The 51512-nt window shown below is 47.0% G+C and overlaps 2 protein-coding genes across 4 annotated transcripts; one reads left to right on the top strand and one right to left on the bottom strand.

Annotated features, from left to right (window-relative positions):
• Positions 1–238: 238 nt before the first annotated feature.
• GPA33 (glycoprotein A33) lies at positions 239–19493 on the bottom strand. Its single transcript, XM_005283691.4, has 7 exons — positions 19286–19493; positions 10160–10311; positions 9383–9590; positions 8496–8654; positions 3389–3502; positions 2704–2827; positions 239–1965 (listed from the first exon to the last, which is right to left on the bottom strand). The coding sequence occupies exons 1-7, from the start codon at positions 19326–19328 to the stop codon at positions 1809–1811; spliced, it is 957 nt and encodes a 318-aa protein (XP_005283748.2). The 5' UTR covers positions 19329–19493; the 3' UTR covers positions 239–1808.
• Positions 17703–38836, top strand: STYXL2 (serine/threonine/tyrosine interacting like 2). Of its 3 annotated transcripts, XM_005283690.5 has the most exons (7): positions 17703–17878; positions 22013–22163; positions 23380–23505; positions 30005–30099; positions 30900–31131; positions 33005–33222; positions 34494–38836. In XM_005283690.5, the coding sequence occupies exons 3-7, from the start codon at positions 23396–23398 to the stop codon at positions 37301–37303; spliced, it is 3465 nt and encodes a 1154-aa protein (XP_005283747.2). In that variant the 5' UTR covers positions 17703–17878; positions 22013–22163; positions 23380–23395; the 3' UTR covers positions 37304–38836. The 3 variants fall into 3 exon arrangements, with proteins under 3 accessions (XP_005283747.2, XP_042709983.2, XP_042709987.2); XM_042854049.2 differs by lacking the exon at positions 17703–17878 and having other exon boundaries at positions 22018–22163; positions 23388–23505; XM_042854053.2 differs by lacking the exons at positions 17703–17878; positions 30005–30099; positions 30900–31131 and having other exon boundaries at positions 22018–22163.
• The last annotated feature ends 12676 nt before the right edge of the window (positions 38837–51512 follow it).

Genomic DNA, 51512 nt, shown 5'->3' with positions numbered 1-51512 from the left:
AAGAAAGGTGCTGTCTTGGTAGTCTGATTACATAATTTAGGACCCAGGAAATGCTGTACAATATTCAAATGTTAGAAAAAAATGGGAGACTTTCAGTGTTATTATGATGTGTCTTCTTTTACTTTTTAGATTTTGTTGTTGTTTTAACAGTGGCTAAGTTTCCCTGAGCAGCTGTTGTGAGTTCTGCAAAGTCACTGAAGGCAGAGGAACAATACAATATTAAAGGGATAACACTGAATCAATAAAAAACATTTATTATCATATTTTTTAAAAACAGAATTTAACTAGCTCAATACAAAATTAATATGGTAAAAGCCTCTTGGAAAATATGAGACTGTCCCTTCTGTCATAAGCAGGAGATAGGAGAATGGTAATGGGGAAATGAAGAGCTATCTTTTTGGGACTTGCAAATGCCAGTCCCTAAACTGCTGGTGGAAGAGGGAATGTGTGACAGTTTTGAATATAGTGTGGAACACGGATACTCTGTGCTGAGTGCATTGATCTGTACTTTACTTCCTTCAGGCAGCACTAGAAGAAAAATTAGGATATTTTTCTTCTAGCCTTCTCTGTGAAAAGATCCAACTGCCATGTTAATAACGAGAAGTCTGGTGGCACCTTAAAGACTAACAGATTTATTTGGGCATATGCTTTCGTGGGTAAAAAACCCAGGTGCATCTGAAGAAGTGGGCTTTTTACCTATGAAAGCTTATGCCCAAATAAATCTGTTAGTCTTTAAGGTGCCACAGGACTCCTCATTGTTTTTGTGGACACAGACTAAGATGGCTACCACTCTGATACTCACTGCCATGTTTTCTCCCTTCTCCTGACCACTACATGTGTGAAGGGCAGATGGTCCACTGTCTGCCCCTTCTGTTTCTGAGTTAAGGAGTAAGCAGAGGATAGAGGACTCTGGGATGGGACATGAAAATGCACATTTAGAATCCCTTTGGGAGGGAACAGGTCTGTTCTGTGCAGAGGCAAATGGAGTGAGGTGGTGAAGGATTGGCTGTTAGACCTTCCAGCTGCCAATTATGGATTAGAGTCCAGCTGCTGCAGACAATGTCTATACAGTACAAAAAAGCTTTGCAAGTACAAAAAATAAGATCAAATGGTCAGTTCTGCTGTTTTTAGACATCCCATTAGTACCAATGCAATAGCTGTTCCCAGCGGAGTCTCCTGGCAATCAACTGCAATCATGTTCTATATTTTTGTTATATATTTTTGATTATATACAAAAGCCCCATTTAGTGAAAGCTTAAGAAGAAACCTGACATTTTCTAAACTAGCCTGCTTCCCAAAATCAAATTAAAGTTAAAACGATCCGATACTGGGTAATGCCACTGTGCTTGTGCCCGGTGGGCTTATACAGTGCATGCTATTGGCTGAAACTTGTGGCATTTACCAAAGTACCCAAGTTAACCAGTCTGCCCTTTCCCAGTGACCCTCAATTAATGAATCTGAAATCTTCCATGGATCTAATGATACAGACTAATTGGCATTGAGGGATTTGCCCCTTGCTCCCCAAATAAACCTGACACGGACCCTTCTGCGGAAAGGTGGGTGACTGTGGGTGAAGCAAGGGTTCTAGTGCTGGGAAACAAGTTTTGGTTCCACATTGTGTCTTATTTACTTATTTATTTATAGTGGTACCTACTGTGCATTAGGCACCTCCTAGGAGGATTTAAAGAAATGGACCCCCGTCCCTGGAAGCTTGCAGTCTAAGCCACAGCTGAGATCAGACCACTCGGGAGTAAACAGTATTACTTAAATCAGTCAGCTCTTCCTTGCCTTTTCTACTCTGGTGGTGACTATGCCTCAGCATATGAAATCTCTAGTCGTGGTTTGTTGGTGGGTGGCATCTGTGGCCTGCCACTCGTCCGATATTCCCCCTCCTCTTCATCCTCTATCTCTTCTTCAGCTGGTCCCCGAATCCTGACGGGCTCCTTCTCACCATCTACTGGCTCACTAAAACATTATCCAGGGATAGATAGAGATGTTAGCTGGCTTTAATTAACTTTCATTCTGAATATTTTTCACCGCTGTGACAGAGGTGGCTCCACAGGCCACCTGGGAATGTTCTCTGGACTTCAGTTTGAGAACCACTGGCCCACACTGCTTCTTGTTGGGGCTGGAGTAGCTGTGAACTGCCTTCTCCCATTTCCTACAGCACTTGTGTGGAGAGGCAAAGACTGGAGTATCTGTGAGCTCTCCACAGCACTCCCTACAGGGGCAGTGACCCTTTCCTCATTTTTGGATTGAAGAGTATGAGCGGCTAGGGTCACTCAGACCCCCAAGAACAGAAATTGCAGAGGCTGGGGAGAAATGAGGTGAATTTCAGATACCCACAGGTGGTTCCTGATTGGTTCCTTGGGCTTGTTAGCTCAGTCCTGCACCCTGCATGGTGCTTAAGAGACATCATGCACCAGCAATCACAAAGGGGCCCATAAGAGCAGAACCAGTCTGGTAAAGGAGAACTGAGAGGCAAACTGCAGTGGCAAAGATGGGACTGCACAATGCCTTCTCCTCTCCTGCGTTAAGTTGTTCACCTTTGCAATAGATAAAACCTATGCATCATCAGCTAATTTTCCACATCATTGTCCCTCTCCACCAGCATCTATGCTGCAGAGAGAAGATGAGAGCTCATTCTCCCTCTCACAGAATCCCTCATATATTCCACCTACTCTTCTGGGGAAAGACACTCACGTCATCTCGTAGTCCTTGTCCTTGCTGCCCCGGCAGCAGCAGCAGTAGGCCAAAATCCCGATGACAATGATTGCAGCAACTACACCACCAATGACTCCAGCGTAGAGGGCAATGTTCATGGATGCTATGGAGGGAAAGACCAAACACAGTCACAGCAGAGTTGACAAAACAAACCAGCATGCATTGAGAATGACTTCAAATCAGGTCAGATTCACACCTATCAGAGACCAAACCTGACCACCCTTCTGGGGGTGCCAGACACGTAATGATGGATCTGGACATTCTTTTAGTTGTAGCAACTGTTCTTGATTCTGCACTGAACCAATGGGTAGCAGGGACAGGTCCGCAGGAGTGATTGATTCAACAGAGATGGAGACAGACCCATGGGATCTGAACACCCCCATACTCTGATCAAGTTCAGATCTTAACTTTCTGGCTCAGGGCCATATCTAATTAGATACAACCTTAGTATTATTACTATTACAGACAGGTCTAAATGTGAGCACTTCAAGCAGGGCAGTGGAATTCGTTTTGGAGATATGAAATGGGGCTGTTCTTGGAGGGGTGGTGGTACGCTCATCTGCACTCCAGTGGCTCTCCCATTTAGTCCCTTGCCTATATTTAGTCTGTGAATACATTTCCCCCCTCTATTGCCCCACCCACCAAGCAGCCAGTAGCATCTTACGAGGTACAATGGAGACTGTCATGTTGCAGAACTCCTGTCCAACGCTGTTGGTGGCAGTGCAAATGTAAAAGCCGGAGGTGTCTGCAGAGACATTCTTCAGAGTTATCTGTTGTCCTGGTGCAAAATACAAACCCAAAATATAAAAGAATTGTAGAGAATTAGGTCAAAGAAGGGATTGGGGAAAGGAGCCCTTCACATCTAAATTGCCCCTTCAAAGCCATCCCAAGTTGGGAATGACCAAAAGTTGTTACAGTTTTTGGCTAGTTTTGTGACTTTAGGGAGAAAGAAAATATTGGGACACATGGGGCGGGGGGGTCGCCGGTGGAGCAAAAAAACCGAGTGCTGCGAAATATCGGGACAAATTGTGTCCCGACCAAACATCAGTCGGGACGCGGGGCAAACGCCTAAATTATCGGGATGTCTGGTCACCCTATGTGATTTGTGTGAGATTAGTTTGGCCTCCATCTGGTTCTTAGTGGGAGACATAAGGAAGGCTAAATAGAAACGTGCCTTTGGCTACTGGCAATACATTTAATTTTCAGCTGTTTGCCATTGTGGGTGGGGCTGTGGGCGAGTGAATGTTCAGAAAAGGTTTGTCTTGCTCTTTTATACATGGCCAGGAGCCTTGTGTGCTTTGTCACAGATTATATCACTGTCAGGAGAGCAGCTGGCTCAGAGAAACGGCCGTTTGAAGAGCTAACACACTAGTCTTGTAACAGTTTTTCAACCCACCAGCTTTCAGGATGTCACAATGCCATAATTATTTGCCAGTAGAGGGAGCTAGTGGGAAACTATGGTCTGGTAGAGTAAGGCAAAGGCAGATCAGGCTGTATAAACAATCCAGGGGGAGAAATCGTATTTGGCAGGGAGTGCTATGAGGCTGCACATTCCCTACCCTGAGCGAGTGGAGCTCAGTACTATAAATTAGAGCTTATCATTTCCTCTGTATAAACTTAGTTTTATTCAGGTTGTTTCCATTTTTACCCCTAAGTGGCAATTCTGTTTTTTTCCTCTGATGGCCCCTGTCAACCATCTGTTGGAAAAGGGCCAGCTCCCTGTTTTTAAAGTGGGCTTAGTAACTATATTTAAGCACATCATCTGGCACCACAGCTCTCTCACATACATGTTCTTTTCACAGAGCCATAGATTTTAGGGCCAAAAGGGACCATTTACTCTGACCTCCTACGTAACACAGGCCAGAGAACTTCCCCAACATAATTCCTAGAGCAGATCTTACAGAAAAACATCCAGTCTTAATTTAAAAATTGTCAGTGATGAAGAATCCATCACATTACGACCCTTGGTAAATTATTCCAATGGTTAATTATTCTAAGCATTAAGTTCACACTGGAAATAAGATATATTTTTGTCTAGGTTCAACTTCCAGCCATTGGATCGTGTTATACCTTTCTCTGCTAGATTGAAGAGCCCATCATTAAATATTTTTTCCCCATGTAGGTACTTACAGACTGTAATCAAGTCACCTCTTAACCTTCTCTTTTTTAAGCTAAATAGATAGACTCAAAGAGCTCAAGCACTATAAGGCATGTTTTCAAATCCTTTAATCATTCTCGTGGTTCTTCTCTGAACCCTCTCCAACTTATCAACATCCTTCTTGAACTGTGAGCGCCAGAACTGGACACAGTATTCCAGCAGCAGTCGCACCAGTGGGAAATAGAGGCAAAATAACCTCTCCACTCCTACTTGAGATTTGCTGTTTATGCATTCAAGGATCGCATTAGCCCTTTTGGCCCTAGCCGCATACTGGGAGCTCATGTTTAGCTGATTATCCACTGCGAACTTTTGAGTCCCTGCTTCCCAGGATAGAGTCCTTCATCCTGCAAGTATGGCTTACATTCTTTGTTCCTAAATGTATACGTTTACAGTTAGCTATATTAAAATTCATATTGTTTGCTTGCACCCAGTTTACCAAGTGATCCAGATCACTCTGAATTAGTGACCTGTCCTCTTCATTATTTACCTCTCCTGTCCAACTTTTGTGTCATCTGCAATTTTTGTCAGTGATGACTTTGTTCTCTCCCGGACGTTTTTCTGAGGCTATGTCTACACTACAGCGGGGGGTCGACCTAAGATACGCAGCTTCAGCTACGTGAATAACGTAGCTGAAGTTGCATATTTTAGGTCGACTTACCTGGCTGTGAGGACGGCAGCAAGTCGACCACTGCCACGCCGCCGTCGACTCCGCTGCCACCTCTTGCCGCGGTGGATTTCCGGAGTCGACGGCAGAGTGATCAGGGATCAATTTTATCGCGTCTTCACTAGACGCGATAAGTCGATCCCCAATAGACCGATTGCTACCCGCCAATCCGGCGGGTAGTGAAGACGTGCCCTCAGTGTCCCTGTCTAGGCTGTCATTTTTTTGGCATCACAATGTTTACAGCTTTCAACACTATAGTGCAGTGCTGGGTTGTAACCCCCAAAATGAACAGAGTAGAGAATAAATGTCCTATGAGTAAGGCTCTTCGTTTCCAGTTTTTATCAATTTTTTGTAACATAAAAATTTGTGGGTTTTACAAAAGCCATTATTTGGTTTTTACCCATTTTTTTTCACCCAATTTTGGAAGTGCCAGAACTCCCTGAACTCAGCTTTCTGCTCTAAAAAGCAAGATCATTTCTTGGTTACCTGCCATTTCTCCTTCCAGAGAAGAACCAAGATCCAAGCGCTGGTGTCAGAGCAGATGAAAATCTATGGTTTTTTAACTTTTTTAAAAATGTATTTTTTAATTTAAATTGGATTTTGTTTTTGTTTAAAAAGTTTTTTTTAAATAAACCTGTTTAAAAAGAAATCTGAATTTAATACAAAATATGTTAGTCCCTAAACTTATCATACTCTCTTAAAAAATTTAAATAACAAATAAATATATTGAATATATGAGCCTCTATCTAAAACTTTGAGTTAAAGGCTACTTTTCTATTTAAAGAAAAAATTGTAGGCAAACATCTTAGCTTTTGAGGTCAAGCTTTATAAATGTGGCACAGTAGATCATGCACTTTATTAAGGACGTATTTTGTTTAATAAAAATACATTTTATATGCAGTTGTGCATTTAAATAAATTCCAGTTACTATCCTAATGCAGCTTGACACAAATCATGAACAAAAAGTTAATTATCTAATAAATTACAGTAGAATATATCAGTCACCATTTTCTAACATACTAAAATGTACAATTAATAAGAATCTAACATATTAAACTATATATTTGCTTAAGTAAATGTATAGTAGTTATAGTGTTGTACCCTCCAAAGTAGCAAAAAAATCTACCTAATCCTGTGTAATGGCTCAACATGATTTAATGGTTAGATCAGCCAATGAGAATGCACCTTTCTTTGGACCATAACTGAAGTATAAGTGGAAAAGTTGAATAAAATAAATTATTTAAATTGAGGCTCTCCATGTGGTGGCTTAAATCATGATTTAAATTACTTTGATTTTAAATCAGTCCAACCTGGCTGGTCTGCGTACTATTGTCAATCCCATTCCCAGCACATATACGTCACCAACTTTACAGATAACACAAATAGCTATCAGCATTCAAAGCAAATAAGTTAGTGAACTACTTTACATGTTAACATGGGTCAAAAACAAACAAAAACTATCTGGGTTTTAGAATGTAATGGTTTCTTGAAAGTTTCAGACATACAAACCAGGAACAGAGAGTCAGGTTTACCCCAATATTTACCCAGAAAACTGAACTTAATTTTACTGCACTGATTTTACCTGTTTTTAATTTTTTGTAATAAACACTGATAAATTCCTAGGAAAATTTAAACATCTGTAAATAAATAGCCTACCAAGTTGGAAAGATGTAGGGCAAATGAGAAAAACAGGAATTGTCCCACCATTGTCAGAATGGATGGATTCCAAGGAAATTCCACATACCCTGCAGCATTACCCCAACACACACATTCCAGCAGCTCACGGATAGGGCTACCCTGACAGTCCTACTCCTTTTATAGCCTCCCACCGTCAGCCCTAAATCCCAGAGGGAGAAATTCCATCTGCACCCTTAATGGACAGCATTTCCCTGAAAATCAGTATCAAATACAAGGAGACTAGAACAAACTCCTGCCCCGGGGGGAGGAGAATAATGAAGGCAGAAAAGTTCAGAGTGGTCTGTTCTCTTTAGGAAAATACATTGTAGTAGCTAAGACGAAAGCTACCATGTCTGAGGCAGGGGCACCACCCAGTGGCCAGTCAAGTGAATAAGAGATTCCATGTGGATTTTTTCCTTGGCATTAACTCAAGCAATTTTCAGAGAGTAAAATGTGAGTGCCCCACCTAGCTAGGATCATATTCAGCTCATCTGTGCACCCACACCACGGCACTGGATCTGAAACCACAACTGGCAGGTTGAAACACAGAACCACTCTCCATTGTGGAGCTGGTCAAGAAACACACGGCAGTTTCTGGCAATAATGCCTAAGAGCCTGTTATATGCTACTATCGTTTGCTGACTGACTGCATGTGAGAAACTGCGGCACCCCCTTCTCCTTTAGAGACATCCCTCCCTGCTCCCACTTCTCAGGAGCTTAACCACTCCTTTTGTTCTGACACTATTTTAAAATAAAGTGACTATCGTGCTAGTGACAGATACTGTCCTGACAGCCTCCATCCCACCCGCTCTCAGCCCTGAGCTGGGTGGTTACATCTCGGAGTGGAAAAGTTCGGCCTCCATGGCCGGTTTGTTCCTTGGCCTCGCTCCTGTAAGTGTCAATAAGTGTCAATTGTGGCAGGGTATAGACAGGTCCACTAAGAGGAATTGCCTTGGGCGGGGGGGGGGGGGGAAACTGTGTGAAATACTTTGCTGGTTACAAATGGTCATTAGGAAGTAATTACTTTGGTTGGCTCTTGGCTGGCTTGAATCAGTGACCTAGAGGTGAAAGCATCACTGCCCATTGCTGCTCCAGACAGCCACCCAGGTACTCACAGGTGTTTCTCACTCTAGGAGGATAACCTTTTAAAGTCCTGTTTTGTTAAAGGACCTTCTCAGAAGGCCTACATGCACTATTAGTCCTCAATCCAAAATGTTTCAACTCCCAATCTGCAGCGAATACCATTGCCTGACCTCCTTGCATCTCACGTACCTGATGCTGACACCAGTGGTCGGGGCTGGTTCAGTACGCTGAAGCTTTGCCAGGTATACTCAGGTTTTGGAGACCCCTGTTGAGAGTTGCAGGTCAGGTTGATGGTCTGTCCATATTCTGGTGTCCCTATGACTTTACACTCTGGCTTGGATGGAGCCACTAGAGGCAAAGAAGGGAGAATGGCCTAAGCAGATGCAGTGTGGCACAGTTATACAGAGAGGTCTGCTGAGATTTCTTTCTATACATCCCTGCACTCCATCTTCTGCAGCTGTGTGTTTTCCTTCCAGCCAGGAACTTGTCTCTCTCATACCATTTTCCTGCAAGAATTAGAATGAATTCTGGCCTCTTCCACTGCTTTGTTACCCTTTGCCCTTCCCTCCCACATCCACCCAAGTTCAGGAGTTAATCATAAGATATTTGGACATATACGTTACTTCCCCTCCACCATCATCAAAGGATAACCTACCCAGGGCTGGCTCCAGCGTTTTTGCGACCCCAAGCGGCGGAAAAAAAAAAAAAAGCTCTACCACCGCCGCTTAATTCTTCGGCGGCAGGTCCTTCGCTCCAAGAGGGACTGAGGGACCCACTGCTGAATTGCTGCCGAAGAGCCAGACATGCCGCCCCTTTCCGTTGGCCGCCCCAAGCACCTGCTTCCTGGGCTGGTGCCTGAATCTGCCCTTGGGGTACAGCATAGTATAGTTATGTGCATGATGGGGATGGCTTATGCTTTCTTCTGAAATATCTGGCATTGGCTCTCTCTCTTATTGCTGTGCTAACTGAGAGGGTAGAGTACTCCCACCAACATCACTTCCTGCTTGTTGCATAGTGCTGTCTGTCACTGAGCTGGGCATTGAATCTGTACTAACTCAGGGGGTAGAGTGGCTTACCAAGGACCAAAAGATCTATCTTTGCAGAGGCAGTTGGGAAATCTTCACGCAGTTGGACAGTGCATCTGTAAGTTCCGTTGTCTGCCATGGTCACCCCACGGAGGGTGATGCTGACATCTGTGCCTGGAGTGCTAGGGAATTGCAGACGATCTTTATAACCCTGCCCATAGCGCTCAAGGCCATCAAAATACCTTGTGACAATATCTTCCTGTAATAGAGAAGAGGACACCAAACAGCAAGCTTATTTTCTGCTATGTGTGTCCTCAAGCTAACACCATAGACTGGCACATTTTAAGAGGAGCAGGAACTGGAAAAAAGCAGAGGGCCTACCCTTCCCTCGTCTCCTAGAGATACCCTCATAAACTGTTCCCTAGAGGCCAAGGAGAATGCCTGGAGACTTTCATCTCCATATCCTGCAGGGGTCTCTTCATCCTCCCTCCCCCCCACCCCCATCCCCCACATACTAGGGCAAAGAAGAGTCCCATAGTCCCTGAAGGCCACTTAAATCCCCCCGAGGCTACAAAGATCCCTTCATGCTCCTTCCCCACAATCCTTCAGTGGTCCAGGAGAACCATGGAGGCCCATTTGCTTGCCTGTGGTTACACAATGAGTGTCTGTGGCAGAGTCAGGATGACAACCAAGACCTCAACCCCTGGTCTCTTGAGTCCAAAGAGAGCCCAGAAGGCTTCTTCACCCTCCACCACAGAGCGGCCTGAGGACCCTTGATATCCACATCTCCATCATCCCCAATACGCTCTCATGCATCTCGTGATTTACCTCCGGAGATGTTTTGCTCCAGGTAACGAAGTCTGCACTGCTGGTGGCAGCAGTGGTCTGGAATTCACATGGGAGGGTGGCGTTAGTCCCTTGTGCTACCTTTACTTCCTTGACGCGTGTATTCACAGTGAGGGCCTGGGCAGTCACCAGAACTAGAGAGAGAGAGACAAAAAACAAACAAATACGGTCAATCTCCCCATCAGAGAAGTGCTTCTCTTGGTACTAAGGAGGGACCTGCACTCAACCAGGGTAGATTGGGCCCTACCCCTGGGTATCATATGAGTCTGCACTGTACCATCTCTGTCTGCTTGAGACTGGGTGGAGAGTGTGTCTTCCTCTCTGTCTGCACAGCACTGAGCACACGGGCAACTCCCAATCAATATAATGAATCATGCTCCAGAGGCTGGGTCTTATTTCTACACCTTCTCTTCTGAAGAGTCCTTCTGTGGACTAGGTCTTCTCCCAAGCAGCAGTCCTCAATGACCTGACCCAAGCCCAAGTCTCCAAAGCTAGTATTACTGCAAAAACACATCCCAAACCCACACGTGGCTGTGCCATGGGGAAACTATCAGACAAGGGGGAAGTGGCTGGCTGGTATTCTGGAGGGGCTGGTCCAGAGTTGCTGTTGTTTGGCTGCCTTACCTGTGCATTTCTGGACCTTGTCGTATTTGCATTCCTTGTAAACTGAACCTAAGCAGTGAATTTGGGGGGTCTGTATGTTAGCGTTGGGGACAAAGACCATGTTCTTGTGATATTTCCCCCTCTGAAGTTACTGATCACAACCTTAACTCCCCTTAAACCCAGCTTTGTGTCTGGATTAATTCCCAGAGTGGGTTCCTCATCATCAGGTTATCAGACCTCAGGCTCTCATTCCCCAGTGGTTGGTTTAGATAATCCCACAGGATTTCCTTGGAAATCCCAGGGGGTAGATCCCAAGCGTACTATTTCCCCAGGGGTTAGTTAAGTTAGCTGCAGTATGGATATCCCATGGTATAAGCAACTGGATGCACATTCTTGGGAGTTATCCAGTATGTAGAATCTGTGATAGATGGTAGGTAAGGTGAGCAGTTTGAGGCTAGAGAATCTGCTCCAGGATATCAGAGCAGGAGGTTGATTTGCAATCAGAGCTGTTTCCCCATGTCCATCCCTCCCCTCAGTCACCCACCAGACTCGATTTTCCCTGTTAGTGCAATGCTTAAACAAGCAGCAGTAATGTTCAGTTGTGCTTATTATAGGGAGAGGAGAGCAGATTTGGGTAAATGAGAACCAGTCCAAGCCCTGACGTGCACGGCCAGCTCTAACTTTTTTGCCACCCCAGGCAAAAAAGAAGAGCCCTGCCCCACCGTACCCCCCCCCACGAGCACCGCGCCACTGAACCCCCCCAGCACCGCGCAGCCAAAATCCCCGCCCCCCCAGCACCATGCGCCCGAAACCCCACCCCCGAGCGCCGCGCAAGCCCCCGCCTCCCCAGCGCTGCTCCGCCCCCCTCCGAGCGCCGCGCCAAGCCCCCGCCCCCCCTCTGAGCGCTGTGGCGCACCGTGCCAGCCCCCGCCCCCCCTCCGAGCACCACGCCAAGCCCCCGCCCCCTCCGAGCGCCGCGCCAAGCCCCCACACCCTCCGAGCGCTGCGCCGCACCAAACCCCGCCCCCATCTGAGCGCCGTGCCAAGCCCCCACCCCCGTGCCCCCATCCAAGCGCCGCGTCAAGCCCCCACCCCCCTCTGAGCGCCGTGCCAAGCCCCCGCCCCCCCATCCAAGCGCCGCGCCAAGCCCCCGCCCCTCCATCCGAGCGCCACACCTCCGGCCCCCTCTGAGCACCGCGCCAAGCCCCCACCCTCCCAACCGAGCGCTGCACCAGCTCCCGCCCCCCTCTGAGCGCCGCGCCACCAGAAGCCCCCCCCCCAGCACGCCGCAGGAAAAAAAAAACCCTCCAGCGCTGCCCCTACGAACCAAAATAAATAATAAATAAAAACCCGAGTGCCGCCCCGCCCCAAGGTGCCGCCCCAAGCATGTGTTCGGTGGGCTGGTGCCTGGAGCCGGTCCTGCTGACATGGAAACCCCTTTTCCAGGTGCAAAAAAAAAAAAAAAAAAGTCCTTAACCACATCCACATCCACCCACCACCACCTCCCCAGTCAGTACAATCATGAACCTTCGCTCCCTTCCTGAAGCACCAGCAGATCCTACATGGGATGTGGTGGTGGGGCTCAGCATCATCTTGGCTGGATCACACAGCTACTCCCTTTTACCCTGGGGCTGCTCTGGAGTGACTCCATGCCATGCTTACAGGGGAAGCCTCAGTGCACATCACATCATTCCTTCCTCTCCTGCAAGAACCACAGGGAGAGATCTCATGTCCCCTGGGGTTCTCAGACTTGTAACATGCACTATGATGCCCTGCACAGGGGAAACCCTGGAATAGTAGTGAGGCTCAGACATGAGAGGGGGAGTGCAGACCCAACAGCAGGCCAACTGCCTGAGGAGATGGGTAGGGAAACACTGGCCATCCTCCTGTACTGAACTACTTGTTTCAGACTTTAAGGAGGGCGGTGAGGGGGTGGAGGAGAAGGGTAGCTGAAGGTTGCAGAAGGGAGGGGCCTTTCCTGTGGTTTGGTGAAGCAGCTACATTATGGATTTTTTGTAATGCTGTGTCTGCTGAGCACAAAACCATGCCACTCTGGTCAAAACTGAACTCTCTCCAGAGCACAATGCAGGGGTCTTGGATATGGAGGCCTCGTTCTGTTTTACACTCAGTTCTCCATGACCTTTGTGTCCCCAGGAAGCTGTGTTTTAAAACACCTGCTTTATTCTGCATAGTTCCGGGTTGTTATTTTTTTATGACACTGCTGAGTCATCAGAGGAGAGAAGGAACGAGATCGAAACCAGAATCTGACTACCTCACCTTAGCATGCGGGAGGGGCAGAGGCACTCCCAGTGTAGAGGCAGGCTCCCTTCAGGAATAGGGTGAAAAGGGACAGTGACATAGGCTAGTGAAGGGCTATACTGTCGCAGAGCATATGGGGGGATAGTGAAGAGCTGTGCCTTCCCAGAGTGCCAGGATGGTCACTTGGTGGTTGAGATGCAGTGCAGGAGAGCCAGCTCTGGGTCCTGTCTCAGACCATGCCTACGCTATGGGCTCTGCAATGGCACAGCTGCAATGCTACAGCTGTGCCACTGTAGCACCATAGTGTAGATGCTTCCTACAGTGACAGAAGGGGTTTTTGCATCAATGTAGGTAATCTACCTTGCTGAGTGGCAATAAAATAGGACTTTCATCAATTTAGCTGCATCCTCACTGGGGATTAGGTCAGATTAACTACAGCACTCGGGGGTGCGAATTTTTCACACCCCTCAGTGACATAGATAGGTCGATCTGTATTTTAAGTGCAGATTAGGGTTGAGTCACATCCCTGCTACTTATGTCAGACCTTCAGATTATTCCCACGAGTGAATTTAATGCGTGGGATAGAGAGATGGCAAAGCAAATTTCTCCTTGTGATGAGCTGTATAGGCTCCATCCCGGGGTTGGTGAGTGGAGGGTTAACATGTGCTCCCGAAGGTGAAGAAAGACCACACTGCCTGCCCTAAGTGCAGGGATGTCACGAGGAAAGTGAGGCCGGGATCCGTTATGATGAGTTAGGTAAAGGCCTGCAGTATACTAGGGACATGCTGTGGGTAGACAGGAATAGCTAGTTCTGGGAGACATTTCCTCTCTGAGAGGCAGCAGCAATGGCAAAGTCTGGGAAAGCCCTGTCTAATGGACTCTGCCTTTGACTGTACGTAGCTCTCCTCTTTGGTTCAGCTCACACCCTCCTCTCTGTCACTCACTCCTGATAGACCTTCTTCAGAAGAACCCACCCCTCTCGACTCGCACCTTCCCTATGAAATGACCTTTGTGATTGGAGTTCCAGTGTGTCCTCTCTCCCTTAGGGTCACTGCAATGGAGAGTTTGACACTGGGTCACTCCTGCTTTGCAAGCACCTTCTCCTGCTGCCTGGCAGGCACCCCCCTACCCAGCACCTTCCAAACCAGCCTGACATATATTCACAAGAAGTGTAAGAAGTTGCCAGTTACTTGGCTTTTCCCTCCTCTCTCCTACTGCTGCTCCTGCTCTTCTCACCCCTTCCATCACCTCCCTAAGAAAAGCAGAATAAATAGTAAGGAAAAGAAGGCTGATGGCTAGAGTAGAGAACAATTGGGGCTCCCGGGCTCCGTTCCCAGCTCTGTCACTGACTTCTTGTGTGAATTTGGGTAAGTCACTTAGCATTTCTATGCCTGTGTCGCCATCTGTAAAATGGGGCTGATGCTCCCTTCCCACACAGGGGGATTCATTCATTCATAGCTGTGAAGTGCTCTGAGAGCCTCAGAAGGAAGGTGATCAAGTAGGGCAAAGTATTTTTATTATTACTTTATTGCAGCTGCTATGGGGGACCTCGTACAACAGCACTGTGTACATGACACCAGAGCTGGCTCTGCCCATCCTTTCAACCTTTCACCCCTCGCACATACACACACACAAAGCCATTGGCTTGCTTTGTGTGGGTAGGCAGAGTCCCTCCCTCCTCTCCAGAAGCATGAGCAGTATCTTGACTCTCCCAGGAAGCACCTGCAGTGCCCCCAATGGTAGAACAGGTAGAACAGGTTATTTTTACTCCATTGTCACTCCTCAGAAACTGGTTCCACCCGGCTAGGGTTCACCAACAGGTCATTCACCCAACCCCCAGAGAGAGAAAGAGAGATGGCCCAACCCCAGGCACTCACAGCTATTCCTCACCCCCCAGCCCATGCCAAAGTTCTCATTTACTGCAGGTTTTTATTCTTTTCAAAAACACTATCAGTTCAGAGTTGCAAAGGTGCCAAACCAAACCCCACCCGTAGCGGAAGCAGCCAGTAATAGGAGAGCTGTACGTCACTGTGAAGGATTGTTCTAATTTGCCTGGCACCGCCATGCAAAGGGTTGATCTCTTTGGTGCCCTCTCACTTATTTCCTACAGCTTTAGTCTGATTGTTTGACTGGCTCGTAATCCAGTTTTTCAGTGGAGATTAAAGACTGCCCACTACATATCCTTCTGGTTCTCTGAATCTCTGTTTAATTACATCCGGTCCCGGTGATACCACTAAAGGTGTTTCCTTCCCCCTTGAGTCACCAGCACTTTCAATGGGGTAGTCCGTTCAGCAATGGGGTGCAGGGCTGGGAGATGCTTTCTGTCACCAAACAGCTTAGCTAGTTAAAAACAGGTGGCATGTCCAAAACCAGGTTTTTTGGATGGGAAACTGAACCCGTTTTAAATCCAACTGAAGGGAGAGGGGCCTTAAAATCTAATCAAACTCAGAGGGGAAATAGCCTATAATACTGATAAAGAGACATTGTCAACAGGCTTTAAACCCTAGATTTAGATTTTGTTCTGACATGGAAATGCTGTTTATCAATTTTTTAAATAAATCACTGAAAAGACCTCTCCTCCCCCTCACCTCCCTTCAAGATAACTCCCCCCCTCCTTGCAGTACTGGAAATGCAGCAGAGAAACCAGAAAGTCTCAGTGACTTGTTTACTTCCACTGGCAATATTGAATGAATGGTAAATGGCATAGAAACAGAACAAAGGGCAAAAAGCTAATTCGATTGTAAAAGTTCTTTCTGTTTTAATCATCTCAGGTGTCATTAGTGATAGGGTTAAGAACATTTTTGCAAAGAAAATCTGAGTAGGAAGGTGACAATGTTCCTTTGGGCTGGTCCACACTAACCCCCCACTTCGAACTAAGATACGCAACTTCAGCTACGTGAATAACGTAGCTGAAGTCGAAGTATCTTAGTTCGAACTTACCATGGTCGACACATGGCAGGCAGGCTCCCCCGTCAACTCCGCGTACTCCTCTCGCAGAGCAGGAGTACTGGCGTCGACGGCGAGCACTTCCGGAATCGATCCCAGAATATCGATTGCTTACCGCCGGACCCGGAGGTAAGTATAGACGTATTCTTTGTTTCCTTACTGAGCACTTGTCTAGCACTCCAGCCACTGTACTTTTTTTTTTTCAAACAACCCTTGGAAACATTCACGTAGAACCATCTACAAAAGAAACTACCAGCCCAGCAGAAACAAAATTCCATCCCTCCCCGCAACCATCCATGCCCTGTGTAATGATCTCTTTAAAACATCTCGCATCAAATGGAACTGACAAATAGGACAAAATGTGGAGCGACTCTAGCTGCATAAATCCAACCAAAGCTTACATAATTGCAAAGAAAACACTGCTCATATCACCTTGAAATAGAATGAGCTGGCAGACTCTTCTAAGAAACACTCCTGTATCTCAGAACTCCATTCCGTGTAACCACTATTTTCATACATGACAATTTTCTTTCCTACCCCTCACCCTTATCTGTCTGCAGTATCCACCCATTATCTTTACTTAGATTGTCTATTATCTTTATTCAGATTGTAAGCTCCATGGGGCAGGAATTGTCTCTTTGTTATATGTTTGTAAAGTGGAGAGAGATGGAGGCATAGTGGAGTCTTGGCCTCTAAGTGCAACTGCAGTACAAATAAATAATAATAATGCTAGAGATGAGCCCATCTTGCAAAATTTGAATCTGAATTCTCCCAAAGTTTGGACCTAGCGTTTTCTTTAGAGACTGTCTATACTACTGTGTATGGGCCTGAGTTCTCTCTTGGTTATGCTGCACCATTCTTGGCTTCAACAACCTCTTCCAAAATCTCTCCCACTCCACTGTTTTAATAATGGCGTTAAAAGGCCTGGCCTATACTCAGCCCAAATGGCCTTGTTTATTATTAGAGAGACAAGGTGGGTGAAGCAATATCTTTATTGGACCAACTTCTCTTGGTGAAAGAAACAAGTTTTTGAGCTTACACAGAGCTCTTCTTTGGGTCTGGCCTGAAGAAGACCCGAAGAAGAGTTCTGTGTAATTTCAAAAACCTGTCTCTTTCACCAACAGAAGTTGGCCCAGTAAAAGATATTACCTCATCCACGTTGTCTCTCTAATTTCCCGGGACCAACAGGTCTACACCTACACTGCGAACAACCTGTTCACCATTCCAGCCCCTGGCAAAGGGTGCAAGGTATGTCACTAAAAAGAGAGACAAAGTTCCTGCTGTGACATTGCAGTCTATATGATTTTATAAAAATATGCTAATGAGTGAATATAATGTAACTGGAATATGCTTCATGCAAAAGGTCTCTTGTAAGGTATAATTATAAAGCTTATAATCTACTGAGTGTGGTCATCCTATTTCAATAAATGTATCACTCTTGTATCTAAAACTAGAAATATGAAATATAATTCTGAGGGCCTATTGTAATTATGCGAAGTGTGGGCTATTAATGGTGGTTTGGAATCTTGATGGCTCCCATCAACCAGGACAATTGATTGTGGATGGCTCTGTTTTCAGGCAAGCCTTTCTGTGAGTCAGGCTGGGAGGAATGAAGGCTTGGGATCTTACAGTGACATGTGATCATGTCACCTGAACTGGAATCCATCTTTAATCTGGTGCTTTTCCAGTGAGAAGGAGTGGGAACCCGAGGGACAAAGAATTCCTGCCTTATGCAAAAGATATATAAATGGAACAGAGAAAAGAAGAAGCCATCATGAGGAATCCCCTAGCTACCACCTGAGCTGGCACAAGGGCTGTACCAGGGGAAAGGATTGTGCCCAGACTAGGAAGGCATCTAGTCTGTGAAAGAAACGTATTGAAACATCTTTCAGGGTGAGATATTATCTGTACTCAATTGTATTACTGTATTAGACTTAGATTTGCATGTTTTGTTTTATTTTGCTTGGTAACTTACTTTGTTCTGTCTGTTATTTCTTGGAACCACTTAAATCCTACTTTCTGTATTTAATATAATTACTTTTTACTTATTAATTAACCCAGAGTATGTATTAATACCTGGGGAGGTGTGTGTGGGGGGGCAAACAGCTGTGCATATCTCTCTATCAGTGTTATAAAGGGAAAACAATTCATGAGTTTACCCTATATAAGCTTTATACAGGGTAAAACGGATTTATTTGGGTTTTAGACCCCATTGGGAGTTGGGCATCTCAGTGTTAAAGACAAGAACACTTCTGTAAGCTGCTTTCAGCTAAGTCTGCAGCTTTGGGGCGAGTAATTCAGACCCTGGGTCTGTGTTGGAGCAGACGGGCGTGTCTGGCTCAGCAAGGCAGGGTGCTGGGGTCCCGAGCTGGCAGGGAAAGCAGGGGCAGAAGTAGTCTTAACACATCAGGTGGCAGCTCCCAAGGGGGATTCTGAGATCCAACCCGTCACATCTGCTCCAAACAGCTTTAGGTCTAGAATCACCCATGGCATAAGAGGTGAGGGTGAGAACAAATAGAAGGGGAATGGTCTGGGATGGGGTAAAACAGGTTATATCAATAAGATCAGCTAGTTAGTCTGTGCCCACTTCTTGAGGAATACAATTTTTGTAATTCCATTGTATTAAATATAAATTCCCGTCTCTCAGGCTTCACAGAAGAAGTGAGATTTTTCAGAGGGGTTTGAGTAAGGCAGGGATGGCGTCTAGGTGAGTGGCAGAGAGTGTTCTATGCCTAGGCTGGCATGGAAAAAAGGCACATAAATATTTGTGTGAGGAAACAAAGGCAGATCAAGGCTGGTGTCACTGGCAGAGTGGGCTGTACAGGGGGAAATGAGAGGGCAGAGGATCAGAGAAGTGGGCAGAGGCTCTTGGCTATAAAAGCAAACACAAGCAATTTGATTTATAGATGTTGGCAGGTCTGTAACTTGGGTTCGAAATGGCTACATACAGTGTAGAGAGTAGAAGCTAAGGACTTTCCCCCTTTGGATTCTAGGGACAAAGGATATACAATATCTATGGAAACCGTTTTAAATTGGTTTTAAAAATGTTTGCCACCATGATACAAAACTCCATTCCCTTTCTGTCCCTGGAATTGCAGAGACTTCTGGAATTGCCTGAGAGTCCCGACACTGTAGTATGCAGGCATTATCACTGTACCTGCCAGATCATAAACAGGCTAAAATTTGTACTAAACAAAGGACATTGACACATCGGAACGGCTGGGATATTTGCCTGTGTAACATTCACCTCCCTCCAGTCTCCACCCATCCCCTGTAGGACACAACCAAAACAGTACTCACCCACACTCAACATTAACAGCTGAGATCCCTTTGTAGCTCTCATGGTCTCTCCTTATCCTCCGTACAGAGTATTTCCCTGTAGGATTGCTCGGTAGCTGAGTTATTTTAGTTAATGGGCTAACAGTGCAGCCTCACGGTTGTAGCTTGGATTCACTTCCCCAGTCCTTTTTCACTTGCTCTTTCGACTCTGCCCATCTTCCCCACCCCCTTCAGCTAGATTGACAAACTGGTTCACTACTAGAGATAGAAATCTCTTGCTGTTCTGTACCTGAGGGAATGTATGTTATGAACTTGTCCTACCCTCTCAGGCAAATAAACCACCTTTCCTGGTCTCTGCTGATTGATAGGTACACAAAGGAAATGACGAGTTAATCCAAAGGGCCAGGTAAAAGTGCACACAAGAGAGCACTTAGAGCGATCTGTACAGTGACAAATAACCATGGCAGATAAAAACGGATTAATTTAAAAATAAAACCCTTTTTATTGTATTACTGTTTAATTTACATTAGACTTTTATTTAAACCAAATATTTTTCATTTAAATTAAATACATTTTTATTTTAAAAATTAATTATTTAAATTTAAAATTATGGCAGATATGTTCTGGCCTAAATTTACTATAATCTATTGATTTCAATTATGTAAAAAATTATATTCAAGTAGTACATACTTGTTGCTGAAATTTTAAAGAAAGTCAAACCATTGAACCATTGTAAATCACTGGCTAAGCACCTGGAACTAGACTTCGTTGAAGTGCTACGCCAGCTTTTGACAGCAGTAGCCTCTTCTGCAGGTGCAGAGAGAATGTTTGTTTTCTTCATTTCAGTTTATTCAGCTAGTTCAGTTCAGTTATTAGTCCATTCAAAGTTAAGCTACCAGTTGGAAGTTGAACAAGCTGAGAAGTTTTTTTACTCTTCTAATTGATTCATAAAATTGAGGTATGAGAGGATGAGATCTACTACCTCCAAAATCTAGAAGGACATCATGACCAGAAACAGAAACAATCAGTTCAATTCACTAACTACAAATAATACTTCCCTTGTTTAATAAATCAGTTAGTTTTAAATGCAAAACTAGTTTTGATTAACTTACTTTTTTCTTATATATCCTAATTTTATTTAACTAATAAAAAGTTTAAAATGCTGTTTTTGTGCATTTTTAATTGAATTCCATTTTCCAGCCAAATGCAGCTTAACACAAAGCACAAGCAAAAAATTAATCATCATACAGTAAATAAGAAACATATTCATCATTTTCTAACATCATAAAAAGGTAAAAATTAAGAATCTGAATAAACATATGTTGAGCTCTATAACTGCTTAAATACATGTGTATAGAGTGTCATCCTGGTTAGCCAAAAAGAAGTACCAAATTCAGTGTAAAGACTATATTTACTTGCAAATCAACCTACTACTGGGGATGTAGAGGTTCCATTGGGTACAGAGCTGGTTTGTGTGCTTCTAGGCAGTGTTTCTCAAATGCGGCTACCATGGCCGCATACAGCCCCCAGGGGCTTTTCTTGTGGCCACAGCTTCCTGGGCTGTGATTGACAAGGAATGGGGGGCAGCAAAGCAGTGGCTCCTTCCCCAGGGCTGCTTGCAGCCAGGGGTTGGTCCCTCCGGAGCCACAAACACTGTAGGAGCAGGCAACCAGTGTGAATTCCCCACCTTCACAGGTGCAGTGGGGCTCGGGCTTCAGGCTTCTGCGTCAGGCTTCTGGGATGGTGGGTGGCAGGCTCCGGCCACGCGGCAGCGAGCTCTGTCCTCCAGCTGCAGGGTTTTGGGCTCCATCCCTGGACTCACCCCCGCGCCATCACCTCAACCCTCACTGCCTCCTCCAGCCCCTCCTTGCCCCTGGTCCCCCTGCCTCCTTACCCACCTCCTCATCCAGGGCTTAATTTGTCCCCCAGCATGCCAGGGCTGAATAAGTCTGCTGTGAAAACTGATATTAACAAATATACAAATATCACTTGTCACAGGAGCAGACTTACTAACTAGCAATCTAAAAAAAAAATCAAAACATGCCATGCACCTTATTTTTGTTTCTTTTCTGCTTAGGTCCAGTAAAGAATAGAGACAACTGTACATTATTTTTATTATTGAATCTGCAAAAAAAACCTACATACATAAATTACAATGATCTGGACTTGTATATATGCATATTTATTTGTTTTTCCTAAGGTTAATTAAGTATTTTAGGAAAAATTCTCAGAGCGGCCACCAGCAAGAGTTGATGGCTACACTCTGAGGCCACCAAAAAATATGTTGTGAGAACCCGTGAAGGGACTGGATATGGAGGTTTTCTTGTTAAGCAAGAGGAGAGGGGAAACTGCCATTCACCCCCAGGTGACCCCTAATGGAGAGGGACCCATTCTGATACCACAGAGTTCCCAGTCAGCATGAAGCAGCGGATCATACGGCTGCACTGCAGCAAGGCACTAGGGAGTGCACCAGCATTTCAGACTGCCCCTGGTGGGGCCCCAGTTATCTGGGGGCTCCCTGCTGGTGGAATTATGGCTGTTCTCTGGGCCTCTTCTGTGAGAGGAAAATCCAAGCAAGAGAATATGAGGAGATTCAGCCCCCAGCATGGGAAGAGTTAAAAGTTTGACCAAGTGCTGTCTATGAGGCACTGAATTCCTTTCCCATGCGACCCAGCAGCCAGTGTGGGGCAGACCCTATATTTAGAAAGCTGCTAAAGGTTTGGTGCTGACAGTTGTCCTGCCCCTTAGAGAAGAAGTCGCAGAGAGAGAGGAAGGGCGGCTGATCTCTCGCTCTAGCTGCGTCCCCTGCCAAGTTTCCTGCCCCATCCACTGGGCTCCGTCGCTGAGCCTAAGACGGGGAGTGACCATTCTGCTGTCAGGAGAGCTCCAGACACAGACGGTAAGTGCCATTTCCTCACATCTTTGCTTCCCATCTCCCCAACTCCATGAGCGGCAGCAACGTCAGCCCTTGTTTATGGGACATGGCTGCACTGATATCTGAGACCAGCTGCCAAGGGATATCTGAGCCCTTGGGGCTGGAATAGGACAGACACTCCCTGAGTGAGAGCCAGAAGTCACTCTGTGAAGCTTGAGGAACTGGCTGCTGCTTCTCCAGATTCCCAACCAAATAATATCACACACACACACACACTCCACTGCATGCTGGCAGAGGCTGGTATCATGGGCTCATGGCAAAGGCCTCCTGAGGGCGAGTCCTGGGGTTTAAAGTTGGTCAGAATCAAGGGTTTGGCCTTGATCCTTTGCAGTGTTTGGTTATGAGGACAGTAGGCCTCATATTCCCCACCCTCATTTTCTTCAGTCTCCATGTCCAGCCCCCCATACTTAGCTGGATGAGGCCCCTTCTAGTGCAGTGGCCTTCAAACTTTTTACCTCACGCCACCCCCACCCCGGAGCCAGGGCCATGGCTCTGGTGGTGGGGGTGACGCAGAGAGGGATAGCAGCAGGCGCGGAGTCCCGGGCACGCAGCCAGCAGCCAGGGTCAGGGCCAGGAGAGGAGCTGGGTGGCGCTCCCTCCCTGCCCCTCTGTGGGGGATGGACCAGGTCCCTGCCGTGCCCCCCCGAACGTTCCTCCACGCTCCCCTAGGGGGGCACGCCCCACAGTTCAGGCACCTCTGTTCTAGTGTCAATTAGCAGGGCTGAGCTGTGTGGAAGGAAATAGAGTTTCTGCACAGCCACCCAAGGCCCTTACTCCTTCCTGGCCCCCTGCCTGTTTGCTCCTTCTCTGCACAGTTCCCCAGCCCCTGCCAGCCAGGAAGGTGTTCATGCCACTTCTGTAATAATGGTCTGCAATGCAAAATCACTGTGTTACCACCACAGCGCAGGGCATGGGGAATGCCCTGCCTGCAGCCTGCCCAGCCTGGGGTTGCCACCTCTGAGGTACAAAATGATCCTGAGCCCATAAAACTGCGCAGCTGGCAGTGTGTGCTGAGCGCCCTTACAGATTTCCTGGGACAGCTACCTCACAAAAGGATTATCCTGGGAAAATTTGGACAGGTGGCAGCCAACGCCTCGCCTGAAGGGGTTTTCCTGAGTGCAGTGCTTATGCTTGTTGTATTCTTATTTCCCTCTCCCTACCATCTCCCCACCTCCTTCAGATCCTCAGAGCTGGCCATGGCAAGCGGCAAGGACTCAGACAGCGAGCAGGTGGTACCAGATGAAGAGGATAGGCCAGACGTGAAGGCAGTGCAGGCCAACTACCTCCGCAGCCCCTCCCCCAGCCAGTGAGTGTATTTGCCACAGGGACTGCCATGGCTTCCTGACCGCATGTAACAAATTGCTTCCCCTTCCTCCCCTACTCCACACATACCCATCCTACTCAGATCAAGAACATAGCCTCAGGCTTCCCTCTCCTCTAAGAGGCAGGGATTTAGAATACCAGCATAGGCCATACTGGGTGACGGGGAGAGACGCTGTGGGGATGGAGCTCATGTGTTATTTATCCCATTCATTCATCTTAGATCACACAGAGAGAAAGAGAGAGAGAAAAGCATTATTGGGAGGAAGTATTATTGCTTTCCCACTCCTTATACTCTCCCTCCTCCTGTTAATTTGCAAAATTCAGATTGGCTTTTAAAATCCAGCTATGTTGGGATCCAGGCTTTTGATTCAGCCCATTATATGGATTTGCAAACCCCGTGTGTGGATTTTAACCACCCAGAGATTGAGGCTATTTGGATTTTGGGTTTTGGTTCAGGCCTATCTCTCACAGGAGGGCTGGGAACAAGGCAGGAGAATGCCACTTACAGGGCAGCAAAAGTTGGGCTTCTGCCAGTTTTGAGGTGTCTTTTAGTCAAAATAAGTGTGATGAGGTTTTTTTGTTTTTTTTAGTGCCTGCTTCTTAATGCAAAATTCCTGACAGGATTTCCCAGAAACTTTCAAACTGCACCTTGGGCAGGAAGTAGGGAGCAATGGAAAGATTCTGCCAAAAAGGAGATATTTTGGGGCATGTGGTTGTATGCAAATGGGGAAGACGCGGTTTCCATTAACAGCCTTAACCATGAGGTTTGCTACCAGCAACAGCTAGAATGTTTGCTTCGTTTTATTGTATTCATTCATGCAATTTTCTGGGCTCATGTGCAATATAATCATGTAGAAATATCGCCTAATGACCACCTCTCTCTTCTCCTCCTCACCTAATCAGCCATTCAGACTGAACAGAACCATCTCCTTCACTTATTACCTTTTCTGCCATCAGTACCAAATGCCACAGTTAAAGTTGCAGAGACACTTCCATTCAAACGGCTACAAGCTGCCCTCCCAGGATCAGGGCTTGTAACCCACACACCTCCTGGGTGTGGTGTTCTGTCCCATCTAGTGGCACTGAGACCACGGGAGGGGGGGGGGCGGGAGAGAGCGAATGAGATGTGCTCTATAGCCTTAACTAAGAGTCATATGGCTTTTGGCTCATGCACTAAGCTCCAGAGGTCCCAGGTTCAATCCCGCCTGCAGATGGCCCCAATCTGTCAGTGTTACACGCCCTACTGGAATCCGGCCCTGCTCCCTTCCTGCTGGTCAGTGATGCTGGCCAGTCAGGGGAAGGGCAGTAGCTGGAGGAACTGGAAGGGGGCTCTCAGGAGGAGAATGTCCATGGAGCTATTCAAGTGGTGGCAGCAGCACAGAAATTCCTGCGACCTATTGGCAGTAGCTCAGGACCATCACAACTCCCCCTTGAAGCCAGCACTAGGAGCAGTACTCACACAAGCACTTGAGGCACCAGCACACCCCTGCGAAGGACTCCAGTGCAGTCACTTTATGGTTTTGTTTTGTTGAGATGTGTGACGGGGTGGACTAGGTCCAGCTGCTCCTTGTTGGAAGCCTCAGGGCCCTGTCATACCCCATCCCAGAGAGGAGAGTGGCCTAGAGTTGGCTGTAGGGAAAGCAGACAATCAAAGGGGCTGCAGGAGTGGCCAATCAGACGCCAGGAGGGCTACATAAAAAAGGAGTAGCAGAGATAGAGTTGGTCAGTCAGTTGCTGCCTGGAGCTGGCAGAGAGAGGACTGAGTTCATGGCTGGCTGAAAGAGCAGCAGGACCACAGACAGCTCAGTACAGGCAGGGACCAGCGGAGCTAAGAAGGAGTTCCTGGCTGGCTGCTGGGACTGGGAAAGGTCTGAGCCCAGGGAGGGCTGCAAGAAGACAGTGTCTCCAGGGAGGAAGCCCTGAGGGTATGTCCCCATATCAAGGTCGGAAGAAGGTAAAGACTGTATACCCCAGAAGGGGTTTGTTCTCTTCCACCTACAGACAGTGTGTGTGACTTGTCCAGAAGGCCAAGTCACTGAAGACCTGCCTAAGAAACCATTAACCAAGGAGAGGGTGCTTGTGCTACCCCGTTCCACAAATTGAGTGATTGTAGGTATGCATTTGATCAAGGGGCACTTGCAAGAGGCAGGTAACACCCTGGTATAGCACCACAAACTGAGAGATTGCAAGTACGTGCACCCTACCAGGAGAGTGCTTGCAAGAGGCGGGTGCCAACCCTGTTACAAGGTGTTTCAGCAGTGGGCGGTGTTTTGGCAATGAGTGGAGCTTCACAGTACCACCACTTTTTTTGTCCAGGCTAACCTCAGCCCAGGACAAACCCAGGGGATTCAACTTGTGCCCCAGGCACCATGCAGGTTAACTTGGAATGTTAAAAACACAACTTGTCCAGCAGCAGCAGGAGGAGTTTGAGTCAGCACAGAGGGGGAAGAGGATGTAGTTAGTAATACCAAATGATTCCTCCCCGTACAAACTCCCCAGCCCTAATAGTAAGGAACCATTCCAGGAGGTGACGGGAGAATTTAATCTTCTTACCTACCACTGGGAAATCTGTTCAGAGCCTGGCCTATAATGTAGACTGTAAAGCCATCCCCTCAGCATGCGTCTCTGGGTGCCCCTAGCAGCACAGCTCCCGTTGGAGACGATACCATTGTCTGTGGCTCCAACAGCCATGCCCCATTCCTCCTTTTCAAACAGACTGCAGGCCTGGACATTCCACCACGCACATGGATTTCCACAGCGAAAGCTGAGCTCTGCAGAGGGGAGCATGCTACATGCAATGGCTACTACCCTGCTCTTCTCCCTCCTTACTCCCAGAATCACACTTAGATTTGTGGAGCCTTCTGTAAATCCCTCTTCTGCAGATGTTCTGGGGTTTCCCGCCCACTTTTGTTCCCCACCGCTCTGTGTAGCTAACAGGAGTGGGTGCCCTTAAATTCCCTGTCCGTAGTTGCTCATCAAGATTCTCTCCACAAATACTGGTTTGGGCTGAGACGCCACATGCTTGGTGTCAACCTGGAGGGGAATTTGGGGACCAAGCATGTGCAAAATCTGTTCAGACAGTCTTGACTGAGGGGAGAGGAAGGGTAATACACTTTCCCACTGTAAAAATTTGGTGCAGTTGTGGCCCCCGCCCTCCACCACGTCCCACCTCCATCAATTATATCAGCTGAGGTCTGAACTCTCCAACTCTTTCTGCAGCAACCCATCACACTGCACAGTCCTTCCTGCCTGCCCCAGTCTCCCCAGCTGCTCCTGGGTTTGGAATGATACTGTCCACCTACCCTCCCATGGCCAGTTATTATGGGAACCAATTTAATCCATGCAGCCAGGCTGGTGTGTGCAGAAGCCTGAGATGTCCAGGCCTTCTCATGGAGGAAGAGGAAACAGCTACCAATTCAAGTTAGAGAGAGAGAGTGTCTCCACGGTCAGATGTCTAACCCCAATGCCATGCTGGGCCCTGAGGACCAGAGTGGGGCACAGGGGACAAGCTTCCCTGGGGTTTTATCCTTTACTTGCTCACAATGAACTCAGCGTGTCTTTCTTTAATATATTCTTTGTATATAAATCTGTTCCTGGTGAAAGGTGTAGGATTGACAGCTCTGGAGATTTATGCCCTCAATTTATCCATTGAACAAGTACAGCACCAGTAGAATAAGCTTCCTCTATACTAGCCCCTGTGGAAGTAACCCAGAGTGACCTCCTCCAGGGATGAGAGGGGAGCTCAGTATATATGACCTGTTCTGTCCTTGACACCTCTGTTGAGACTATCAACAAGGAGCCCAGTTATCAGCAGTTTCAATGGAGGCTTTTTTATGTGGCTACCTGTCCCCTGGGAATGGAATCGAGGCCCCAAACTTATTTCACATAGTTCACAGAACCACTATGATTATATTAACGAACCTTTAATTCATTTTCCATTGACAATCAAAGGAGCACATTTCTGTTTGCAAAAATGTTCACAGGCAGAGAACGGGTCACAAATACTCATATAAATGTGTATTCAAATGAGGGCAGATTTTTATTTAGGTGCCTAGTGAGATTTCCAAAAGCAACTGGGTGCCTAAAACTCATTGATTTCAATGGGTGTTAGATACCTAGATGCTTTTGAAAATCCCACTAGGCGCCCAATTAGCTTTGAAAATCTGGTCTTGAATGTACAAGCAGCCATCATGAAAACTGTTGGAGGGGTTGGTAATTGTCCAACTAGAGATCAGAAACAATACCATGTGACTTGCTTGACCAAACACACAGTGAATGTCAAATTATGATGCAGTCACTGTGGTGAGTAGTTTGCAAGAGATCCATAGCCTGCCATCTGATCACTTAAACCATCCATCAAATAATCTGGAAGAACAAACACATCTATAAAAGTCAAATACTGTTTGCAGACAATTTGCTAACAGAAAAAGGGCCAAAACTGCAGCATCATTTGTTCTGAATTCTTCACCAAACTCTAGTCAGAAGCCACCCTTCATATGAAAGCAGAGCAGCAACCTTGGAGTAGCTGTGTCTGGAATGACACTCAGATATTAGTGACGAGGGAGGTACAAGAACTTATATGGAATAAAATGGATGTTTATGACTCTCTTTCTACCCCCAGATAGCGCCATCTATCTAGCAGTGGATCTCCAAGCCACTTGGGATACATTACTCCTGGGAGAATTCTGTACAAAAAAATTAAAAATTCTGCTCACAATATTTTGAAATTCTGTAAAATTCTGCATATTTTATTTGTCAAAATAACACAGTATAATCACACCAATTTTAATTATTTTGGTAATTTATTTCAAAATACCTGTCAGCAACTATGTCTAACAATACAGACAACAAAAAAGATTCAGGAAATGTTTTTTGACAAATAGATTCCTTACTAGGCATATTAATACAGAACTCTTGAGTAATAATTCATTTAAACTACAATACAGAACCATATTTCCCACACCCCTCAAAAGCAGTGTAGGGAGTTACGGGTAACGGAGGAGCTAAGGGAGAGAGAAATAAATCCTGGAAAGGAGCATGGGTGTGAACTTGGAAGGTTGTTGGGTATGGATGGGAAAAGTATGGAACAGGGTTTTTTTTGGGAGTCAGAGAAGGATTATTAGGGAACTTCCCCCATGCAGACTCTGACTGACCCCTAGCTTCTCCCATTCAGTCAGGCACATCTGCCCCTGTCCCTATGTCTCCTTGTATCCCATCCACATTTGTCCTTCCACTCCCACTCAGACACTCATTCCCCCTCAGCCAGCCCCTCCCCCATCCCCATCTGTCCCTGCACCCCCTCCCCCGTCTCCATGTGTCTCTGTGTCCCCACTCAGCCACCCCCATTCCCCCATGTGGCCCTGCACTCCTTTCCCCATCCCCGTGTGACCCTGCACCTCCCTCTCTCCTATCCCCATGTGTCTCTGTGCCCCCATTCAACCACCCTCCTTCCCCCATGTGGCCCTGCATCCTACTCCCCCCATGGCCCTGTGCTTCCACTCCCATTCAGCCCCTGCCCCTGTCTGTGACCCCCAGCAACCCCATGTGCCCCATGTTGTCTGTCTCCTGACCTGTCCCAAGAGGCGCTGTGAAGAAGGCACTGCAGGCTCTTTCTCTTCCCTGTCATAGTTGGGGCTAGCCAGGAGCGGCTGCTCTGTTTTCGCATCACAGTGCCCTCTGGTGGGCAAAAGGCAGAACTTCAGCAACTTTCCAGCAGAAGCTATTTGCTGCTGAAAAAAATAAAAATATGCGTGGCACATGAATTATGCACATGCACAGTGGTGAAAAATCCCCCAGGAGTAATACATCTGCGCAGCAAGCAGGAGCCTGCAGCAGTGAGTCTCAGAGTCCAAGTCTATAGACTCTGGCTCCTGGGGCTTGTGCTACTACGCTAAAATAGCTGTGTAGACATTCGGGCTGGAGCCTGGGCTCAGAAGCCATGATAGTGGGATACTCTTTAATCTATAGAGCCAATCTCTACGGCCTCCTTCTACTATAACTAATGATAAATAAGAAGTGATTTTCAAGCGAAAAAGCTAGCTGTGTGGATATACCCTTGAATTCTCCTTCACATGAATAACCCATCTAACAATCCCATCCCACCCACCTACCTGCAGTCCTCCTTTGCAGGAACTCCCTCTCCAGGTCTGTTCTTCTGCAGTCTCTTTCCACTGACTGCAGATCCTCATTGCAGGCCTCACTCTTACCCACTTGCTGCCACATAGCCCCTCATTCCTACCTCCAAATCCTCTCCCATAGGATCCCCCACCACCTCTTGCAGACATCCTTTGGATGCTAGAGATCTGTTCCAAAGGCACTTGTCACACCATCCAGGGGGGAGTATCTTTCCCTCCATCCCTCATAAGGTCCTTTGTCTGCCCTCCCTGCTGCTCCCTTCTGAAATGGTTGAGAAGGGAAGCAATACCAGAGGTGCAGGGCAGATGAGGAAGTGTTTGTCTAATACCAATGTCATTGACTGGCAGGTATTCAGTGATATCAGACACAGAGACAGAAAGCATCTTCATGGAGCCTATCCACCTGTCCTCTGCAGTAGCTGCTAAACAGATAATCAATGAAGGTAAGCGGCTCAAAGGGGCAGGGTAAGTAAGAAAGACTTTGGTTGCACTTGGTTAGCCTCTTTCATCTGGGGATCTTAAAGTGCTAAACAAACTTTCATGAAGCCTCATAACCCTCCACCCCCACCATGAGGTAGCGAGGTTATCTCCATTTTACATACCATTACACAGACATGTTTGGAGACTTGCCTTAAAGTCACATAGTGAGTCAGTGGCAGAGTCATAGAATACAGTGAAAGAGTCCTGATTCACAGCTCCCTGCTCTAATCAGGGGCACCGGAACGGGGGTGGAGGGGTCAGGGGTCCATGGCCCCCTCACTTTTAAAAGTGGGAGGACTATGCCCTCCGACTTTTTACTGGCCGTAAGGGCAAGCAATGGTGGAGAGGTGGCAGAGAGGAGCAAGCAAGGGGCAGAGTCTTGGGGAGAAGAGGGGGTGAGGCCCTGGTTTGGGCACTGGTCCCTCCCCCCCCACACACAATGTTAGGGAGCTTCCACCAGTCCTGGCTCTAACCACTGGGCAAGCTCCCTTCCCCATATGCTTGGGATTAGAATGAGACTTCCCCAGACTCCTTTTCACTTGTAACCTTAGCCAACCTAGATCTACAAGGGATGAAAGGAAAGGTTACTGTGCTCAGTCCCCTATTAACTGCCCTGAGGCTACTGCCTGAGTGCACACATGCACACATTTCAGACTGGGTGGGTGGACACTGTTGAACAAAGTTAAGAAGCCCCCAGGATTGTTCCAGGGAGAAAGAATAGTGAATTCTTCACATGCTTTGAGTGACAGTCAGCTCATTCCAGAGCTGAAGCCAAAGGAGGTTAAAGTGGATTCAGTTTGTCCGGGGATGTTGGAGTCTGCAGAGCAGCTGCTGGTGGAGGACCTGTACAATCGAGTTAAAGATAAGATTGATGACACCAGCTTGTTCAACACACCGTGTGTGATGGACTTGCAGAGGGCACTCATGAAGGACAGGCTGGAGTCCCCCTGGGATCCTGTGGATGAAGTCTGGCCCAACGTCTTTATAGCAGAAAAGTGAGTATGAACTTTTGTCCTTGAGATCGCACAAAATTCCTAGTGAAGGGTTTGATGGAGTCACTAAAGTCACCTCAGCATAATATATATTACATGTAATGCCTTTCATCCCCAGAGATCCAAAGACATTTTACAGTCTATGTCTACAAAGATCACACTGCACTGAAAAGCAACCACTTCTGTGAAAAACCACAGCTTTTGCACCACACGTATTGACACTTCAGAACAGTTTAGGAAAGGAGGGGAAGAACACCATATCCAATTAAAAGCACCTAGGAAACTGTAAGCAAAATGAAATTACTGCAGTTGGAATTTGGCCCAGACACAGGAACGCCTATTCCTTTAAAAAGAGGGGGGAAATGCCATGCAATTTATTGAAGACAGGTGTCCAGAGTCTGTTTTATGGCTCTTCCAAAAGACAGCACCTTCAGCAGCCGAGTGCTCCCTAGCATTGTGCTGGGGCATTGGTTCAGCACTGAGAGGGAAGAGTGCTATCTAATGAATCATCAGTAATGTGTCCTGCAGCACCTTGCTTCTCTTTGAGCATCTCTCAAGTAAGTACTGAATATAAACTGCTAGAAGACCACTGAGAGGGTGCTACTCTTCTGGCTAATCTTAGAATAGAGGGAGGGAGGTTACTGTGTCTACAGACACCTCCGTCTCTTGGGCTGGACATAATGGACATTTGGGCTTGTCTTCTGTTCACCTAAATGGGATAGAAACCCTACTCTAAGCTGCTGAGTTGGCCCTATCTCCTGCTCCTATCTCATTTTCACCATTCACAGATCTTGACAGCCTGTGTTGCTACTCATTGTTCTATAGTCTGTATTAGCCATTTGAGAGACAGAGAAGTCAGATGGTTGGGTGGAAAGGGTAAACTTGTGTGTCCATATCAGTGTCTATGAAGCAGAGACAGCCCAACAGATAGAATATTCCTTTAAGCAGAGGTCAGGTTGGGAAGGGTTGCACCAAGTTGGTGACTGGGTACTTCTGCCTGGCAGCCATTGTTTTGTGCTCCAGAATCTCAGCTTTTATTTAAGAGTCTCTGGCTCTTATGATTGCAAAGGAAGCTTCAAAATGTGAACAGAGTCTAACCAATCCCCTGCTGTGCCTGAGTCTGGAGAGAGCCTGAAATAATAGCTCTAAGAGATGTGAACTCTCTTATGTATCTCAATGGGGAGTCAGCTTTGAAGAATACCTATGGCAACTTACATGTGAATATCATTAATTATTATATTACTAATCAAAGCTTCCAAGAAAGGAGAGGGACTATCATATGATGAAGATTTGCATAGTCTACTGAGAGTGTAATCTCATTTTGGAGTCATGAGTGGGTGGTGGAGTCATGAGTGGGTGGAGTTTCAGTTGTGGCAGGAGCTTGAGAGAGTATCCTCACACAGTGTTTTTTCCAATCTGTCCCTGAGTTTAAGGACAAAGGGAAAGTCCCTGCATGGGAATCTATCTAAACTGCTGCTAGGTCAATCTGAGTGCACCAGTCAGACATGTTAAAGATCTCGTCTTCAATATCATGCACCTTTTCTTGCCCTTAGATTGTTCAGAGCTCTGGTACACACCTCTCAGCCAAAACCCTGTTCCTTTTCTAACCCCTCAGATTGCAAAGGACCTTTGTAGATATCCTTCCACCGCATTCACTGGGCTGGCAAAGAGTTAAATCCAGCTTGGCTTGCCACTCTCCATGCCCCATTGTGTTCATTCTGTTCTGTTCTTTTTCCGTTTTAATCAAGCCATGGTTACCCTCTTACTGACATCTCCCCTTCTAACACCACCTCTGCTGGCCCCCTGGACAATGGACTGGCTCTCTCCAGCCTCAGAACAGGAGCCAACTTCTAATATTGCTTTCTCTTCTTTGGAGGAGTGTTGCAGTGAACAAAGGCCGTCTGAAGAGGCTTGGGATCACTCATATCCTGAATGCGGCTCACGGTACCGGCGTGTACACAGGGCCAGATTTCTACAATGGTTTGAATATCCAGTACTTGGGCATTGAGGTGGATGATTTCCCAGAGATGGACATTTCCAAACACTTTCACCAGGCTGCAGAGTTCCTTGATGAAGCACTGCTGACATACAGAGGTAAGATAAGGAGATTGGGCATCACAGAGAATATTTTGGATCAGATTTCTAGTTGCCCTTTGACTCCATTGTATATGGTAAATGGAAGGCTCCTGGTGAATACCTTAGGCCTAGTTCTACACTGCCCCCCCAGAAGGCCCAGCATATCAAGTGTGACTATTGCAATAATATCCAGCTATTGTTCAAGGCTATCTGCTGCTATGTCCTGTATGCTAAGTCCTCACCTTTGCTAGATTATCTACTACAGAACAGTAGGGGTCACTGTGCTATTGAAAGACAAAACGGGTAATGCGTTTCTAGGTGGTTATAGCCAAAGTCCTGCATGCCCTGTTGGACCTAAATTCTATGGCAACACACCCCATGGCCTGGTTATTTCTATGGAACTCTAGTATAGCATTCTGGAAATTCTGTAGCAATAGCAGCTAAAATTAAAAATAGAGATTTTAACTGAATTAAACATGAAAATGAATACTACAGTCAGTCTTCCTCTACCTCTACCGTGGTCTTCAGTATCCCTTGTGTTATTTATTTTCATACTAAATTCACTTAATTTTATTCTGCCCTTACATTTTGAATGTGCTGCTAATTTTTGTGTTGACAACGTAACTACATTGCAAAAGTTCTCAGTAGGAAAAGCTGGTGAGCTAATAGGAGGCAGCTGGGGGTTCTGGCAAGTAGGAATTTGTGAGAGGCAGTTTGGGATAGTAGGGGAAGTTGAATGTTTCAACTGGTAAAACATCAATAGTGAAATAGGTGACCCTTTAGATTTGCTTCGCTGGGTTTCAGAGTGACTAGCACATTGATATACATGGGATAAATGGGAGAAGTTCAAACATTTTACATCTGGGGAAACTGAGGCACGGTGCAGCTAAGTGACTTAGACAAGGTCACACAGCAAGTCAAGAGTATTGTAAGGCTCGACTCACTAATGTTTGTAAAGTGCTTTGAGATTTTTTGATTAAATGCACTACATAAGTACAAACTATTAATACAATTTCTGTAGTTAGCTTATTTTAAAATGTGCCCATCCACAGTTTGTGGCACATGTACACACGTTACTTGGTATTATTTTGATTGTCTCAAATTTTAATTAAGGTAAAGCAGAAAATAAAACAGAAAAAAATACTTAACATCGCTCTGATCTAAACCGCAGTGAAATTGAGAAATCCATTAACATCAATGGACTTTGGATCAGGCCCTATGGGATGCATTGCAGATTAATCTTGTAGGTTGTTGAAAGCGTCTGACACTTTTATATTTCATACCTGTAGGTAAAATCCTGGTAAGCAGTGAAATGGGAATCAGTCGTTCGGCTGTGCTGGTGGCTGCTTACCTGATGATCTTCCACCACATGACCATCTTAGAGGCCCTAATGACTATAAGGAAGAAGCGTGCCATTTACCCCAATGATGGCTTCCTGAAACAGCTCAGGGAGCTCAATGAGAAGCTGCTGGAGGAACGAGAGCAGGAAGACGCTGGGGATGATGATGACACAGCCAGCCAGAGTTCTGTCATCAAAGCAGGGACCCATTCCCTGCTGTCTGGAGTGGAGGTCTCTGGGAGTGTCATGGGAGCCAAAGTGCACTCCATCACGGTAGAGGAAGAGGATACCACCAGCATTCTGGGAAGTGTTATGAGTTCTTCATCCATGGGAAAAGCTAGCTTGGTTTCCAAACAGCCCACTCTGATCAGTGAGGAGGAGGAGGAACAGCTGTATGAGGAATGGAGGAAGAAGCAAGGCCTGCCAGCAAGAGAACCACCAAATCAAGATGTGGAAAGCACACCTCCAAAACTTCCAGATCAGGGAGGAGAGGAATGTGAGGAGAATGTGGAACAGATGATTCAAGAGTGGCAGAGTCGAAATGCAAAATATGAAAAGGAAGGTTATTGGCTACCCAGGGAGGAGGATGGAGTCTCCAACATGGGAGAAAGGCCATATCCTTCAAGTGAACTGGGTGACGCGGAGAGTGTGAGCAGCCTTGATATCCGAATTCTGAAGCAACAACTGGAAGCCAGCAGCATCAACAGGCTGAGGAGGGGCCGCACAGACTCTATGTCTACGGAGAGCACCTGGGATATGTGGAACCAGAGGCTGCTGGAGATTGAGAAGGAAGCTTCTCAGAGATACCGTTCCAGGAATAAAAGTGGTGATGATAGTCCAGAACCAGAGCCAGGAAGAAAGAGCAGAGATGTGGATGTGGAGAGTGTTGTCTCGGACACCAGCTCCTTTCATAACTTCTGCAAAAAGAACCAAGACAAGCTGACCCCTCTTGAAAGGTGGAAGATCAAGAGAATCCAGTTTGGCTTTCACAAGAAGGATTTAGAATCCTCTGTGTCCCCCAAGACGGATGATGGCAGCCAGCCAGTTGAGGAGGCAGCAGAAGAAGAGACGGATCTATCAGATGTCAACCTGACAGCTTACCAGGCCTGGAAAATAAAACACCAGAAGAGGGTGGGCAATGAGAACAAGGATGATATTGTGGAGCTTGCCAAGGGCGAAGATTCTGCTTCAGCCAAAAGGAAGCAGAGGAGAATGGAGCTACTTGAACATTCAAAAAAGATCCTGGAAGAAAGCCAGTCCCTGTGCAGCTGGGAGACAGAGAGCGCAATGAGTGGGAGTATCCCGCTGTCATCTCTTTGGCCCTCAGCGCCTTCCATAAGCGGTGCTGAGGATTCAGCTTCTTCACTGAGCATGCAGAGCAACCGTTCATCTTTACCTCAGAATAGAAGCAGTGCTGGGGCTATGCAGCCCCAAATGCCAGCTACACCTCTACCCAACATCCCAGTTGGCCCAGGTGATGCGATATCCATGGCCAGCATTCAGAACTGGATTGCCAGTGTGGTTAATGAAACCATTGCTCAGAAACAAAATGAGATAATGATGTTGTCCCACCCACCCTCCACACTGGCCTTCAGCATGAAGTCAGGTGACTTTGGCAGATGCCTCGATGCTGACAAGGCCTCCCTTCTCAGTGCACAGAGTGGTTTGTCTGTAGCTAGCTCTCTGCTCCGCCAGAGGGACATGAACGGTGCTGACACCCAGTCCATTCTGTCTTCCAATGCCTCAATGAGCGTGAGGACAGGAGCGTCTAGCTCCAGCATGAGGGTGACTCAAACAAGCAAGCCGCTGTACAGCCTCTTTGCAGATGACATTGACCTCAAAAAACTCAGCCGGAAGGAGAAGGAGATGCAAATGGAGATGAGAGAAAAAATGTCAGATTATCAAATCGAGAAGCTTGTCAGAGACAACAAGCGCAGCACTTTATTTAAGAAGAAGAAGGCCCAGGGAGAAGATGAAGAAGAGAAAGTCGAAGAAAACACAGAGAACACAATAGGTGGCATTCGGTACCCCTTCCAAACAGATCTTGACAGAACTGATACAGCTTCTGCTTTCTCCGGTCAGTTTGCAAATACTGGTGCCACGAATTCAGAGGTGGAGACCAATGTTAATAAGTGGCTGAGTGGCCTGAAAGCAGAAGGAAAGACATCATATCATGACCATGCTGAAAAGGCTAGAGAGAAATACAATAGATCATCCACTCTCAGAGAGGTGGACTCTGAAGCATGCAAGTATAGCTTCTCCAGATCCCAAAGAGAAGAGGTGAACAGTTCTTCTTCCTATCAGTGTAAAGGTGATTCACTGAGAACCACATCAAGATTTTCCTCTACCTCTGCAAAAGAGGACAAGGAAATGTACAAATTCACACGAACAAAGGCCAGAGAGACGAGTTCTAGGGAAGAAAGCCCAGAGTCATCCTATGATTCTGAATCCCCAGGACCATCAACGCAGAGTCGAGTCAGATCCCGTCACTTGGAAAAATCTGAAGAGGAGTCTAGTTCCAACATGTCAGAATTTGGAGCAAAGAGAAAGTTCATTCAGAGTTTTTCAAAGTCTGTAGAGGACAGAGACAGAGAAGAGAAGGTGGAAGAAAGTGAAGAGAAGTTTGCATCAAGGCAATTCTCGCAGTACAGACGAAGTACCCACAAGGAAGAAGAAATGGATGATGATGCCATTATTGCTGCCTGGAGAAGCCGGCAAGAAGAAACTAAGGCAAAGCTCCGGCGAAGAAGAGAGGAATGACCGAGGACAAGGTTGTTAAGGCACCATCAGGACTGAAGTGGGGTCCCTGCCTCAGCAGGAGTCCCAGACACAGATGTCTCACCTGAATCACTCATCATTATATTTCAGATCATCCTTCATGATTTCCAGGGCACTGCTGATGTCCTGCAGAAGTTTTCTTCACCTTAATCAACAGACTTGGAGGAAGAAGATCAATCATTTGAAGTGTTTGTGGTTTGTCAAAAAGAAGAAGCTTGTGCTAAATGATTAGGGTAGGTGTGAATAAATCTTTAGGAGACACTTGTATCCGGAGAATATTTTAGTAACAATAGCAGGTAAAGCTATTCTGCCCGCTGGGACAGCACCCACAAGTCAAGAGTTTGGTCAGGTCTTGTTTTGACTATTTCACTTTTCGGGAGTTATTAAAGAATCACTCTAGCATTATTTCTAGCTTTGTTTTGATTATAAATAAGGGAATGGGGAACTAACAACCTTCTCTAGATGCTTGACAGTGTGGTTTCATCTCTTATCAGCATTGCTATTTCCCATATGGAAAATATTGAGGGGTTTTTTTTAGTACAGTACTCCTTTTCTTATTAAACAAAAGCCAATTTGGCTTTTTTATGTGTACTTCATCAGTGTCATGAATAGCAACATGATTTTGGGGAATACAGTACATTTAAGGTTTGCTCCACTGAGTAGCTGCAGCAGAACAAAATATTCATTAAATGTAGCTATTGTGGGAATTTATATTTTAGGGTTTCTTAATTTATTTGCTGTCAATTGGTTGAGACTACAGGGAGGAAAGTGACTTTGAAACTCAAGGATAGTCCCATACTGTATATAGCATAAGGCCAAACTCTGAAATTACTACTTGACAGTGTCTGACCCTTTTTAAAATGATTATATTTAGGGTGATGGATCTTGACATGTATATAGTAGAGCTAACATAACCTATATAGTAACAAGAAAAGAACTAGATAAATTCATGGAGGATAGGTCCATCAGTGGCTATTAGCCAGGATGGACAGGGATGGTGTCCCTAGCCTCTGTTTGCCAGAAGCTGGGAATGGGCGACAGGGGATGGATCATTTGGTGATTACCTGTTCTGGTCATTCCCTCTGGGGCACCTGGCATTGGCCACTGTCAGAAGACAGGATACTGGGCTAGATGGACCTTTGGTCTGACCCAGTATGGCCGTTCTTATGTTCTAAGAATGCACCCTCCTTGTTAGAAGTTTAATACACTAATGGATCTGTCTGTGTAATACCACTGCCCACAACTGGATGGAATTAGACCCAGTCCAATATGATTATGTCTCCTGCTAGTTGCTTGAGGTCTACAAGAGGAAAAAATACTTAATACTAGTAGTCTTAATAATGGATATTCTGATCTCATTCAAAAGGTAAAGCTCTATTTTGGAGGACAGGTCTTGTGTTCAATTTGATTCATGCATGTATGCAGTTCATCTGGTGCCTGTCTGTTATGTCTGTAGTCCGATTGTGTCTTTTATTATTTTTCAGCATTATTGCCTTAAATAAAAGGTGGTACTCATACCAATCTCTGGTAATGAACAAATGGGTGACTAATACATGCTGAAATACAACATGAAAAGACTACAGCCCAAAGAGAAAATCTTGTTTCTGTTGAATGATAACTCTGTGGTAATTTCACATTTATTTTCAAGAGATGGCAGTTTTAATTGGCCTCTGGGTTAAAGTCAGCATGCTCTATATTCATTTACTTCAGAGACCCTGGTTCTAATCCCTGCCATGGTGTGCTGAATCCTATGACGTTCCATGTGACAAGACAACTCGTCTAGACACCACTGTAGGAGTTATTTGTGCGGATTGTACGTCAGTGTAAGTCTCTGACACATGAAGACACTTACTATTTGGCTGAATAATATAATACGTCACCAGCCAAATTTCCCATTTCTCCCTCAAATCTTATCTCAAAATACCTTTAGGCAGCTTCCATCACTGATCTCCACTCTGAAATTATCTGCTCCCTCTCATATTTAGATTATATTTTGAAACACCAGACACCTCCGCAACAGCATTCCTAAAACTAAATACAAGTAGAAACCCAGGTAGAAACCTGTCATTGGTGTACTAATCTTCCCATAAAAATAGTTTTCTCTTTCTGTGTCTTTTCATCTCGTCTCCTTTTCTCCATGATTTTGAGAGATAGATATTGTTATGATTTTATCATTTCTCAGCATGGTAACTCCCTAATATGGATTGTAAGCAACACAGGGCATGGACTTTATCTTCCTACTTGTCTGTGTGGTGCCATGCACATCAGCAGTGTTATCTACAGAATAATTAATGATAAAATGTGTCTGTCTTTTTTTAAATCAGTAGAAGCTTAGAACCATTTCACTCACTATCCCTCATTGATTGGACTTCTGGATCTGTTAGAAGTAAGGATCCAGGATGAGGTTAACCACTAGAGGGTCAGTAATCTATGAGTGAAAGGGGTTCTCAAAATCAGGTGATTAAACAATAACAGAAGGAGGGAAATAAGAAAAGGAACAGGTTTTACTTATTTTGTTTCTTCGCAGTAAATTCAGATTATATTTTTCATTTAAAGTGGATCCCAGGGCTGTTGCAGAATTAAATTATTCAAGACAGAGGACAGTATATGATCGTATAACAAGCCTGAAATGCTCCACCCTGTTAGCAAGTTTTGACCCTTCTGGGAAAGGATTAAGTGGGTTTTGCTGACTCATTGAGGTAGGTGGCTTATTACTGCACTTGTATAAAAGGGGAATGGAAATGGCTGTCTGGGGAGACAATGTAGGATGTGGGCTGAGCAGTCATGAGGGAGAAACCTGAGAAACAGCTGAACTTTGTTTTCTTATTGCTGGTATCTTTGTTAATAAAGCCAAACCCCCAAAGCAGGAAGGGGGTGATTTTGGACTCTACACATTATGTGGACTGTGTTTGAGAGCAGGTTGGGAAAGGCTCCAGCTCACAGGTATAAATTACATGAAACAGTGACATAAAGGCCTTGCATGGTGAAAATATTAAAGCATTCGTCATAAGGCCAATAACCAAGAGGGAGAGAAATGAAGAGGTCTGGAGGCAGGGTAGAAAAGTCAGGTTTTAAGATGAGAATTTAAACAGAGATAAAGAGGGGAGATACACAAAGACTGTTTCAGGCAACCAGAGTTGCTGAGGGAATGGCTTTTATACCAACTGCAGTGGTCTGATGCTAGATTAGTGGAGTAGATAGGTATCCAAAATGTATCCAGACAGACTACCTTTCTGTGACCCTCCGATAACACCTCAGCTTCCTCCTCCCCACAATCCTTCAGTGAAAGTGAACAAGAAGCCACTTGCACTGAGATTGATGTTCTGGTACAGCTTCACATGCCTGCTGCATGCAGGAGGGTTTGACTTTTGTCATTTTGGAATGGGGGGGGAGCAGGGAGGTTCACGTGGCCAATTTTACCCTAAAGTACCCTCAGTACTCTAGAACTGAAGGCACCCAAAGCTGCATTAATCCCAAAGTATTTCAAAATCAAAAAACTCAGGAGGCTTTTATTATTACACTGTATCTAGGGTGCTCCAAAATCTCAGTGCCTAGGGGCATCATACTGCTGCACCATGGCTAGTAGTAGTCACCCAGGACAAAGTTGCACATGAGGCCAAGTGCTTCACAATGCTGCAGCCCATGCCTTGAGAAATTTGGTGTCCCACGTTTTACAATCATAATTTGGGAAGAGAAAGCTTGTGAAACTAAAGTAAAATCCAAATATCTTTTTCATTTGAGAAACACCTGCTTTGGAGATTTTTATGATCCTGTGTATGTAACGCTGACAGGCTGTCATTGGCAGGCGGGCTCAAACTGGGGACCTCTGGAGTTTAGTGCATGAGCCTCTACAGCATGAGCTAAAAGCCAACTGGCTGTTAGCTATGGCTGTAGAGCAGACTCATTTAACTCTCTCTCTAAGTGGTATTGGTGCCACTAGATGGGACAGAACACCACACCCAGAAGGTGTGTGCGTTACACATGCCCTTAGGAAGATGAAGAAACTGAGGAGTGTCTCTGGGAGACAAAGAAGTTAGGGGGAAAGTGTATGGGAGATCAAGATGTTTGACGGTGGTTTGTGCAAGGTAGATAAATTGTGGGATTGGAATCCAGGAGCACCTACGGAAGATGAAAAGATTCAAGGGAGGTCTGTGGGACTTGAACATGGTAAGGAGAGGATCTATGGTAGACGAAGAAGGTAAGAGTAGTCTGTAGGAGATGGAGTGATCAAGAAGGGTGTGGAAGATGAAGAGAGTAATTGTGATGGAGTATACAAGCCCACTCTGGACAACAAGGGGTTAAGGAGCTGCTCTGGGCTCTGCAAGCCCTGCCCTGGCCACACCTGCCAGGCATGCACTGGTTGGTGGAGGAATCAAAAGGGAAGGAGAACAGCTCACATGTAGGCAGACATGAGAAGAAAACAGACCGTCAACCCTCAGCTCCTGAGGAAAGGGCCAAGGGAAAGCAGGATCTTCCATGACAACAACTGCCTGAAGGTTCCTCCTTGAGGGAAGGAAGAGTTTGATCCTAATACACCCTGAAAGGGAGGCATTCCCCTCCATCTCTTGTGAACAGTTTTTTTGTGTTAATTCCCCTTACTTTTTGTTTATGGAGCAATCCGGAAGGGTAGAGACTTGGAAGTGACCTGGTTGGATGGCCAAGTCACAGGAAGAGGCAGGCTACCTCAGACCCAGAGCAGCCATTGGCAGCAGACCCCTGTGGAGAGAGAGCTGCCATGTCTGGGCATGAGGCAGTGCCAGTGGGGAGCTGACCCCTTCACAACTGATGGAGAATGTGGGCATCCTTCCCACCCCTGGAGAGGAGGGAGGACTGACTGACCTGACCCAGACAGTCAAACATCTTCACCCTAGATATGTGGGTTGGTAGATCAGATACCATGGACCTAGAGTGTTTTCTCAAATGGATGGTCAAGAACTAGAAGCAGCAACAGTAGCAACAACTCCTGCAGCAAATGTGTGCCCAGCAGCAACAGCTGGTCTGGGATGTAGAGACAAAATAGCAAGAACAGCAGTAAAAACTGATCCAACAGAGAGTGGTCTTGATGCAGCCTCATGGTATCCCTGGGGCTTCCCCTCCAGGAGCTGTAGGCCTGGGTCTAGTGGCCCCACCTGTGCCAGTGAAACTCACAAAGATGGGCCTTAAGGACAACCTGGAGGCCTTTCTGATAACATTTAAGCAAGTGGCGACAGCAGCCTAATAGCCACCTGACCAGTGGGCCACCCTGTTGATACCTTTCCTGATGGGACCAACACAGGCTGCATATTGGGGGCTGGATACAGTATCTGCCCAAGACTACGCACTGGTGAAATTGGCCTTACTTGACTACTTTCACATCACAGAGGAGACCTTCCAACAGAGGTTCTGTGGAGAGAAATTACCCCTGGGGACCCCGGCCTTGTGTGGCTGCCCAGAAATTAAAAGGCTTATGTTGGAGGTTGCTAAAGCTGGATACTCAGACTGGAGTTGAGGTGGCTGAGCTTATTGTGGTGAAGCAGTTTGTCCACATACTTCCAGCTGGTTGTAGGGCAGGGGTGGGCAAACTTTTTGGCCTGAGGGCCACATCTGGGTATGGAAATTGTATAGCAGGCCATGAATGCTCATGAAATGGGGGTTGGAGTGCAGGAGGGGGTGAGGGCTCTGGCTGGGGGAGCGGGCTCTAGGGTGGGGCCAGAAATGAGGAGTTCAGGGTGTGGGAGGGGGCTCCAGGCTGGGGCAGGGTGTTGGGGCGTGGGGGTGGGTGGGTGAGGGCTCCGTCTGGGTTTGTGGGCTCTGGGGTGGGGCTGGGGATGAGGGGTTTGGCGTGCAGGAGGGTGCTCTGCATTGGGATGGAGGGATTCGGGGGGGAGGGGATCAGGATTGGAGCAGGGGGTTGGGGCATGGAGGGGGTGGGAGTTCAGGGGTGCAGGCTCCAGGTGACGCTTACCTTAAGCAGCTCCCGGAAGCTGTGGCATGTCCCCTCTCTGGCTCCTACGCGGAGGCACAGCCAGGCGGCTCTGTGCGCTGCCCCGTCCGCAGGTGCCACCCCTACCGCTCCCACTGGCTATGGTTCCTGGGCAATGGGAGCTGTGGGGCAGCGCTTAGGGCGGGGACAGCGTGTGGAGCCCCCTGGATGCCCCTACGCATAGGAGCCAGAGCAGGGGACATGCCACTGTTTCCAGGAGCCATGTGGCGCCACGGAATGCATGGAGTGGGGCTAGCCCCCGACGCCGCTCCCCGGCTGGAGCACCAGAGCATGACAAGCCCCAGACCCTGCTCCCCAGCAGGAGCTCGAGGGCCAGATTAAAACATCTGAAGGGGCGGATGCGGCCTCTGGGCCATAGTTTGCCCACCCCTGTTGTAGGGACTGGGTTCTCAAAAACTGGCCAGAGTCCCTTGCCGACACAGACCAGCTGATGGAGAATTATTTAGCAGTGGAGACAGTTCTGACTGTCTCACACGAGAACTGCCTGAAGCCAAAGGGGCCCCTCAACTGAACGGAAAGCCCACCAGGGGAGCCAGCAATCAGTCAGGGTGGTCTCAGAAGTACCAGCCTCTAAGGGGACCAACAAGCTGCTGAGCCCTGTACTCGGCTGTTGTGGGAAATCCCAGTATCTCAGGCCCCAGCCTGGACAAAGACCCTGGGAACCCCTGTGAGCTCCTCCACTGGGAAGCCAGGAAGGGAGAGCAGACAAGTCAGATAGGGAAGGCTCAGGGCCAGCAGCCACTCAGCTGGCAGCAGGGGCTTGTTTTTCATATGGGCACTAGGATGACCAGATGTCCTGACTTTATAGGGACAATCCTGATATTTGGGGCTTTTTCTTATATAGGTGCCTATTACTCCCCACCCCCGGTCCTGATTTTTCACCCTTGCTATCTGGTCACCCTAATGGGCACCCAGCTCACAGGTAACATGAGTGCCTCTATTTTAGGGTGACCAGACATCCCGATTTTATCGGGACTGTCCCAATATTTGCTTGTTTGCTTGCTTGTCCCGCGTCCCGACCGAACACTGGACAAACAAGCAATTTTGCCCTCCGCTCCAGCACACAGGCGGAGCCCGGAGGGGCTCTCGCCCCCCGCCACCCAAAGCCCAGCTTTTTTTGGTTTTTTTCCTTCCGCCGGCCCTACCCCCTCGTCCCGATATTTCATCTTTGTCATCTGGTCACCCTACTCTATTTGGAGTGTGTGAACAGGGGAGGATGGCAGAAAGCCATGCCTGTAAGTGAACTCCAGTTAAGTAATGGTCCCTGTGCAGATAAATGAAACTGAGGTAATGGGGCTGGGGAATTCTGGGTGTGGGAAGACCCTAGTCCAGGACGATTTCATCCCAAACCCTGAGGTCCCCTGGAGAGACTCTTCCTATGGTGTATCCACGGAGATGTTAAACCCTATCCCAGTGCACATGTGCAGTTGACTGTAGGGAAAACACAAAGTCCCTTGTTGAGGGGCTGGCTTTGATATAACCTACCCCATTATCTTGGGTCAGGATTGGGAGTATTTCTCTGAGGTACCGATAGGGTTTAAACCAACTCCAGACACCCTGGAGGGAGTAGCTGAGGGGATGCTGGGTGATGGGGGCCCAAAACCTGAAATGCTGGCAGGTGTAGATGTGGAGCTAAATCCTGGAAAGGGGGACCGGGCCCAAGGGAAGCTCCTTCAGAAGGACCTCCTAACAACAAAGCAATATTGGTCCCCCCTACAGGAGAGGGACATCCTAACCAGAGAGACAGACTTCATAAAGGACCAGAGGGAGGACGAATCTTGAGCCAGACTTAATGATAAACTGTCAGTGGTTAACAGGGAAGTGATAGACCCACAGCGAGCAGAGCGGTACTCCCAGTTTGAGCTCCAGGCAGAGTGACTGTACCAGTTGGAGAAAGATCAACTGATGGTGGCTGTTCGGTTGCAGCTCCTCGTTCCATAGCGTCATAGGCACGAAGTCACAGAACTGGCTCATGCTGTCCCCTCTGTGGGCCACATCAGTCATGGGAAGACCCTGGCCAGGATTTTGGATTGCTTCTTTGGCCAATAGTTCACCAAGAAGCTAGATTTTTACAGCTCCTGTCCCAGGTGACAGCTCTTAGGACCTGAAGTGGGGACAAAAGTCACTCTGGTCCCTCTCCCCATAGTCAATGTTCCATTCAAAAGGATCGGAATGGACCTCATTGGATCCTTGGAAAAAAGTGCAGCTGGGCACAAACACATTAGTGATAGTTGATTACACTACCCTCTATCCTGAGGCAACCTCGCTGTGCAACACCAATGCAAAAACTATCGCCACAGACTTGCTAAAAGTCTTTGCTAGAGTAGCAGTATCTAAGGAGATCCTCACTGATCAAAGCACCAACTTTACATCTTTGCTACTGGAAAGGTATGCAATCTTCTAAATATAAAGACGTTACATATATCTGTCTATCATCCACAAATGGATGGTCTGGTTGAACGGTTCAACAAGACCCTGAAAAGAATGTTTAAAAGGTTTGTTGCTGAGTACCTCTGTTGTTTGCTATTTGAGAAGTCCCCCAATCATCTATTAGATTCTCCTTGTTTGAACTCTTATATGGACGACAACCCCAGGGAATTCTTGATCTGGTCCAAGAGATGTGGGAAGGACAGGCTCCTAGGATGGAGAATGTTATACAATGTGTAATGAAACTCTGGGAGAGGCTTGAAACCCTAGGGAGCAAGCCTACAACAAAGGGTGCATATGCACATATTTAAGTTGGGTGATCAGGTACTATTTCAACTCCCAAGTACAGAGTCCAAGTTACTTGCTAAATGGCAAGGACCATATGAAGTAGTATGCAAAGCTGAGCCAGTTAACTATGAAATCAGGCAGCCCGACAAGAGGAAACTTATCCAGGTCTACCATGTTAACCTTCTGAAGTCACTGAATGAGCAATAGAACTTATTTATCATGCCTTATCCCCCCGAACTGGGGCTTCAAGTGCCCAACTCACTGGACCTTGACCCTGTGCAGATGGGGGAACACTTTTACCCGGAACAGAGGGACCCAGTGACAAGTCTCGTAAAGACCTTCTCAACGGTGTTTGTCTCCTGGCCAGAGCTGACTCATCTCGTGCACCACCATATCCAAACAGAACTTGGGCAACTTGTCCAGGAGAATCCATGGCCACTCCCAAAAAAATGTAGGACGCCATGAAACAAGAGGTCTAGGCGATGTTGGAGCTGGGGTCATTGAAGAATCCTGCAGCAAAGCCCGGTTGTATTGGTCCCAAAGCTGCACAGTAGTATTTGGGTTTGCATAGCCTTCAGAAAGGTCGATGCTGTTTCCAAATTTGATGCTTACTCCATGGCTCAAGTAGAAGAGCTATTAGACCGGCTAGGTGAGACCTGATATATCACCACATTAGACTTAACAAAGGCATACTGGCAGATCCCACTCATGCTGGAGCACAGAAGAAAACTACCTTTGCTACACCATTTCACCTCTATCAAATTAGGACTATGCCCTTTGGCCTCAATGGTGCCCCAGCAATATTACAGTGTCTCATGGATCAGGTTCTTCCACCACATGGCTCATATGCAGTAGGCTGTTTAGGTGATATGGTCATCTACAAGGAGGAACAACAAACACAAGTTGACACTGTACCAGATCCCTACAGAGGGCTGGGATAACGGCAAATTTATCAAAGTGCAAGTTTGGGGAAAAAGAGACCATCTAGATGGGATATGCTTTCGAGAAGGGCCAAGTCCAGCCCCTCATAAACAAATCCAGGCACTCAAAACATGCGCACACTTCGTCATGAAGCAGTAGGTCCAAAGTTTTTTGGACCTCGCAGACTAGTACTGCTGATTTGTGCCAGGTTTTTTGATGACAGCAGCCACCTCTCAGACCTCATCAAGGACAGTAGCCCCAAGAAGGTGCACTGGTCTGAGTCCTGAGAAAAGACCTTTAAGAAATTGAAAGAGCACTTAGAATCATAGAATATCAGGGTTGAAAGGGACCTCAGGAGGTCATCTAGTCCAACCCCCTGCTCAAAGCAGGACCAATCCCCAGACAGATTTTTACCCCAGTTCCCTAAATGGCACCCTCAAGGATTGAACTCACAACCCTGGGTTTAGCAGGCCAATGCTCAAACCACTGAGCTATCATGTGTAAAGAGCTTGTCTTATTCGGTCCTGACTTCTCAAAAGAGTTCATTTTACAAATTGATGCCTCAGAAGCGGGACTAGGTGCAGTACTGTCCCAGGAGACAAATGGAAAGAAACACCCTGTACTCTATTTGAGTTGCAAAATGTTCCGTTGGGAGCAGCTCACTTCCGTGATAGAAAAGAAAGGTATTACCTACTGGGAAATCCATTCAAGCTCATCACCAATCATGCTCCCTTAATGCAGTTAAATGCCATGAAGGACATTACCGCCCAGGTTATGTGCTGGTAACTGTCTCCCCAGGTGACATCTTGAGGGGGTGTGCGTGTGATGGGGTTTACAAACCCCACACTGGACAACAAGGGAGTTAAGGAGTCACTCTGGGCTCTGTCTGCCCCACCACACCACACCTGCAAGGCATGCACAAGCTGGAGGAGGAGTTAAAAGAGAAGCAGAACAACTCACTTGTGGGCAGACATAGCCCTGGTCTACACTATGAGTTTAGGTCGAATTTAGCAGCGTTAGATCGATTTAACCCTGCACCCGTCCACACGACGAAGCCATTTTTGTCGACTTAAAGGGCTCTTAAAATCGATTTCTGTACTCCTCCCTGATGAGGGGATTAGCGCTGAAATCGACCCTGCTGGGTTGAATTTGAGGTAGTGTGGACGCAATTCGATGGTATTGGCCTCCGGGAGCTATCCCAGAGTGCTCCATTGTGACCGCTCTGGACTGCACTCTCAACTCAGATGCACTGGCCAGGTAGACAGGAAAAGCCCCGTGAACTTTTGAATTTCATTTCCTGTTTGGCCAGCATAACGAGCTGATCAGCACAGGTGACCATGCAGAGCTCATCAGCACAGGTGGCCATGGAGTCCCAGAATCTCAAAAGAGCTCCAGCATGGACCTAACGGGAGGTACTGCATCTGATCGCTGTATGGGGAGACGAATCCGTGCTATCTGAACTCCGTTCCAAAAGATGAAATGCCGGAATATTTGAAAAAATCTCCACGGGCATGAAGGACAGAGGTTATAACAGGGACCCGCAGCAGTGCCGCGTGAAGCCTACCAAAGAACCGGAGAGGCAAACGGCCTCTCTGGGTCAGAGCCCCAGACATGCCGCTTCTATGATGAGCTGCATGCCATTCTAGGGGATTCCCCTACAACTACCCCAACCCTGTGCTTCCCTCCTCCCCAACCCCTCCCGGGCTACCTTGGCAGTTATCCCCCCATTTGTGTGACTAATTAATGAAGAATGCATGAATTTGAAACAACAATGACTTTATTGCCTCTGCAAGCGGAGATCAAAGCGGGGAGCGGAGGGCGGTTGGCTTACAGGGAAGTAGAGTGAACAAGCGGGCGGGTTTTCATCAAGGAGAAACAAACAGAACTTTCACACCGTAGCCTGGCCAGTCATGAAACTGGTTTTCAAAGGTTCTCTGATGCACAGCGTGCCCTGCTGTGCTCTTCTAACCGCCCTGGTGTCTGGCTGCATGTAATCAGCGGCCAGGCGATTTGCCTCAACCTCCCACCCCACCATAAACATCTCCCCCTTACTCTCACAAATATTGTGGAGCACACAGCAAGCAGTAATAACGATGGGAATATTGGTTTCGCTGAGGTCTAACCGAGACAATAAACTGTGACAGCGAGCTTTTAAACATCCAAAGGCACATTCTACCACCATTATGCACTTGCTCAGCCTATAGTTGAACTGCTCCTTACTACTGTCCAGGCTTCATGAGCCATGGGAGCAAAGGGTAGGCTGGGGTAGGTGCGACCGTGTGGTGCTGCCGACTGGGAGAGCAGCCTGAGGCAGAAGCCTCCAGCTGGCATGATATTCCAGGCAGGACTGAATCTCCATTAGACGAAACTTAAAGAAGAGAATGACCTGGAGTCATTCCCATTTTTGTCCAAGCGCCCCCAACCGACCTCACCAAGGCCGGCCAGAAGCACCCATGTCTGTCCAGGCACCCCCGACCAACCTAACCGAGGTAGGCCAGGAGCACCCACGGGATGATGATAACAGCTAGCAGTTCTATTGTACCGTCTGCTGTCCGCAAGGCAAGGCAAGGCAAGGCAAGGGGATGCTGCTGTGTAGCACTGCAGTACTGCATCTGCCAGCAGCACCCAGGAGACATACGGTGACAGTGAGCTGAGCGGGCTCCATGCTTGCTGTGGTATGTCGTCTGCACGGGTAACCCAGGAAAAAAGGCGAGAAACGATTTTTTGCCATTGCTCTCACGGAGGGAGGGGGGCCTGACGACATGTACCCAGAACCACCCGCGACAATGTTTTATCCCCGTCAGGCATTGGGAGCTCAACCCAGAATTCAATGGGCGGCAGAGACTGCGGGAACTGTGGGATAGCTACCCACCGTGCAACACTCCGAAAGTCGATGCTAGCCTTGGTACTGTGGATGCACACCGCCGACTTAATGCGCTTAGTGGGGACACACACAATCGACTGTATCAAATCGATTTCTAAAAAAACAATTTCTATTAAATCAACCTCATTTCGTAGTGTAGACATACCCATAGGAAAAGAACAGACCTTCAACCCTCAGTTCCTGAGGAAAGAGCCGGCGGAAGGCAGGATCTTCCTTGATAGCAAATGCCTGAGGTAAGGGAGGGTCTGATCCTGATACAGCCTGAAAGGGAGGCATTCCCCTCCCTCTCTTGTTAAGAGTTTGTTTGTGTTAATTCCCCTTGCTTTTTGTTTATGGACCAACCTGGAAGGGGAGAGACTTGGAAGTGACCTGGCCAGAGGGCTAAGTCACAGGAAGAGATAGGACACCACAGACCTGGAACAGCCAGCGGCAGCAGACCCCAGTGGAGGGAGAGCTACCATGCCTGGCCATGAGGAGGCACTAGTGGTGAGCTGACCTCCTCACATAACAGAAAATAAAGAAATTCTCCAGTTTCTGTGGGAGATGGCGGGTTGTGGGGAGGCCTGTAGAACATGGAAAGGTGATGGAACAGCTTCTGTGTGAGAGGAAGAGGTGGTGAGGTTAATGGAGATTAGAGTTTGCTTGGGAAATATAGGAGATTGGAGTGGGGCCTGTGGGAGAGGGTGAAGTTGATGGAGGGGACATGGAAAGGTTGTGAAGTGACATCTGTGGAAGACTGAGGTTAGCACTCGGGGGGGACTGGAGTTTTTGGAATGTGTAGAAATGTTGTGAGAAATTGCTCCTTCTTGTGTGTCTGCTCCACTCTGCATGGCAGTATGCCATTGTGTGTGGCCCTTGTTTAGGCTGCACTATGGGAGAAAGAGGCTCCTACAATCCCTCCTTCTTGCATACTTGAAGAGATGCTCACAATCTAGCCCTAGTAGAGAGAGGCTGATTTATGAGGCAGCATAATCTTCTCAGTAGTTTTAGAGGTTAAGATAGTCTGCCTTATCATCCCTTTAAAGTTTTTTAGCTAGACCACATTGGATGTATATGTTAGAAAATGAGACTATAACAAGAATATGCAGTCATGACCCAGGGAGAACCTTTCTGAATGTTAAGAATGTTCTGCAGAGCTTCTGGAAAATACAAGGTTAATACATACAAGCCTTGGAAATAAACTATACATGCTCATACACCATATCAGAACCTCTCTGAGAGCTGCTGTCTTGTTATCCAGAATCTCCGTTCTCATTTTAAAGAAAAGTCTCTAGTTGCAAAGAAAACCTCACAAATGTGAACTGAGTGTAAAGGATGCAGTGGTGTCTATGTGACTCTGCAGGCAGGGCCGGCTCCAGGCACCAGCCGACCAAGCACGTGCTTGGGGCGGCACCTTAGAAGGGGCGGCCAATGTTGGGGTGGCGGGGGCGCGCGCTCGGTGTTCTTGTTTGTTTTATTTTCATTAAATCCAGAGTTCAGTGGGGCAGCACTCGAGGGGTATTTTTTCTTATTTTTTTTTGTTTCGGCCGTGCAGCGCAGGGGGTGTTTCGGCGGCGCAACACCGAGGGGGGCGGGGGCTTCGGCAGCGCAGCGCTGGGGGGGGGACAGCCTGGCCCGGTGCTCCGGGGGTTTGGGCGGCCCAGCGCAGCGCTCTGGGGGGGCGGGGGTTTGGCCGACCCGGCGCGGCG

Source organism: Chrysemys picta, chromosome 1 (genome assembly GCF_011386835.1).
Source record: "Chrysemys picta bellii isolate R12L10 chromosome 1, ASM1138683v2, whole genome shotgun sequence".
Classification (NCBI taxonomy): Eukaryota; Metazoa; Chordata; order Testudines; family Emydidae; genus Chrysemys; species Chrysemys picta.
The sequence above is the reverse complement of the archived record's forward strand: the minus strand, read 5'-3'. Positions and strand labels throughout refer to the sequence as shown.

Excerpts from the sequence above, each read along its gene's own strand:
- GPA33 (XM_005283691.4), bottom strand. The coding sequence starts at position 19,328 with ATGAGAGCTACAAAGGGATCTCAGCTGTTAATGTTGAGTGTGG. Across the intron at positions 10,312-19,285 it reads GCTGTTAATGTTGAGTGTGG|TTCTGGTGACTGCCCAGGCC; the intron begins GTGAGTACTGTT and ends CTCTCTCTCTAG. Across the intron at positions 8,655-9,382 it reads GATAGATCTTTTGGTCCTTG|TGGCTCCATCCAAGCCAGAG; the intron begins GTAAGCCACTCT and ends CTTTGCCTCTAG.
- STYXL2 (XM_005283690.5), top strand. The coding sequence starts at position 23,396 with ATGGCAAGCGGCAAGGACTCAGACAGCGAGCAGGTGGTACCAGATGAA. Across the intron at positions 31,132-33,004 it reads AACGTCTTTATAGCAGAAAA|GAGTGTTGCAGTGAACAAAG; the intron begins GTGAGTATGAAC and ends TCTTCTTTGGAG. Across the intron at positions 33,223-34,493 it reads AGCACTGCTGACATACAGAG|GTAAAATCCTGGTAAGCAGT; the intron begins GTAAGATAAGGA and ends TCATACCTGTAG.